Source organism: Sorghum bicolor, chromosome 3 (genome assembly GCF_000003195.3).
Source record: "Sorghum bicolor cultivar BTx623 chromosome 3, Sorghum_bicolor_NCBIv3, whole genome shotgun sequence".
Lineage (NCBI taxonomy): Eukaryota > Viridiplantae > Streptophyta > Magnoliopsida > Poales > Poaceae > Sorghum > Sorghum bicolor.
In genome coordinates, this window is record NC_012872.2 from 59,651,585 (window position 1) to 59,721,400 (window position 69,816).

The window sequence follows — 69,816 nt, forward strand, 5'->3', positions numbered from 1 at the left end:
AATACCAATGACATAGTGGTTTGTTTAAATCACACAAATATATGCTACCTTCTCCTTGTTTTCCTATAAAGGTTTAAAGGAGTTTTACAGCATATCCATACATACATATTCCTCAGATTTTTCCCACAGGGTTTTTCGAGGAATCCAAGATTACAGCTACATTGATCTTAAGAATGATTCGATCAAGGGGGAGTGTTGTGAAACGATGTCTCCTCTGAAGAGACACCTCTTCATCATCTAATCGGTGATCTCATCTGGTGATAGGATTAGCAGTTAGCCTAGCAGTTAGCATGCCATCCGAAGGGGCATGTCCTTTGGCCAAGAGCAGTTGCTCTTCCTGTACTCAAACACCAAGGAGTCACGTCCGTACGACGTGATCTCTCACTTGTATATAATCTAACAAGATCAATGAAAGCAGCAGTTGTTCACTGTTCATTTACATTCACTCTTAACGCTGGGAACGGGCGCCCCTACCTGTGTAGAGCGCCGGCTAGTAATCGCTGTTGTTATTTTTCAACCTCCGTCAATTCGGTCGTGGTAATATTGTAAGCTTACTTCATGTACAGACAGGCTCAGGTAACACAGTAAAATAGCCTGTTTAAGAAAGCTAAAGGTTGTATTGTACTAGAAGCCAAACACAGGTACGAGTACGAAGGAACTTTTGTTGGCTTGCAAATCCCAGAGGTATTGTTATATACGCTCAATCTATTCAAAACCTAATTTAAAAAAAAATACTTTTGAGCTACTTAGCTTTTACAATCGACCCACAGACTGAAGGTGGCTTGACCTGGACAGCCGTTTCGTTACCGCCGGGGAGCGTGAAAACGGCGGGCCACTTGCGCAGGTGGACTGTTTCTAGCAGTTATCTGATCTACCAGGGGCGCCCCGGTGAGCACTAGCTCCCTCTCCTGACGTACGCGAGACTAACTGCAGCTATATGCATGTACCACTTGCCCGTCCCGTTGCTTTCTCCTCGACGACGAGGTAACCCGTGTGAAAGGGTAAGGTACGAGCAGTGCAGCCAAAGCAAATGCTCGCTGCTGAAGTGCTGATGCATGCATTCGCCGCCGTGGCCGGCCGGCTGCGTGGCAGGTTTGGCTTCCTCTTCAGAAAACTAAAGCTTGAAGATGAAGCGATAGCGTTGAGGCGATAGAGACGAAGTGCTCACTCATGTCCTAAGAAGCTGAGCTGCAGGTATACTACTTCTTCTGTAGAGAGTAGAGACTCGAACGAGAGATATGCTCCCATCGAATCATTTTGCATTGGTAGTGAACCACCAGGTATATATATATACGAAGGTCTAAATATATATACGTACTGAAGAGAATTGTAAATCTGATCAAGCACTAGTTGCCACCTCTTTCCACAATACACTCCTATCCTATATATGTACAGACATGCATGGCCGCCGGGTGATGAGCAACGGCAACGCATCATACACACTCCTCACCTGAAACGGCTAACTGTGGCTTAGGAGACGTACTTAGGTAGCTAACAACTTGCTCACGTCCCGACTCCAGCACTCATCAAGCTAGTGGTGTCATGCACGCCACTGGTGTGATGCGCTCAAACCTGTCGTTCTCCTTAATCGGCGGGAGCATGGGCCTCCGCGCGTCCCGGCTCCATGCCGGGCTCGCGTGGGCGCGGCCTCCACCGCCGCAGCTCCCGGTCCGTAGCTCGCCTTCGAGCTCGGCCATCCTGGCCTTGCGCTCCCGCGCTTTCAGCTTCACCAGCATCGCCACCAGCGCCTCCGCGTCCTTCCTCCTCATCACGATCTTCACCGTCAGCACCTTGCCGGCCGCGGTCACGGCCGGAGTTGTTGGGGCCGCGCCGTCGCCACCAGCAGCCGCCCGCAGAGCACTTCCTGCACGAGGACGCCCCGCGCGCGCCGTTTCCTCCTCCTCAACGTCGCCTTCGTCGTCCCACCCCTGCTTGCGCGCCGTGGCCACCACCACGCGGCGGCTCGGCGTGGCAGGAGGCGGCGCCTCGGTGACGACGGCGTTCACGGAGCGCCTGCCCCCGGTCCCGGCGAGCCTCCGGCCGGTGCCGGTGGCCTCGCGGGACGCGCGCGGCGGCACGGTGTTGCCCATGTCTGTGCGTGCGTGCGTGGAGCGGGACTGGCCAAGTGAATTAATGGTTACTAGGGAGTGACACGAGATGGTGGTGTTCAGAACTCGGACGATGGTTCCTCGATCGGCCGTGCTCTAACTATTTGTAGCGTCACGAAGCGGCGGACTTGTTCAGACAAGGGTAAAAGGGACGTGTGCGCAGCGCGGCACGGATAAGTTTTCACGTCCTCGTGGGGCCTGAACGGAAGCGCGGGAACTAAAAGGCCTGTTTGATTGAGACCCGTACCAGGCAGGTTCAGGCATCAATAATCTCAGTCTCGGACGTCTAAAATCGAAATAAAGTGGCCATGTCAGGGAAAGCGCTCTGACTTAGAACCAAACCATCTCTAAATGCCTAATAATGCACGAACTGCGGCATAATTATCCGTCATCTTTATTAAGAAATGTTTTTTTTAAAATGTAAGAGAAGTCACTCTAGCTATATATATCCGTTTCTTGTTTGAAACGGTCTCGAATTGAATAAAGTTTCAGGTTGCCCAACCATTAATTTTTCTTTATATCAAGATAACAGCTTTGAAACGGTCTATATATAGATTGTGACGACGTCAAAGTGGCTAATCAAGGCACTGACTAATAACTGCAAACTGCCAATGAATCTCGCAACACATATTTGTCATTACTATATTTGTAACAATGAGAGCCAGCACATCTTTTGGAGCCAAAGTTAGTGCGGCGGATTTGGTTGGTGACTATATCTTGCCATATGTTGCTACATTAAGTTAAGCGAATTTAAATACCTTTGCCAATTGTTTGGTCATGGGCTTATGGCAACGATTGGGCCAAGGTTCTTAGAGCATCTCCAAGATTACCCCATATTTCTTCCACATCTATAATTTTTTGGGAAAAAAAAAAGAAAAACTCATCTCCAAGAGCCATATCCCTTCTCCACATATTAGCAATTGGCAAATAGGCCGGCATCATGCGTAAAAATACGTGCAGCCTTTGTCGTGTGCATCGCTCTTCCTCACGTTGTTTTCAAAGGTGCAAGGGTGGGAGGGAAATAAATGGTTCCTGATAAAAATTTACGAGAAAGAACGAATATATAAAAGTGGTTACGATAATTTTGAAATAATATAGGATTCCTGATGTAAAATTATCTTCTATTTTGTGAGTGGATTATTAAAAACTCTTAGAGATTGCCTTCTTTTTTTCCCAATATCTTTTTAGAAATTGCAAAACTACATTTTTTTGGAGGAAACAATAAGATATTCTTGAAGATGCTCTTAGAAACAAGAAGCATACCCTAAGCCCAATCATTCCTGTACTGCAGCATAATTAAAGTGTGTGCTTGTTTTGAGATGGGATGATTATATCCATGATTTTTAGGATGGAATGGTCCTATATTCCAGATTCGGTTAACGAGGATGGGTCCAAGTTTGTTTTTTGTTTGGTTGGGGTGATTGAACTACTAAGGTTTAGTTTAGATGTAGTCGGATTCACATCAATCCATATGTGTTGGAGTGGATTGGAGTGGAACTTGAACTAAATTCCACCTCAATCCATTTTAATACATATGAATTGAGGTGAATCCGACAACATCCAAACAAGACCTAAATGGGATGGATATGGATTTGACACCATAAATCATTGTTAGCTACAAGAACCACTTCTCTGGATTTTTTCCTTCCATTGCCCGCCACCCCCGCTCTATCCAGACACCGGGCTCGGCCAATGTGTTGCCTGTGTCAATCGTCGCCCCCGCCTCCTCCCCACCGCCCTGCCTGCTAGCTACGCAGCCTCTACCACGCCGCTCGCACCTACACCTCATCGTCACCTATTAAACTATTATGATTACAAAAAATCTGAATAATAAATTAAGCATATATAATTTTTTAAGTATTTGTGCTCATGAAAGTGCTACTACCTGTTCTTATGCATGTCGTGATCATTTGGTACCTAGCTAAAAACAAATAAACACAAGGGTAAGTAAAAAAATATTTCCTCCATTCGAAATTATAAGTTATTCTAAAAATCTTGAAGAGTCAAAGCATATTAAGTTTGACCAAATTTGTATGATAACACAATAACATTTATGATACTATCTAAGTATCATTAGGTTCTTCGTTAGTTATGTTTTCATAGTAATATCTATTTGATATCATAAACCTTTCTAATTTTTTCTATAATGTTGATCAAACTTTGAGATGTTTTGACTCTCGAAGATTCTTGGAATGGAGAGAGTACTTAGCAAGCAGTACATTTAGAACCAGACGAAGAAATACAGCATGTGAATTTATGAACGAAAAACAGAACATATACGAAATAGTAGTAAACGAGTGAAGCAGACAGTACTACCCATTGGCATTTGGCAATGGTAATGAAGCCAGAACCGACAGATGGCCTGAGCCTGATCGATCGCTGAACTGTCCGTACGTGCCCGCGGTTGAGTTCCCAGCTCGGGTGAAGGAAGAGGAGCCCTTGTGCATGATGCTCTCCGTTCTTTCCTAATTTAAAATCAAAGTCCAACCCGATAGTTTTTGTAATGATCCATGAAATGAAAACATATATATAGATGTGCTGGTTTGAAGCCACCTCTTTGCAGAGCTCGTGTAGCACATGGCCGGGTGATCAACCAGCCTACTAGTCGTGTCACAGTCTCACAGGCTGTAACAACAAAAGGACGCTAAGCTAACAAAGTTAATTACTACTGCTTCTAAGCAATCTCCCGGTACCCTGACTAGTCGTGTGTCACAGTCTCACAGACTCACACCACTGGGATAGTTCTCCTTTATCGGAGCAAGGCTGGGCTTCCACGCGTCCCGGCACGGCGTCGGGCTCATCGCGCCGCAGTCCCCGGCACGGAACTCGCCCTTGAGCTCGTCCATCCTGGCCTTGCGCTCCCGCGCGCTCTGCGCGTTCAGCCTCGCCACCAGCGCCTCCGCGTCCTTCCTCTTCAGCACGATCTTCACCGTCACCACCGCGGCGGCCCCCGAGGCCTGCTTGCCGACGGCGGCGGCGTCGTCGTCGTCACCGACGCCGCCCGCCCACGAGACTCCTCCCGCACGAGCACGAGCACGCGAACGCCCCGGCCCCGCCCGCGTCGTCGTTTCGTCCTGCTGCTGCTGCTGCTGCTGCTGCTCGAGCTCGACGTCGTCCCGCTGATGCTTGCGCGGCGTGACGGCTAAGCGCCTCGGCGGCGGCGCGGCATCCGGACCCGCCGCCGGCACCAACCCGGTGACAAAGCTCTTGGGACGCCGCCTCCCCCTGGTCGTCACGGCGGCCGTGCCGGCGGCCTCCTTGCGGCACATGCACGGCGCCACGGTGTTGCCCATGTCTGTGCGTGCGTGCGTGAAGCGGGACTGACTGGCCAAGTGAATGGTTGTCACGGAGTGACACGGGGCGGAGGCAAAGGGTGCTGCTGGCGCCGGACACTGGACCGCAGGACTGGTGGTGCTCGAGTGCTGCTGGCCCGGGCGGTTAAATAAGTACGGCCGTGCATTGTAGCGTGCGCGAAGGGGGGAGGACTGGTTCAACCTGGGTAAAAAGGACGTGCGCAGCTCGCCGTATAGACCCGGGCGGCTGGGCTCCTTCGCGGTCCACGGCCACGGGGGACTGAACTCTCAACTGAGGGCTTCTCTTCCTCCGTCGTCTTTTGGAGGGTGGACCTGGAGTGGTGTGGCCGCGGCGGTGAGAGTGCCACGCTGTTGGTCGAGATCGGAGTTACCTGGCCGGAGCGCAGGCTGTGGCTCGAGACCGTGGACGACGGGGCGGAATTCACGCGTTTCGCCTCGATTCGAGTCGAGCCGAGCTTTGACGACGGGTGATGGTGACCCGTGCCGTGGTGCCACGGCCCCGTGCCCGCGACCAGACGGGCCGGCCGGGAACGGATGCATTGCGTTGGTCAGGATTCCGGGTGGGTGACGTGGTGTTTTGTTGTGCGATATGTGGGGTGGGGTCCCTATTCAGGACAGTTTCCTAGAAGCTGGCGCGCGGAGCGTAACGGAAAATCTGAAGGCAACTGAACTGATCGACCGTGGGGGCCTGCCTGGGTAGCGACTCCTTGAGTTGGCCGTGTACGCGTGTGAAGGGATCTGTGCTAGGCTTTGCGTTGACAGGTCGTCGTGACTCGTGAGCTAGTGGTAGCACAGGTCCACTGTCGTTGGTTTGCTCCGTTATGTTAAAGAAGGTGTTTAGGACTGTTCTACTCCATGTTTTTAAAACTATCAATTAATTTGTTCCGATCTAGGATAATAAGCTCATGAGCTTGATCTTACTTCACCCTAAACGAAAGAAGACTTCCATATCCAAGTTTCACTCAGACGTAGCTGCCTTCTTTTTGGGCGTGAAGCAATGTCAAACCAAAATACCCAATAAGCATAAGCATTAGCTCTCCCTGAAGAGGACGTGAAAACACAGAGACAAAGGCATGATCTTTGAATAGGAAAAAGAATGGATCCGAAGGTCTCAAATCAATTGCCTTATTCGAAAAAAGCCTTCTTTTTTGAAAGATATATCTCGTGTCTGAACTGCATTGTTCCACTCTGCAAGAAGTCCGAATCCGTCTCTTGCACCTCTACGGTAGAACCCGTCGGGGAGGCCTGAGAGGCGGTGGTTTACCCTATGGCGGATGTCAGCGGTTCGAGTCCGCTTATCTCCAGCCCGTGAACTTAGCGGATACTATGATAGCACCGAAGGTTGCCAATTTGTCAGTTCGATCTATGATTTTGCATTCATGGATGTTGATAAGATCCTTCCATTTAGTAGCACCTTAGGATGGCATAGCCTTAACGTTAATGGCGAGGTTCAAAAGCTCACAGTTTTAGCTCCACGTACTAAGTTCGGAAAAAATAGGTGGAGTTGTAAGAACACCTAAAGAAGTACTCCACAAACGCTTTTGTGGAGCTGCTCTATGTTAAAATTTATAGAGCAGTCCCAAACACTCTAAGTCGTATTTTTGTTTCGTTCACGCAAGACTTCAATTGCCTATTTTGTTCAATAGTTATTTTGGGGGAAATTTTTTCATTCAAAAATTCAATGGTCCAACCTGTCGTCATTTTTCTGGATTTTCAATCGTCCTGACAGTTTCAGAGCAGCTGGTCAGGCATGGTGGGTTAACTCAATCACGAACCCGCGGGCGTGACGACCAAAACTATCCAAATCCAAACACCTATAATAAACCAACAAAGGTGTGTTCCTACAAGTCGACCGAGAACGAGACTCAGCCTCATATAGCAATTACCATCAGACTCGAAAGATGGAACTCTCAGAAAATTTGCAGACTGGTGGTGGCTCAGGTGCGCTTGCATACAAACAGAAAATAATCGCCAGATTGCCCAAAAAATTTACATCTATTTAATAAAGGGAAAACTGTACATTATTCGGACTACAAAACCACATGCAGACATGCAAAACATAATAACTGGAGAAGAAAAAGAAACAATAGCCGCCAAAACTTTCAACTGTTTATCTATCGTCAAAATATAGAAGGGCTTTCTTTCCTTGATAAGCCCGGTTGTATCTGTTTCTTAGACAACTACAAGAAGAGTATTTGCTGTGAGCAATTCACAGGATATACTGACGACAACCTAAAACATGCTTCCGTTTATGCTTTTATGCCGCAACAGGCTGAACGAGCCCTGCCCCGGAGGGAGTGATGTCGCCTGCAGCATTCTGATCATACCTTGATAAGTACTTGTCTACCGCTGCAGCAGCCTGCCGCCCCTCCGTGATGGCCCAAACCACCAGTGATTGTCCACGTCTACAGTCCCCGGCTGCAAACACACCATCAACACTGGTCGCAAAGTCTCCAAACTGCGCTTTGAAGTTTGATCTGTTGTCCTTCTCCAAACCCAGTTTCTCAGCGATAGTCTGCAGGAAGACAACATAGTTTTTTGACGGCATTTCTCACAAATGGTACTTTAGGCACTATAACAATGGTACTTAGGCACTAGAACTAGAATAGCCTTGAGGGGTACTAACCGCTTCAGGACCCAAGAATCCCATAGCCAGGAGGACGAGATCAGCCTCAATAATCTCTTCTGATCCTTCGATCTCCTTGAGTTGAAATCTTCCATCTACCTTCTCCCACTTCACACGCACTACCTCAAGGGCCTTCACCTTGCCATTTTCATCGCCAATAAAACGCTTTGTCAAGACTTCATAAGTTCTTGGATCCTTCCCAAACTTGGTAGCAGCTTCTTGATGACCATAGTCAACACGGAAAATTCTTGGCCACTAAAAGCAAAAGGAGAAATAAGCAAATAAGAACACCAAAGCTGGAAAAGATGCACAAGCAACGATATATTCCTGCACTCAGCAACCTAAGGACAAAAACAGTACTCTAAAAAACGTGATAAATAACTGCAAAGGGAGAAAGATAGTCACCTGCGGCCATGGGTTGTCAGCAGCTCTATTGCTTGGTGGTTTTGACAGGAGTTCAAGATTTACAAGGTTGGTGCAACCATGCCTAATAGATGTGCCAATGCAATCTGTGCCTGTATCACCTCCACCGATAACCACCACCTTTTTTCCACGGGCGGATATATATTTACCATCCTCCAGGTTGCTGTCGAGTAAACTTTTGGTATTTGCATGGAGAAATTCCATTGCAAAATGAACTCCAGATAGCTCACGTCCAGGGATAGTGAGGTCTCTGTTAAGGACATGCCCATAGGTCAATATAAAGCACATCATGCTATTTTGTTGCAGTTATTGAATGATATACCATCTATATCTTACAAACAAATACAGGGGTATATTTAGGAGCTAGTGTAAATCAAAATTTTATCTGGGTGCCTTCAGTTTGTTGTTACCTTGGTTTTGTTGCTCCACAAGCCAAAATAACTGCATCATTCTCAGAACGTAGACGTTCAATTGAGTACAAAGGATCACTACCAACACTGGCATTCACCACAAATGTGACACCCTCTTCAGCCATTAAATTAACACGGCGCTGGACAATGCCAATCTTGTCTGTCTTCATGTTAGGCACACCATACATCATTAAACCTCCAATTCGGTCTGCACGTTCAAACACAGTTACGAAATGGCCCATTTTATTTAGTTGATCTGCAGCAGCCAAACCAGCTGGTCCACTGCCAACAATGGCCACCTTCCTTCTGTAATAGGATCATTTCATTGTTAAAGAGCAATACTGAGATACTACCTGGTAGTGAAATTAAACTGCAAACACAGACAAAAATAAACGAATTTAAAAAGTATCTGTAAATACCCTGTTCTTTGAAGTGGAGGTCGTGGAACCATCCATCCCTCTTCGAAACCTTTGTCTATGATTGCACATTCTATACTTTTGATAGACACCGGATTCTCAATGATCCCAAGAACACATGACCCCTCACAAGGAGCAGGGCAAACTCGTCCAGTAAATTCAGGGAAGTTGTTTGTCTCAAGTAATCGATCCAATGCTTCGCGCCATCTGTTCTGGTGAACTAATTCATTGAATTCTGGGATTTTATTTCCAAGAGGGCAACCAGCACCTGAGCTTTCCTGTGAAAGTAAAATAAAAATGTTACAAAAAGAGTTCCAAAATCTTATCATCAGTAGATAAGAGAAGGACCAAACAAGTCGCATTAGAAGTATACTGTAGAGAAACAACAACTTCAATTCAGCAACTGAATCTGAATACAGAAAATGTATCCATCTTAACAATGATGGAAAGAGAATTAAAATATATACTGCCTTTGTCCTGAAATTTAAGGTATTGAAACATTCAAATTGTCCTAAATTATAAGGTATTCTAGGTGAATTAACTCCCACAAAGCCACAATCACATCCGTACCTGCCATTAGTGCCTACCACTACATGTCATGCATGTTCTCAAAAAAAAAATAGTGTTTATCGCCAAGCTCAAAATATGGTAAGCACAAAGTCTATCTATTGTTAAGGAGGGTTACATGCGCCATATGCATTACACATAATTTGTCCTAAAATTCCTAGGATTCCTTATATTTCAGGATGGAGAGAGTATAAAATAATAAACAGCAAAAATAGAAATATCACCTGATGACAGAAAGGAGTGCCACAGTCCATGCAACGAGCAGATTGTGTATTTAATAGTGGGCCAGGTGTTGATTCAATTGCAACTTCCTTCCAATCTTTAACACGCTCTTTTGGATCTCTGTAAGAAATACTCTCTCGCTCATATGTAATAAAACCTCGATACTTTTTGGCATTGGCAACACGTGTTGGTCGGCTTGCTGACTGATCAGGTTGTACTTTCTGTACATGAAAGTTGATACAAGTAGTCAATGAGAGCTTCCAAGTATTGGAATTCAATTATTAGCTGTTCTGATGAATAAACATTTGTGCAAGAATTTAATTCTCTATTGAATGAATACGAAATCATAAATAAACTAGAAATGTTTAGGTATGATGAATTCACAATAGCTAAGTAGGAATCCGTGATATGAAAAATGAAACAGAGTTGCCACTTGAAAATGCATCTCACCTTAGTTGTCACAGAAATTCCATTTGCCACCTTAGGCTCCTTTGCATGCTTAGCAACAGCCTTTTCCGCCTTCATGTTTTCTAAAACCCTCTTATAATCCCTTGGATATACTTTTACAAATTTTGGAAGAAGATTATCAAAATCGGAGAGTATGTCTCTAGCCAAAACACTCTCAGTGTTGCGACGATGTTGCTCAATCATCATTTTCAATGTGATGATGTCATCCTCTTCCTCCACATGATATAGGTCAACTAACTCATTGTTGCAGCGAGCACTGAATTTCCCATCAACATCATAAACATAGGCAATGCCTCCACTCATGCCAGCAGCAAAGTTCCGCCCTGTTTTTCCGAGGATAACCACAGCACCTCCAGTCATGTACTCACATCCATGATCTCCAATTCCTTCAACCACTGCTTGAGCACCTGAGTTGCGAACACAAAACCTTTCTGCTGCCATACCATTGAAATATGCCTCTCCCTTGGTAGCACCATATAGAGCCACATTACCAATGACAATATTATCCTCTGGAACAAAAGAACTGTTCCTTGGTGGGTACACAACAATTTTTCCACCAGATAAGCCCTTACCGACATAATCATTGCTGTCTCCTTCCAGTTCAAGAGTGATTCCAGGACAAAGAAAAGCACCAAAACTTTGACCAGCACTTCCAGTAAACTTCACATGAATTGTACCAGCAGGCAATCCACTCATGTGATAACGTTTTGTGACTTCATGACTGAGCATAGTTCCAACTGCTCGGTTCGTGTTCTGGATTGGAGTCTCAATGAAAACACGGACTTGCTTTTCAATAGCAGTTCTTGACAAATCTATTAGTTTGTTATCTAACGCCATATCTAGGCCGTGGTCTTGCTTCTCAACACAGTACTGAGCAACACCTGGACGAATCTCTGAAGCTGGTTTCAAGATTAGTGAGAGATCAATGTTCTCAAGTTTCTCATTGCTCTTCACTACTTCTGGATCAACCTCAAGCATATCAGAACGTCCAACCATTTCAGTAATGGTGCGGAACCCAAGGTTTGCCATGATTTCTCTTAGCTCCTCAGCAAGCATGAAGAAAAAGTTAATGACATGCTCTGGTTCTCCAGCAAACTTTTCTCGAAGCACTGGGTCTTGAGTAGCTATACCAACAGGACAAGTGTTCATGTGACATTTTCGCATCATAATACAGCCAAGTGTGATCAGTGGTGCAGTGCTGAAACCAAATTCCTCTGCACCAAGCAAGCAAGCAACAGCAACATCTCTACCAGTCTTCAACTGTCCATCTGTTTGCAGAACTGCTCGACCACGAAGCCCATTTGCTACTAGAGTTTGATGTGTCTCAGCCAACCCGAGTTCCCATGGAAGTCCCGCATTCTTGATACCAGTCCATCTTGAAGCTCCTGTGCCTCCATCATGGCCAGAAATAAGAACATGATCTGCGTGTCCTTTTACAACACCACTAGCAACAACCCCCACACCAGCCTCAGAAACTAGTTTCACACTGATACGGGCTCCAGGATTTGAATTCTGCATAGGCAAGAATATCACTATCATTGAACAGCATTTGCAAGTTGGAGATTCACAAACATACATGCAAGTTCACCAGTAAAAAGTAGCAAGAGTAGCCCTCGCAGCAAGTGATCCATGAATATTAAGAGCAATAAGAGGACTTCAGAGGTTGATAAGACAGGGAGTATTAAAAAAAATAAATTGAGCCAACAGCAACAATCAATGAATCACAGATCTTGTGGTATAGAAAACAGCAATACTCTATTAACAATTTATACCTTAAGATCATGTATAAGCTGTGCAAGATCCTCAATCGAATAGATATCATGATGCGGAGGTGGACTAATCAGTCCTACACCAGCTGTGGAATGTCTTGTGACAGCAATGTCACCAATAACCTTGTGGCCTGGAAGCTCACCACCTTCACCAGGTTTGGCACCCTATAGAAATTTAAGGTAAAAAATACAGTAAATCTAAAATGAAATATGGAAGACCCATGTTCTTTCAACAGGATGTAATCATTTTTAATGGCTGCATGGTCAAAATGTTGACAAAGTACCTGAGCCATTTTTATCTGCAGCTCATCTGCATTAGTCAGGTAATAGCTGGAAACTCCAAAACGTCCACTAGCAACTTGCTTGATCGCACTTCGTCTTGGGTTCATTGAGCCATCAGGAAGTGGTTCCATCCGAGAGGGCTGTTCCCCTCCCTCACCTTCACAGATATATTAAAGCATGTGCATTTGGTCACAAAGGTCTTAGACTTGGGAATAAGTATATTTAATATTAAGATCTAGAAGTAGGGGCCTCCCATGATGTTGTGGTAAAAAAAATACGCATGTTCCTGAACTACAATATGAGACAACAACGGGGTTTATAATCGAAAAGGAACATTGCAGCACCAGGCTGTAGGAGGAAAAAATGACTATTCAAGTACTTCTATTAAACCCCAGAAATTTATAGCAGATGTCCTCATTAGTTTTGTACTACCGTTTTAAAATTACAAAAGGCAAACAAACTTATCTTGCAATAAATTATAACAAACAAATCAGTATGACATGTTTTCAAAAGCTAGTATTCAACATCAACAAGATGGAAAGGTTACCAGAAGGCATGGGATAAGTTTTTCTAGAAAGAGCAGATATGCAATGAATAATTTAGTTTCATTTTATAGCAACAATTTAACTATAGTTTTAGACAAGGTTGTTTCTAAAATGTTGAGTGCAGAGGACAGCACATTCATGTTTCAGGAAAAGAACAGCACATCACACTTACAAAAACTAGAAAATGGTCCATACATCCTACTTTTATTCAGATGGTTTTTCATGGTGCTAATGTGCCCAAAAAAAAGTCCACATTATAACAGAGAAATGCTACACATGGATGAGAACATACCCGTATTAGATTTTCCTCCAAGTTTGTTCATGGCAATAGCAAGGGCAGTATGCGCTTCCAATGAAATAGAACCATAACTCATCGCTCCAGTACAAAAGCGTTTCACTATCTCACTTGCAGGTTCAACCTCATCCAAAGATATCTTGTCAGAAATATCTTTAAATTTCAGCATACCACGTAGATTGCACGCTTTGTTGAGCTCCTGAATTCGTTTCGAATATTCTTTGTATGCTGCCCGGCTGTTGACTCTAGCTGCTTCTTGTAATTTTCCCATTGCAAGTGGGTCGTTGAGATGAATTTCACCATTTTTCCTCCAGTGGTAATCCCCTGGGTTGGGAAGGGCCTTTGCATCTGCACTGCCAGCTGGAGGGGTTCTTGATGGGAAAGCTAACTCATGAAGACGGAGAGCATCCCGTGCAAGCATTTCAAATGTTGCACCCTCAATTCTGCTAGGTGTGCCTTCAAAACACTTGCCAATCACTTCAGAAGAAAGACCAAGAGCTTCAAAAATCTGCGCACCTTTGTAGGATGCAAGGGTGGATATTCCCATCTTCGCAAGAACTTTCATCATTCCATAGTTAGAAGCATAGAAATACTTCCTCACCAGCTCTTCCTTTGAGTAGAGTTGTCCATCACCATTAGGAGGAATCTTTCCATCATTCTGCAAGCACCAAATTGCTTCAATAGCCAAATAAGGGCAGATAGCATCAGCACCAAATCCAACCAGGGTGCAGAAATGGTGCACTTCACGAGGTTCAGCTGACTCAACCAACAATCCTATGCGTGTCCTCTCATGATTTGCAACAAGGTGCTGATGCACTGCTCCCACTGCTAAGAGAGAACTGGTAGCAACACGGTCCGAGGAAAATCCTGCATAACAATTTCAGGCAAACAAATAAAGTCAGATCTCAATGGCGTGAAACTTCGATGGACTGTCATAGGAATTAAATTAAATTAAATTAAATTGTGTAAAGTAGGAGCTATTCTCAAACTAAACAAAAAGGAATAAGCAAGTTATGCCACATTGTGCAAATGAAAAGAGCAACAAATAGTATGCTTGAAGACGTTTGTAAGCTATAACAAATTTGTAGAATGCATTTAACTCATCTGTGGGGAAGTTTAATTAACTGTTGGGCGATCAGTATAACCATATATAAGATATAGAGCAAAAATAGACTACTGTAAATAAATTTCTAACCTCTATCTGAGAGAACCAAAATAGTGTAACCCTTGCTTATGGCTTCACGAGCCTCGGCACAAATTCTGTCCAAAGCTTCTTCCAAGCCCTTCCTTCCAGACTTTTTTGGATAAGTTATGTCGAGCACTTTGCTTCGCCAACCTCGATAATCCATCTTTTTAATAGCCTCCATTTCATCAATAGATACCAAGGGACCTTTAAGTGCAAGGCGGTTGCATTGTTTTTCAGTTGTTTCCAACAAGTCACCTTCTGGGCCAATCATACACTCCATAGATGTAACAATCTTCTCTCTAATAGGGTCAATCGGAGGGTTTGTAACTTGTGCAAACATCTGCTTGAAGTACTCAAAAGTCAATTTCTCCCTGTTTGACATCACCGCAAGCGGTGTATCATTTCCCATGGAACCGAGAGCTTCCACTCCATCCTTAGCCATTGGCAGTAGCAACATCTCCAGGGCTTCCACCGTGTAGCTGGTGTACATCAGTTAACTATTAGCAAAACTTGAAACGCCAACAGGTACATCAGTTAACTATGAGCAAAACTTCCTTGCTTACCCAAAGGCCTTCAGTGGGGTTAAAATCCCATTGATACCAACATCATCCTTGTTCTCATTCTTTTGCTGCACCAAATTGTAAGAGTTGTAAGTGCTAAATTACTTAGGTTTTGCCCAAGTTGTCACTAGTAAGAATGGTGCATGGCGAAAGGCTTACTGGAAGTGAGCTAGAAATGCTTGGAGCAACTCTATCGGTTTCTGGCACTGATTCTACAATATCCTTGAGGTGTATCTTTTGTCTTTTAAGCCATTCCCCATACGGGTGAGCTTTAGAGTATTGTGTTTTCAGAGCTTCATCGTCCACTACAGTGTGATTCTCAAAATCAACCAATAGCATCATTCCAGGGTTTAGCCTGCCTTTTCTCAGCACATCTTCAGGAGGAACATCAACAACACCGACCTCACTACCCATGATCACACGCCCACTGTGCGTCACATAAAACCGACCAGGCCTCAAACCGTTACGGTCCAGGGTAGCTCCAAGGTAACGGCCATCAGTAACTGTAGGTGAAAGACAAGTTAGGGTTGAGTAGATTGAGTAACCAGTCAGAATGATCAGACAAGAAGAGTGGAATAGAATATATTTACAAGATATTAGTGCAGGTCCATCCCAAGGCTCCATAAGTGCTGACAGGAACTCGTAGAGAGCTTTCTTCTCAGGATCCATGTTTCCATCATTCTGCCATGCCTCAGGGATCATCATCATCACAGCTTCTGGCAGGCTTCGCCCACCTCGGACAAGAAGCTCAAGAACATTATCGAATGCGCCTACAGTTTTTTCCACGTAATAAGTTTCCAAAAGATAGATAGGTATTTTTCATTTGCCAGGTGTAACTGTGCATCACACAACACTGAAACATTATGTGCTCATACCAGAATCAGAAGAGGTAGCATCAACAATTGGCAGAATTCTTGAGAGCTGCTCCTTTGATAATCCAAGCTTCTCAGCCTCTAAGAGACCCTCACGTGCTGTTATCCTGTCATAAATCCAGATTACTTAAAGACAAGCTAAGGACCATAAAATCCAAACAGCATAAGAATATGGAGATGACTGTGTTCACACCAAACTATGAAACTATTTTTACAGCAGATGTATAAAGGTTTAGCGAGATTACCAATTCTTGTTTCCTCTAAGGGTATTGATCTCTCCATTATGACCTAAAACGCGCATTGGTTGTGCACGGTCCCAGCTGGGAAAGGTGTTTGTGGAGAACCTTGAGTGAACCTGTTTTAATATATGGATTTAGAAATCTTATTACAGCCATAGTTTGCAGCTTTAAGATGCTGAATAGAACATCAGAATGAAGCACTAGCACTACGAAAAAGAAAGCGTCAGTTGCACAGAATTTCATGCAAAACAGTTGGGAGCCCTAAGCTACCTCAAACCAAACACATTTCCTTCCCACCACCTAATCGGAGGTCACATCCTGATGAGTCGGGCATAGCAGTCGGCCATAGCAGAACTGCAGCTGGACTCTGCAACATGGTTATCGGGTATCAACTAATAGAGATTTCTAATACTTCACTTTAAGGCATCAAGAACCAGGACTGAAATAGCATAGGAGTAGAGCAGTGATGGTAAGACAGTTCAAAGTTTGGTGCCTGCATGGAAGCGTATCTTCTTACAACAGCCTTGCTATTATTGGTTGCCATCTGCCGAGACTATGGTCATGACAATTTTTGTGTAAGAGTGTCAAAGTTTTGTATTTACCAGAGCCATATAACTCGTGAAGTTTTCATGACCTAGGTCGGCATAGTAGTACCCCTTAAGCTGGCATGGTTTAAGCTGACCCTTGTAAACAATAGTCCTGTAATAAAGAAAAACAACTTCAAATGAGAATTATTCATACAAACCTAGGCCAAGCAAAATATCATTTGGCTACATATTTACAATTCTTAAGAGCAAATGGAAGGCGATATTTCGTTATCCCCCTACAGAAATTTAAAATTCTTGCCAAAGTTTCATTTCAAAAACTGTGCTTAGTGGGGACTCCCTGATCCTTTTCAGCCATGAAACCGAATGAAAGCAAAACAAAAACTTCTCAAGTGAGAAAAGGGAAGCACCTTGAAGACAGAGAACACATGTAGAAATCCCTCTCTCCTCCACGCTTAATGTTCAGAGCTGCTCGGACGGAGATGATTGAGAGTCTCCTAAGGATATATAGCTGAAACAATTCATGAAAAAATATTAAAGCCAAATCCATCACATGTGTTGATGTGCAATTACATCTAATGCTATGGAATTACCTGTTGCTCAAACTCAGCCTCTGATCTTGAACTCTTGGTAATGAAAACCTGCTCAATGACTGGCTCAGTCTCCAGTGCAGATTCACCCAGGTCTGAGTTATCAGTTGGAACCGGACGCCACCCGAGTATTACATGTCCCAGTGATTCCGCGACCTGCAAGGACAAGATCGTTAATCAGAGAAATGAAAACATGCAAATCCTGCATTGCTAATAGGCTATCAAAGTTATTGACAGTGTTACACCAACCTTCTTAAACTCAGCTTTGCCCTTCTCACGACGCTTTTCATCGGTTGGCATAAAAAACATTCCAACAGCATACTCGCCTGGTGGCGGTAGCTCAAAGCCAGCATCCTTTGTGACCTGCAGGAACACCAAAGCAAAAGCAATGAACTATCTGTCCAAAAGAACAGTTTCGCTTTCGTCTATTTCTTTTTGTTGCAAAGAACTCACCTCTTTGAAGAAGTCATGTGGTAGAGCGACCATGATGCCCGCACCGTCTCCTGTGTTCTTCTCACAGCCACAGGCACCACGGTGTGCCATTCTCTCAAGCATCTCAATAGCATCATTAACCTGTGGTAAAAAAAAAAGGAGAGCAAAATTGGCATCCCAAACGTGATAAATCAAAATAGTGTAACTACAATACATGTGGCATCGCATCTTTGAAGGAATCGATGAAACTCACAGTCTCGCGCTTGTAATCGCCAGAAAGCTCAGCGACAAACCCAACGCCGCACGCGTCGCGCTCGAACGAGGGATTGTAGAGCCCAATGCTGCTGTTCGGGAGCTTCGAGAGCGGCCTCACCACCTCGGCGTCGCGTGCCGCCGCGCGGGGCGCCCGCGGAGCGACGCGCTCCTCGGTGCGCTGCACGCCACCGAGGAACCCGCCGCCCTCGAGGGAAACGCCACCGTAGGCTTGCCAGCCCGAACGGTACGGCGCCGCCACGGGGCGGCCGCGCCGGGCCCGACGACCTGGCCCCATCGGCGCCGACTTCAACGCTGTCCCTTGCGCCGTCGACATGGCTCAGCAGCAAGCCTGGGTACCTGCCATGCAACAATCAAACGACGACGAGCATCAGATGGTATTCGCTTAGCGATTCATCGATCTAGTACGCCATGCAGGCCAAAAAAAAAAAGAACCAGAAATCCGGGAAAAACTAATTAAAAAAGCACCGGAAAAACGAGCAGAAAGCTCGAGGCTGTCCCCTTCCCTACGCCCACATGTCAACACCATAAACATCCAGAAGAGATCGTGCGCCCCACTCTGCAGTGTAACAGAGCACTCCCAAAAAGAATTTTACGAAACAAACGCCTCAGCGGCGGAAACACACGCAGGGATGAACAGATCTACCAACCCCCCGCACGGCGGCGAAGATTCCTCCGCCGCCGCCGCGACACGGCAGATTCACGAATGAGCGCACGCACGGAGGACGCAGAATCAAACATCAACGGATCGAAATAAATAAAAACAACGAGACGGCCGCGCATGCCACCAACCACGCACGCACGCTACAGCCGAACCAAACCGCCAAGTTGCAATCCCGTCGGATTTTTTAGCGTCTCGCGGGTCCTGGGAAGCAGGGGGTGCAGGGAGCGGGTACCTCTCGCTCTCTCCGTCTAGCCTGACGGAACCGGTGGCTGCGGGCTCACGGCCGCGTTGTGGCTCCGACCTTTTCTCCGCCGCTACTTCGCGACTCACGCCCAGGGATCGGTGTGTCTTAGATTTTGGCTGCACAGCCCACGCTCGTCCCCGGCGGCGGCGCGGCGCGGCGGGGAGGGGGTCGGTGTCGTGGATTGGTGGGAGCGGGACGCCGCCTCCGTCGCGAGGTGCCCTTCCTCCCGAGCGTCGCTCGCCTTCCTTGACCTCTCTCTCCCCCTGGTTAGTATAGGGCGTTGGGGAGCATTCGGCGCCCCTGCATTTATAGAGGGAGGGAGGGTGGTGGTGATGAGCTCGCCCTCGCCGCGCCTGCCTGCCAACCCACCAGCCCCGCTCTCCTCGTCTCGCGTCGCGTCCCCACGCGCGGAGATGGCCCCCACTGCCTATATTTTCGCCCCTGATATTCTCACAAATTTTGTACTACCCTTTTTGTTTATTCTTTATTTATTTGTTATTTTAAGTGTTTTTTCCTGTTGTTAGGTGATGGTATCTGTACTATATTTCGTATGGGTCCCCGCCAGAATCAGGATTCATGGTAGTGGGCACACCCCGTTGTATCCTTACCTTTTTTTTTTGTTTGAATCTAGGCACAAATCGTTAGCAACGTGGTGTGGTGGAAAAAAAGGAAATGTGTTACCAAATCATACTCAGTATGTAGCCATATGGTATTTATTTAAGATATCTTTTTGGAGGAACTTATTTAGGTTGACAGTCAGAGCACGTCACTGCCACCGCCACCGCTTAAGGTGCGGCGCCGATTTTGGCCGCCACACTTAAGCCAACTGCGAAAAACTATGGGTGCCGTAGTTATTTCACCAACCAAACAACTTATTCGGTGGCACGCCTAAGCTTCAGTGTGGCATCCTATGGCGAGAAACCAAACATGCCCTTATTTTGACATAGTCAAGCATATAATTTTAATGACTTATTTAATGAATGATCTTCTTATTGAGCGAGCTATTTTGTCAATCATATTTATATATCCAACTTTTTTGCCAATGATAGGTTGCTAGAACTCATACATATGAATCATGCATGAAATAAGCACTTCAGGAAAATGGAATCTCAGGGGCAATGTGTAAGATGTGTATATATCCATGTGAATGGTTAGTTTTTTTAAGTTTGAGTAAAGTTCAAGCTCTCTTCGTTTCGTGACTTTTCTCCTCTAAATCCTAGATTCATTATGTATGCCATTACCATTTCCCCACTCGCAGTCCCTTTTGATTTGGCAAAACATGTCCCCTCTCTCACAGTGAACACTGGAACAAAAAGAAGAGGCATTTTAGAAAGAAAAAAAATGGAGGAAGAGCGATAAGAGGATCTCGAACTTATCACTTTTTACTTGGCACTATTGAAGAAAAGAGGATACAACATCTCATTTTACCTTAGTATATAAAATCACGTGTGAGTGTGACATGGACGTTATGTATTCTCTAATTATATGCATTTTAGGTGCGAAGGGAAGGAGACGACAGGGCCAAAATACCCTTTGTGCTAGGTGAGCAATTGCATCACCTAATTTGGGGGTGTTTAGTTCTTATTTTTTCCAAAAAAATTAGGTTTTGGTCTATCATTTTGCAAAATGGAATTAAACATCATGTAAAAAATTTGGCAAAAAGGTAGTTATTCTCCATTTTGGATTTTGGCCTCAAGAGGGCAAAAAAACCCAAAATGAGCCTCAAGAGGCTTCATGAGGACAATAAATTTTGTATTTTGGATGGAACTAAATATGACCTTGAAAATTTTGACATTTTGCATTTCATCACTCCAGAGTAGTTGGCATTTTGCATTTTGGATTCTACGGGGAACTAAACACCCTCTTCATAGAATAATTCCCCCCTTTTGCTTTTCATCACACAAATTCCCATTCAGCTTTTTTTCATGGGATCAAAACAGGACCTTAATAAAAAAAGGACTACCACATGATCTTTCAAATTTTAAATAAATGTATATAAGAAACTATAAACACTATATGTAGTCATCAAAATGGATGACCTCACAAACAAAGGAACATAGGAGTAGACGAGTCGTATACTACAGTACAAGAAGAGATGGAGGACAAAAGGTGCAATTCGCCAATTCCTTATCTCCAAAGGGATGCTTTCGAAAGAATCTTTTTGACCAGAAATATAAAATCAGAAGACGGTTACAATTTTGCACTCTTCTGTTTGCCATAGCAGCAGCGCGGGCCCACGGCCAGATCAGACGGGACGGGGACTTGTGCTGTCCACAGCCCCCGCCGCGCACCCCCACAGCAAACCACAGCCGCCGGATGTATGTGGGGCCCAGGATCCGACGGCTGCGATCCGACCCCCGCGGCCCCGCGCCGCGGCCGCTGCCGCCTGCCGCCGTCGATGCGGAGAGCCACAACCGCTTTGGAGATCACTACGCCCCCTAGTTTGTCGCCCTTATCTTGTATGATTATTTTATTTATTATTTATTTATTTACCATTATCTCTACGGTGGATGGATTTGGATTAATTAAACGCCCGTGTAAAAATCCGGAACCTTGTTTTTATCCGACGCTAGTGGCCTACTCCGTCGCCTCTTGGCCTGTCCCGAGCGCAGAGCCAGAGAGAGTGGCAGGCCTAGGTAGCCGCGCATGCACCCGGATACAAAAGCGGGCGAGGGGCCTGTTTGGGGCCCACGTGTCGGGCAGGGTAGGTGCTTTCTGGGGAGAGCTGCTTCTGCACGTGTTCTTCCCCCGCTATGGTGAGCCCTGTAGATCCCATATACCTGACCAAAAATACTGAGCACACCCAACGCACGTTGGTTTGAATGGTGGTTCAAAGAAAAAGATTGCTCCATGTAAGGCCCTGTTTAGTTCCCCACCCAAAAATTTTTCATCCATCCCATCGAATCTTTGGACACATACATGGAACATTAAATGTAGATAAAAAAATAAACTAATTACACAGTTTAGTTGAGAATCGCGAGACGAATCTTTTAAGCCTAGTTACTTCATGATTAGCCTTAAGTGCTACAGTAACCCACATATGCTAATGACAGATTAATTATGTTTAATAAATTTGTCTTGCAGTTTCCTAACGAGCTATGTAATTTATTTTTTTATTAGTTTCTAAAAACCTCTCCCGACATTCTTCCGACACATCCGATGTGACACCCAAAAAATTTTCGTTCTCAATCTAAACAGGCCCTTAAGTTGAAGTAACCATGCGTTAAAATATTTTGCAACGCAGGCTACTAGACAAACGGTAGTTAAAGCTGATCCTGTAAGCATGCTTTTTCTTTGAGTAGTATCTCAGGGCAGAGCAGCCCTCTCCCCAACGCAGTTTTTAGTGGTAGTTTCTACTGCTTCTGCAAGCTGCTCTGCGACTCTGCAAGCTACTACTGCTGCTGAGTTGTGACTCGTGTTCCGACGTGGACGTCTGAGGCTAACATCCAGCGTGGCGCGTTGGGGACGCCCTAAGCGCACACGGGAGCTCCAAAGCCTCAGAATTGTGCGGTTCTCCAGCTGAGCTAGCCTCCAATTGTGCTTTTGCATCATGATAATTATACACTTAGCATAGTACGTAATGAACCCGGTCCTGAATAATGCTCCGGAACTTTTGTTTAGTTCTGGTTAAAGTTACATGCACTTATGTAGTATGATTTGTTAAACATTATATTTTTTTGAGTTAGGTGCGCTAATTTTAAGAACTCACAATTTTACCCAACAAGAATGCATTCAATGTGTGTCCTGGTTAAAGTTACCAAGCATGGTACAATTAGTGGCGGAGCTCGAACAAATTCGAGATAGTGTGTTTGCCTTATGGGTGCAAGAATTTATGATTTGTGGGTGCAATTATGCTAAAAAATTGACATTTATCACTATTTTTTTATTTTTTATGTGGGTGCGGCCACATCCACAGTGCTCCATGTAGCTCCGCCCCTGGGTACAATCAATATACTCCTTTTGCTTTGTTCATAAAAAATGTTGTAACACTCATATCACTACCAGTGCTCTTGTTTAGTCAAGTGGCACTAAATTCTTAATAAAAAAAGTGGCAACACATCACTTGTGTACAACCCCAAAGATCAATTTGCTATGTTCTGCCAATCCTTATTTATATCTTTTTAAAACTCGAAAGAGAAGTCAACCCAACTATCTCATGAATATTGTTTTCAAGATAGGGAAACATATTATAGCATGCTCGTACCATCAATAAGGGTAAAAAGTAAACGAGCAACTTCATCAATGGGGATTGACATGCTATAAGTGGTATTGCCTTTCTTGTTCTTCTCTTCTTTTTTCTGAAAACAATGTAATTGTTATAGTAATATATCTAATCTATCCGTCAATGCTTTTTACTTGAGCTAATAGATATGTAGTTCTTGGGAACTTTAAATATATAATACCCAAAGGTGGCCCATTGTTGAATAGGATGAATTTGATCGTGACAACCCATTAGATGACCTAGATAGCTTGTATGTTGAGATAGAAAGCTAGTTAGTTTGCTCTTATAAGATATATAGATACAGATACTGATAAAACAGATATAGATATAGATATAGATATAGATATGAACCACTAAACTAAAAGTATTGTAATATGAAAGTGCATACTTAATTACATCTATACTTTCATGTTGATGCATAAATAATAGTACTTTGGATATAAGATTGGCTACTGATAGTATTGTATAAGCTATAATTGTTTTCCAAGTGGTCCCTTGAATATTACTTATGTGTTGATTTTAAGTGTTTCAAAGTGATAATAAGTATTCCCTCTGTCAAGTATCTAAGTCACTAGACGAACAGCTTGGCAAAAGACTGACTTGATCCTCACTAATTAGTTAGTTTAGTTGTTAACTTACTTACTTATTTTTCTAGGAATGCATAGTTTAAAGATTCTGGCTACCAATTACATGAGTTACTTTGAGCAAGATGATATTTGAAATATATGCATGGATGCATACATGGATGGGGTTTAAATGGCAAACACATATGGATGGGTTGAGCAATCCAAAATACCTTGTGATCTGGGACAATTTAGAACCTCTAATACCTTGTATTTAGGATAGAAGGAGTAGATTTTACTCAAAAAATAGTTGTATAAGTGTAAATGTCATCTTTCCATCTCTATAGCTACATTACAATAATTTCTTTACTTAGAAATTGAATCTATTGACTACGAGCAAATCCAAAACATTGTCTATCTGTGCCTAGATGAATTATGTATTGTCTTATCTTTGGTTGCCTAAGTTTGCAATAGCAACATTTAATCAAAAGAAAATTCATAAGAGAGTCAAGCATCCATGGATATAGTATGGTTCAAATTAAACATCACAGATATCTTATCTTTATCCCTAGAAATATCCAACTTCGATAAAGACTACATTTATGGTTCCAAAAACCCATGAGGCTAAGCATGTGCCGATGCGTGCACTGGGTGGGTCGTGGTCATGGCCCGTGCAACAAGATGACATGGCTATGCTCGCTTCTTCTTTCTAAATTTTAGCTAGCTAAAATTATTTTAGTTACTCTTGGACGACTAACGAGACTAAATTATTTTAGCTCATTTTTAGTTAGTGTGTTTGTAAGTTTAGCTGACTAAAATTTAGCAAATAGAACCAAACATCCCCTAACTAAACCAACTTTTGCGAAACCTTTTACGGTGAATTTACGCGAATCGCTATCGATGCTTTTAATTTGGTCCAAAAGAAAAAGACTACCCTACCTGTACTGTACTGTATACCGGACATGCATTAGGGCAGTCCCAATGGCTAGTTTCCAGGAGTAGTTTTCAAGAAAGAAAAAAAAGTAATTAATATTAATAGAAACCATCCTTCTCAACCCATGGTTTCTATATTAATGTCCATATAAAGAATAACTTAAATACAACACAAAAAGGAGATAGATCAACTGTGGCAAATTTTTCTGCAGCTAACATGACGACACAATAGTAGCCATCGTGACCACACTTGACAAAGAAACTGACCACACTTGACAAATATTCAGAACTGCTAAACCATACTGACATTATTCAAAAAACAACATACTAGATGCACCATACCCTTCAGTCGGAGAGGCCATAGGAGATGGGCCTGTCCACCATGCAGAAAATCCGGCAAGCTAAACACTTACAGTTGCTTTTCATTAGATGATTTCAGTCAATAGACAAAAACACTAATTAAACAAGATTCTAAAGTCCAACTATCCAAAAGCTAAAAGACCTGTAAATTTGAAGAACAAAAAACCTATAAATCCAACTATCCATGGCAAGGCAGGTAGCTATCATAGCACACAACAAGACAAGCAACTAACACAACATGCAGCAAGGCAAGCAGCTAGCAAGGACCGCCGGCGGCCGGCAGCTTGCGCTGAGCGTCTAAGCGTCAGCCGAGTCAGACAACCAGCAAGGGCCTCGCCGTCAAGGGGCTATGGCATCGGGCATTGCCGGACTTGCTGCATCAACATTGAGGGATTGGGGATCGAGACCATATTGGGTCCAACAGCAAGGGCGATAGGAGCACGAGTGCCTCGTCTAAATCTTGAGCTCTGATTTCTCGTCAGGTGATTCATTTTCTCAGACTTGGGATGGATTGGGGCAGAGGAGGCTAGGTCTTCACCTCTACTGATTCCAGAGAACAAGTGTTTAGATTGGGGCACGGAGGAAGGGAGCATGGGAGACGGAGTCAAGCTCGTGCAGGTGATAGAGAGCTCATGCGGGAGATTGGGAAAAGCGCAGGAGATCGAGGGTGAGCTCGCACCAAGAGTCTACGCAGCGGCGGCGGAGGCATGGCGCAGCGGATTGGATGGAAACGAGCAGTGTCTCCCCAACGAGGTTTGGGCAGTTTCTTACGGTCTCGGTACGAGCGTCGACTTCGTTTCCTATAGTAGAAATCGTTTCTCTGTTTTGTGCTCTCTCTCCTCATTAATTCTTTTGCCACATCAGCAAAAAGCTGAGCTATCAAGATAATTAATAGACATAGAAACCACCATAAATACACCATTGGGACTGCCCTTATACTAACCTACAAGTCAGTAGTCACCGTCTTGTTTCCTCCTTTTATTTTCCCGAATGCCCCGTCCCGGGCCCCTAACTCAACGGATCAAGTATTCCATTGGCTCTTGAGTACAAGCAAGAGACGGTGCTGATTGGGGCCGTGGTCAAGGGGTCCCGTGGCATTTGACAAGCTGCCATGCAAGCGATGACCACGTTCGAGCCATGGACCCCATGCAATGTGCAGGCCTGGGGTCCCCACGGTGGCACGGTGTAAAACATGGCAGCACTGAGCATTGCCATGATGCCATCTGCGAGTGCTCCCCCTGGCTCATGGCCACGGGCAGAACGGGCACGCATACTTGTTGGTGCATTCCCCATTCCATGAGCGTTTTTGGGGGCTGTTTGCGCCGTCTGCTCCTGCGTGATGCTGGGGGCAGCTGGCTGCTGTGCTGGTCACGGAAGCGAAGCGATTTCTACAGTGCGACCGGACGGTGCGCTCACACGTGACGCTCGCCTGGCCTGTCTGACACCCTCTCCACTCCTGCTTGGGCCGCAGCGTCGGGTGCTGCACCTCTCTTGTTTTAGCAAATAACACTTGGAAAGACGTGATGCATCCTATGAAAATAAACAAGTTCGAAGAAAAACACTATTATACTACTAGTACTACTATAAGTGCTTTGATTTGAAATATCATACATTTGGAGAAGTTGATCGAGGTCTGTGGATCGGTGATCTTTTGAAAGAGACAATTGCCAGATCGATGTGTAGATCCAAGGACTACTTTGCCGTGTCATAAAAGAAAAGAAAGAGGGTGCCCACTTGCTGATTTGTCGCCAATTCCCATGCTTATTTCTAAAATTTCACCGTTTCCAAGGCAAATATGCCGCTAACTTTCACATGGCATCATCCGTGTGCTGAACTGCAGATTAGGCCTTGTTTAGTTGGCAAAAATTTTGGATTTTGGATACTGTAGCATTTTCGTTTGTTTGTGATAAATATTGTCCAATCATATACTAATTAGGGTCCAAAGATCCATCTCGCGATTTACAGGTAAACTGTGTAATTAGTTTTTGTTTTCGTCTAAATTTAATACTTCATGCATATGCCACAAGATTCGATGTGACGGTGAATCTTGAAATTTTTTGAGAACTAAACAAGGCCTTACTATCTCGATGTGATACGAAACTTTCCAGTTTACATGAGCTCCATAGTTAGGGGAATGAACCACAGATGATACTTCATAAAGAGTACGAGATTCAAATATAGAGTAAGCACTACAATAGAATAGGCAACTAATGTTGAACTATCACTATCAGTAGTTTTTAAAACATGTCTCTAAGGGCACTCACAATGCAAGACTCTATCACAGAGTCCAAGACACTTAATTACATATTATTTATGGTATTTTGCTGATGTGGCAGCATATTTATTGAAGAAAGAGGTAGAAAAAATAAGACTTCAAGTCTTATTTAGACTCCAAGTCCACATTGTTCGAGGTAATAAATAACTTTAGACTCTATGATAGAGTCTGCATTGTGAGTGCCTAAAAAAAGTAGTTTTCAAAACTTGCTCTACGCTACAATGTCGGAGGAGGCGGAGCTGGAGGAGCCATAGATAGCGACTTCTTCCGGCTCTTAGATCATTTTGACATAAGAGATAAAAACGACTGATGTGAACAATAATGCAACAATACGCTGTAGAGAAGAAGTCAAAGTCTACTAAACACACTAATATACATTGTGTTTATCTACATAGTTAAAATCTTGTATGTAACTAAATAAGTTAAAACTACCTATACTTTGAAATTGAGGGAGTATGTAAGAGCATCTCTAAGAGTTTCCAATAATTTATTCTCAAAACCATGGTGTTTTTCAACTCGCCAAAAAGTATCAAAGAAATAAATAAGATCATTTCCAACAATTTTCGATAATTCACTCCTAAAATATAGAAGATAATTTTACATCAAGAATTGCTATACTATTTCTAAATTATCCTATCAAGAATTCCTATACTATTTCTAAATTATCCTAACCACTTTTGTATATTCTTTCTCTTTTATGCATTTGCATTAGGAACTTGTTTGTACTCTTTGTTCTTTTCCATTACATTTCACCTTGGCATACCTACGTGCAGATACATCCGTGGGTTTTTGATGATTTTTTTCTAAGTGTCAAAAGATTTAGAAGTGAGATTTGGAATGCTTAGAGAATCCCAGCAGTCTACGGAAAAGACGCTCTGAGAGCATACGAGCGGAGGTGTACGTGTATACAGCTGCAATTGTATTGTGTTTATACATAAAAAATATGAATTCATCTAGCAAAATACTTCAACGATAGTGGCATTCTACGGAACCATCTCTAGGCGTACTGTACTGGTGTTCGTTTGGCAGTCTACGACCCGATCGGTACTATTAGATATATACTCCCTCTGTCTCAAAAAGATCAATATTTTTTATTTTGACCAATTATATTTGACTGTTCGTTTTATTCAAATTTTTTATACAAATTTTAAAATAGATAAATTATTATTAAAGTATTTTTAATAATAAAATAAGTCATATTAAAATAGATGATATTTATATAAAAATTATAATAAGACAAATGAACAAACATGATATCTGACAGTCAACAACAACGGTTGCTAGGCAGATAAAGTACTAGACACTGTAGCAGTATTTTACGCTGACGGAATGGGCCCAACCCAACTTTGAATTCCCAGTCGTGTCCTGGGGACCAATCATTTGCGCCTCTGCAAGTTGGCAAGGGAGAAGACCTACGGATAGAAGACCGGGGAGGCTACCAACCTGCTTATATAAGCATCCTTGATTATCACAATATATCTATGAATATATCGTATATATACGCGCAGAGAAACAGAATTCTTTTCGCGGGGACAAATACAGGTGGTGCAGCTCGCTGTTTGCCAGCCTGGCGATGAGATTCTCTACCTGTCACGTCCCGTGATGTGCACGTGAGATGCCCATGAGCCTTTTGGCGTCGGCGCGTCGCCTTTGCTACGCGGCCAAATGGGATCAAGCGACACATGTTAACGCTTTGTTTAGATACACACAAAAACCCAAAACTTTACAAGATTTTCCGTCATATCGAATCTTGCGACAAATGCATAGAACATTAAATATAGATAAAAAAAGATAACTAATTGCACAGTTACCTGTAATTCACGAGACGAATCTTTTAAGCCTAGTTACTACATGATTGGACAATGTTTGTCAAATAAAAACAAAAGTGCTACAGTGTCAAAATCCAAAAAGTTTTTGATCTAAACAAGGCCTAAGTGGAGCATTTCCTCGGAATATATAAGAATGGACACTAGGCCCTCTCACCCGTTAGGGCATATTTAACTACCGGTTTATTTCTAAGTACTCCAAATTTAATGTATAGACACCTAAAAAGACAAGTCTTATAATAAACTATTTAACTATTTTTTTTACTGTTTGTAACTGTTTAATGTTGTGCATGATGCTAAGATCAACCGTAAATACTATTTTGTATATATTTGGGTTGCTTCTTAATAAATTTTTGCTAGTGTTTAAACAATATTGGAAGAACTATAGATCAACAACATCATTGGTTAAGGCTGATTGAATTTGACATATGGATTCAAAAGTGAAAGATAGCTAAACGTGTCGGTCTCTAAATTTTTTAGTGTCTGATCAAACTTTAGAATTATGTATCTCTGAAACCGTTGATGGCAGTCGCAGATCCATCAATGAGCCGGATCCACGACCAACAGGCTTGACAATCGCCGTCGGGCGGGATCCACAACAAAGCTCTAGGTGCACACCATGGGCCGCGACGTGCCTCGCCCTTCGCCTCCCACCGCCGCCTGCTTGCGTGCCCGCTTCGTCGCCGGGGATAATGGCAATGTTGATGTGCACTTGGTTTGCCTTGCTGCCGTTGTACCCTTGGGCCCTTGTTGCCGCAACCCGCACACCAGAGCCGGATCCGTGACTAGTTGCTCGAAGGCAACGATCCTATATACTACATGCCCTCCTCTGCGTTATCTCCTATCAAGCTTGTGAGGGACGTTTTTACAAAATTTACAAGGTATACAGACGGCTTCAAACGTTGTGTTGTACGTGCCCTTAGCCAATGAACCCAAATAGGCAAATACCCGCACTTTATATATGTATAGTTAATCTGCCATGAAATTCGAAAAGAATACATTCTAGCATATCCATTCAAATCGTCTTAATTTTTTACTTCTAAAAAAAACGAGATGTGTATTTTTCTTGAAGAAAGGAGGGACAGTTAAATTTGAGATAAAATATTAACTTTGTAGGAAATTAAAATTACAATTTTTTGGGAGTATTATTATTTACTAGCACTGATCCACATCAGTCCAGAAAGCACTTCCATCTCCACCTAAACGAAAGATTTTGCTTCACGTGCAGCCAAAACGATCTATAAATTAGAACGAAAAGAGTAATTTCAACGTATCTCCTATCAAGCCTTCTACTAATGTTATGCCACCAAAGTACTCTACTCAAGGCTGGACAAAGAAAGGTTTTGTTTCTGCATTACAATTTACAACAACTCAGCTTACCTAGCTGCCTCAATCAAATGTTAGGTGACTTCCAACTCACAAGCTATGGAATCCACTGGTCCGCTGAGATAGAAGATAGAAGAGGATCTACAAGGAATCGCACCTACCACCGAGGAACACAAGAAACCATCAGACCACAGCTAGCTCCGGCTCTTCTCTTTGCGAGCTCCAAAATTGCCATTATTGGATACATAAAACTTCTTGGTTTTTTTATGGGGCGCAAGCAAATACAAGATCAAACATGCAATAGTATGTCAAAAGCTCAATTTAGGCTATGTTTGGTTCCCATTGCTAAATTTTAGCTACTCTTGGATGACTAGTAGGACTAAAATATTTTAGTTTATTTTTAGTCAGTGTGTTTGGAACTTTAGCTACTAAAGTGACTAAATTTTAGTTAGTTAAAAATTAGCAATAGAACCAGACAAGTTAGCCCATAAACAAACAAAACTTCAGTCTGACATCTCCCCTCCCCCGCCCCGGCGAAGGGAATGGTTTTTAAGTCTAATCTGGTTGGTAAACCATTGATTAATGTGCACACGCACCACCAACCACAATGTCAAAATCGTTGTACTCCTATTATAGTTGTTAGTTTGTCGCTTTTATTGAAGGTTTTAGCTAGACAAAGCCATCTGCCTCCCATGTTTCGCAGACAGGGCATGGTGCGTGGGAATCTGGAGCTAGCCAAGATACCATGTCGTCATCTTGCATCAGCACTCTAGAATCTCCATGTTAAAGGACCCATTTGTTTGTTAGGATTCAAAATCTCGTAGAAATATTGCCCTGTAAAGTATGATGGTTGATTTATTGTGAGATACTGTACTATGACTGATAAACCAGGTTAATAAGTTTAAGCAAATAGAGCCGTTTGAGGTAAAGTTTCAGATGGTGAATTAGAATCACTTGAGTGTATAGCTGCAAAATTAGAATCACTGTTAAACCATGTTTTCACCGATTCATGTTGGTAGCTAGAAAAATGAAAATCACTTGGAACAGTTTCAAGCAAAAACGTTTTACCTATGTGCTGGTTGTCTTGGATTCTACTAATTCTCATAAGAAATGGATCTGACTCACGGTGCCAAATGGCAAATGCACCCTAAGTGAACATCTGCATTCAAAGAAGACGATCAATCTCAAATCTGACTAGATCTTACTCTTTTTTTCACATGTCACTTTAACATTGTCCTAAGACAAATTATAGGGACAATGACATAAGACATACTTTTGTAATATATAATTCATAATATGATGTGAAATTATAAGGATTTTTTAAATTGATGGTCAAAGATAGCAATGTTTGACTTAGGACAAAGTTAATATGCCACATACAAAATAAAGAGAGTAAAAATAGTATTAATAGAATAGTGTTTCAAAATATATTTATTATTAAGATATATAGTGTGATTAATCTAATACTAGTTATTTCATATTATAAATATTAGTACTTTTGTATATATTTAGTCAAACTTAAGATTTGTTGGTTTCTCTAAGTTTGAGATATGCACTTACATACAACAAAGAGAGAGAGTAATATCTATATCTATCTAATCTAATACTAAAAGAAATCAGTTTCTTTGTTCCGTCTCTCACTCTCTCCCTCGTCTTTATGTCCTTCACTCTTATTCCGTCTTCATCTGTCGTCCCTCACTCTCACCCTTTCTTATGTTGAGTGTAGAACTATAAAACTTTTGTTGGCACCAAAACACTCGTACCGTGGTCTAGCTACCTCAGCCTGTGTATTTTGTGATGCGTGTGCAGCCATGTGACTTGCCTTCCACCTTTTTTAAACTCACAATATGTACATATAAATATCCATCCATTTAAGGCCTTGTTTAGTTTGCGATTTTTTTGGACTCGCTATTGTAGCACTTTCATTTGTACTCCCTCCATCTCAAATTGTAAGTCATTTCAAAAATCTTAGAGAGTCAAACTATTCTAAGTTTGACCAAATTTATATGATAAAATTATTATTATTATGATACCAACTAAGTATCATTAAATTCTTTCTTAATTATATTTTCATAGTATACTCACTTTATGTTACAAATCTTAGTATTTATCTTTAGAATTTTGGTCAAACTTGAAAATGCTTTGACTGTCCAAGATTCTTGGAATGACTTACAATTTGGAATGGAGGGAGTATTTGTTAATTATTGTCCAACCACAGACTTACTGGGCTCAAGATCCGCTTCGTAAATTACAGGCAAACCGTACAATTAGTTATTTTTTATCAATATTTAATGCTCCATATATGCGTCCAAAAATTAATCAATGTGATAGTAAATCTTGAAATATGGAACTAAACAAGGCCTAGTGTGAACCCGAAGGGCTTTTAGGGGGTACATGTAGGAAATAGAAGGGAAAGCATAAGGCCAGTCTCAATGCATAGTTTCATGACACAGTTACCAAGACTGTAAACTAGGTAACCGAGTCATATGAGTTTCATGGGGATAAAACTTCTCTCTCATCTGATGAAATTCTTTTATTTAATGACTCTGCCAAGTCAGCAATTTTACTTATGTGGCACCCCATTTAATGTGCATAACACTCCCATGAAACATGTCTTAAGATTGGTCTAAGGCCAGTCCTAATACATAGTTTCATGACACAATTACCAAAACTATAAACTAGATAACCGAGCCACATGAGTTTCATGGGGATGAAACCTCTCTCTCATATGGCATGTACTTTTGAAACATACATTGAAACTAGCGCAAGGAGCAAGACCATCTCGTCAACCATGTGGTCCTCACGCCATGTTGGTGTTGGACGCCGACCCTACGGTCGGGCGAACGGTAGGTGCAAAGAAAGCAACGCAACGAGAAAACGCCTCCCTCCTAGGCGCCCCACAAAAGCCAAAAGCGGTGCACAGATTCCCCCATTACTTTGGTCACTGATAAGGAAGCTCTGCTCTGCATCGATGCCCCTTTGGACTCGATCGGCATTCATGTGTTTCAGGCCCCGGGGGAACCCGAGCGATTCTCCCGACACCATCACAGGAGAAAAAAAGCTTAACCTACCACTGCTATCGAGGGCTCTCCGCCGGCCACCTAATAACGTGCATCAAGGCCGTGTTTAGTTTAAATTTTTTTGCAAAATGAATACAGTAGTATTTTCGTTTGTATTTGATAAATATTGTCTAATCATAGACTAACTAGACTTAAAAAATTCGTCTCGTAAATTACAAGTAAAGTGTATAATTAATTATTTCTTTTATCTATATTTAATACTTCATACATATACTGCAAGATTCGATGTGACGGAAAATCTGAAAAATTTTGTAAAATTTTTTAGAACTAAACAAGACGCAATTTAAGTAGTCGCAGTCGCATCATTGTAATAATGGGCACAGAATCGGCATGATAGAGGCAGTAAGATCTCGCACCGGTACTTTAATTTGTTCTTATTCAGCCCAATCTCCTTGGCTTGCAAGTCTGGATCTCCTTTCGATCTTGGAAAAAGAAAACATTATTAGTGTGTAAGTATAAAATATGCTCCGATCCTCTCGCGTCCGGTCTTCGCTTGTTGAGCCCATGTGCTTTGACGGTGACGTCCTAGCGACCCACTGGCCACTTGGCGTTTTGGGAATTCTCCGTGCTTTCTCCAGGAACCTGAACTGTGTGCTCTGAAAGAGATCACCAGATTTGTGGTCGGGACAGAAAAATCACGAAGAAATGCACCCTTTGGCTTGTTCCTTGCACTGATATTTTTATTCCTGCACTTGCCATTGGGGTAGAAAGGTTCCAAACGGACACTGTTGCCTGTCTTTTTTTTTTTTTTGAGGGAAACTGTTGCCTGTGTTTGATGTCCTTATAATGTATTGATTGGTCAAATATAGTTGGGTAGGATGTGTTTATCGGTCACTGAGAAAGTGAGAAGCACACTGCAACCTCTTTTTTTTTTGGACAAACTTGGCCAAGCTACAGTGCCCGGAGTGATAAGTGGACCTTGCGACAGTAACATCTATCGCGAGATCCGCGACTGGGATATATATATATATATAACTAGTTGCTTGTATCACGGTGTTGCCTGCTGGGTGAAGCGAGGCGAGATTGCAGTTGCAGCAACCCGATCGATCAGTCAATGACGGCTTTTCATGCAACAAAGGAACGTATAGTACGTCCCATGGCCTGATGGTTCGTGTGCCAACCACTAGCAAGCAGAGAGAGAAAGCACATCGATTGGGAAACTGGAAATTGTAAGTTTTTGCACTGAACTGAAGATGCACTAACTTGTTGCGTTTGTACTCTCCGTCCATGCTATTGCTTTCGTTCGTGTTTTTGTTTCCAAGAAGGAGAGGAAGTAATTAAAATGATGCGGCGGCAAGTCGCAGTTCAGAGTCGTGCTTCTCTTTTCATCATGCCTTGATCTACGGGAATTCTCGGTGTCTCTGAATGAAGAGAAGGACTCCGGAATCTGATGCAATCACATAGGAGTACGACGTTATGGAGGATTGGAACGGCAGGTTGTCGCTCTCGAGCGCCAACTAGACGTGCTGCAGATCGAGCGGCAAAGTCGCGGGAATAACCGCAGAAGTCATACACGTGAGGCATGCCAAATTGCTAATGCCATGTATGTAGCCGCAACCAGCTGATAGCTAGAGCTTTTTTTATATAAAAAAAGTTTATCCGGGCGTTTTTTTTTCTTCTTGTTGTTGTTATAAGAAGTCGTAGGCCAAAATAGAAAAAAGATCTTGTAGAAAATAATGTTAACTTTTCTCTAGCAGGAAGCCGAGGAGATTTTTGCTGCGCCAATCTCCGGTTAAGGACCCAACCATAAATTTTTGTTTTATCAGGATCTACATTCATAAAGCGTATGAAGATGAGATAGATTCTCTCCACTGTCTTTTTTTTTTATTAAAGGTCATCCCTTGGAGGCAACCAAGCACCAAGGTCCAACCAGCAGCAAGAAGCCACGCAGGCAGAGGGCAAATAATCTCTTTCTTGCAATTAACAAAGCAAGATTCCTTGCAATGATCCAAGACCACAGATTCGTGCGCAAGTTGAAGTGGGGGGAAAAAAATAAGAAAGATATAGTAGCGACAGAAAAGAAACGAGCAGCTGGTAGTTGTGACGAGATCATGCCATGCTCCATGCACATGTCTGTTGTGTGTGTCCCCGTTAAAGTAGCGAATGGCAACTCAGACTTGGCATGCCATTTGTATCTTTTTCAGTCGTGTATTTGTACTACTCCTATATAACAAAAGTAGAATTCTACTATATAATATAAAAGTAGAAGGAACAAAACAGCAAGTCGTCCATGTTCTAGCTCTTCATTCACGCTGCTTGACTGATTGATTATTATGTTATTATTCCTTCGCGGCTTCGGCTTGCCCCGTCCGTCTAGCACCGCAAGAGCTGACAGACACACCGGAAACTCGAAACAGAGTGGCAATCAGGGGGCACAGGATTCCGCCAACGATCCGATGGGTCTCGCAGCCGGTTTGTCGGCGGCGGCCCCCCACGCCAACGACTTTCCCGTGGATGCATGCATATGTATGCGTCCTGCGTGCAGCCTCACATCACATGCCACTGTGCATATAGGAAATCCAAATCGGTGTTGGCTAGAATGCAAACAACCAACGCCGCCCCCCACCCCCGCCGCGCGGACGACGCAGGCCGTTTTTTTTTTTTGCTTTATCCGTCTCTCGCCCGTCGCGGTCGGTCGGCTCGCCTCATATCACGACGGGATGGATCGTCGTGGCGTCGCATAAAAATTTGCTCCCGGTCGATCGGCGTCGTTTCGCCCGCGCCGCGGGTAGTCGTCGCCTCGCCGCCTCGTCGGGTAGGGAGCGGACGAAGCGAGCGCGGCCTGCTGCCTTTGGATTTTTCGTCCCGTGTCGCGTGGCCCAGTAGGCAGGCTCCTCGCGCGTCGCGGCACGCAGGAGTGGAGTGGAGTGGAGTGGAGGACCGCGCCCGTTTCTCCGTGTGCTGCCAGCCTGCTGCCACGAATCGGTGTGCCCAAAACAGAGGCACCAACGCCCCACGGTTCGGAAAAACGAGAAAGCATTGGTCGGGTTTGCTTGCACGCCGCTCGCGCCGCTCTCCCTCTCTTTTTTTATGATCGCTTTCCATGCAGCAATCGACTTTTGTCTCCGCGAGCGCTCTGACGACGCCACCTTCAGCTGACTGGCACGGCAATTTTCCCCTAGTGCCCAGCAGAGGACGGTGCCATCTGTGCGAGAGCATGGATTTGTTGACATAGCTCATGGTAATGATTTTGTCCCCCACTAAAGCAGAGTTTCCAACTGTGTCTGTTTAGGCCTTGTTCAGTTCGCAAAAACTGGTGAAAAACGGCACTGTAGCATTTTCGTTTTTATTTGACAAACATTATCCAATTATAGAGTAACTAGACTCAAAAGATTCATCTCGCGGTTTACAGATGAACTGTGCAAATAGTTTTTGTTTTCATGTATATTTAATGCTCCATGCATGTGCCGCAAGATTCGATGTGACGGAGAATCTTGAAAAATTTTGCGAACTAAACAAGGCCTTAGTTTTCACTGAATACGTAAGAGACGTTAGGCTAGCTAAATGTTAAGGTGAAGGAGAGAGAAGAGGAGAGAGAGTAAAAGCGGGCTGAAAGCTTACAGCCGGCTCAGACACAAAAACAAAAAAAAATAAATCTGTAAAACAGACAAGTGGGTCATGTATTAATAGTGATTAGCTAAATATTATATGAGTGGGCTGCAAGAAGATTGTAAAGAAATCTTACAGCCAACAGCTGACTGTATTATAATACTTGCTCTTATGGGGTAGCCTTAGCTTGTAGTAGGCGTGTTACATATTTGGCTAACCCTCTAGAAGTTGACTCGGAAGAGAAGTTCAGCACACTTTGCGTGGATAAAATTGTGTGCCAAGCGACGAAGACTAGACTTGGATGCTGACATTTCCAAGGCCAGGGCTACTAGTACCTGTTTCCCTTCCCCATTGGAGCTGTGGTCCAATCGACTGATCCCTCTCTTCTTCTTTCAATTCTAGTGTCCATTTTCAGAGACGTCCATATATAGGCCTTGTTTAGTTCACCTCGAAATCCAAAAAGTTTTCAAGATTCTCTGTCACATCGAATCTTACGGCACATGCATGAAGCATTAAATATAGACGAAAATAAAAACTAATCACACAGTTTGACTGTAAATCACGAGACAAATCTTTTGATCCTAGTTAGTCTATAATTGGACAATATTTATCACAAACAAACAAACGAAAGTGCTACAGTTTCGAAAACTTTTCAGTTTTCGGAACTAAACAAGGCCATATATACCCACTCCATTATCGAGGTCCCAACCACCTGGTTATTATGTGGAAAATGAATCAAGCTTCACAGTGTGGCAACCACACACCCACAAAAGAGACCAACCATGTGACCTGCCTCCAGTGCCAGCCTCCCTCAAATTAAGCAGCGCCACGTCTCTGCGAGCCTCTGAGGTTGTAGTTCTGATCGACTCCCGCACACCTCACCTACCTGCGAGTTGACCAATCATCCTTCATGTACAACACGCCGCCGGAGCATCAGAACGAAAAGGCATGGAGGATATCATATCAACTGATCACGATCCTCTGTCTCTCCCTGTCACGTCCCCGAACGGACACACCATGGGCTCCTGGCTGCTACTGTAGCCTGCTAGCTCTTCAACATGTCTGCTAGCGCTACCGTGCTTATCAGATCAGTTCTAGTCGAAGTACATCTTGTACAGGGTAAGCACATAACAATTTTACTCCTAGCTCGAACGAAACAAGGGAGAAGATTGCTGGAGCATCTCTTACACGTTCCAATGCACATCTTTGGCGAATTCGATGGTGGCCTTGCAAATGCAGGCTACGTGATCCCCGATCTCCCTCCAGATAGAGACATCAACTAGAGCATAGTACTCCTACTATAAGAAACGGAAGATACTTATGCGTGTAAATTAAAAAAAAATGGCTGATCCTCCACGTCACCGTCGTTGAGATCGGAGAACGACACTTGGTTAAAGTTTACTCCTGCCTGGCTACCCCCCTTTTTGTTTACCCATCCCAAGTCAAAAGCTCACTCCTTCCCACTCCTCCGGTGGGAAATAAAAGAAGGGACGTCGCGACCTGGCAACGCCAACGCATTCTTTCTTCCGCGCCACCAGTTTATGCCACGCCGCCCATGGGAACCCGACCTCCATCCATTCCGTCGCCATCTCGCTGCATCATTTGCCAAATTGCCATGGCCCTCTTTTTCCGCGCATCAAAACGACCCTGGGCACGTACGCAGAGACCGTAGCGTGGGTAACGAGACGTTCGCGCGAACAAAAAAAAGTCCAGGCTGAAAGGCAGGAGCTCGGGACAGGGGAGGACTGGAGGAGGCCTGAACCTGATCCTGATCCTGATCGGAGGAGGAGGAGAAGGCGCGGCCGCTGCGGCGACTGGAGGGCTCCGCGACCCATTCCGACGCCCAAGGGACGTCGCGCACGTCCCCTTCGCGCGCGGACCGATGCGTTGCGTTGCGCTGCGCTGTGTGTGTCCTCTTCCGGGTTCCGGCCGGCCGCGGCGATGCCGATGCCCTACTCCGCTACTCGTCATTCGCTCGCGTCTGCTGCTCGCGGCCGCGTCCCCCGTTAGAAAACGAAGCTGGCTCGTGTCATGGCGTGTCGCGTTGCCATCTGATCTTGGCACGGCGCGCTATTTGTTAAGAAAGCAAGCACCTGATGGAAAATCTACTAGTACCGAGCGTGGACGGCTGGCGTGACATAGCCACCTGTTGGCTGTTGCTCTACTTGTTATCCAAAGCCACAAGACGACGGGTTGAGGGAGATTTCAGTGGGAAAAATACAAACATACTGTGGATTATATATTACTACTATCACTAGTAGTTTGGTTATATCATATCTTCAACGACTTTAACATTTCGTAGCGCCTTCGATTTGTGAAGACGACATTACGATGATTACGACATGGGGCGGGTATATGTGTATTTTCAAGGTTTGATTCAGGCCTTGTTTAGATACAACCAAAAACCCAAAGCTTTATAAGATTCTCCGTCACATCGAATCTTACGGCGTATGCATGGAACATTAAATATAAATAAAAAAAATAACTAATTGTACAGTTTACATGTAAATCACGAGACAAATCTTTTAAGCCTAGTTACTCCATAATTGGATAATGTTTGTCAAATAAAAACGAAAGTGCTACAGTATCAAAATCCAAAAAATTTTTGATCTAAACAAAGCCTCAGTTTATTAGGGATGAGTTCGCGTCGGTTATTTTAAAAGCGGTTGCGGGTTCATTCAGGCTACTGGCTACCGAGATGAATGAAACTGCCCCACCCCAATCTCAAAAAAGGAAATTCAGGCTATGGTTTTGTTATAGGCCCTAAGTACGAGAGACATTGGCCCAGTTTGGTCTGCCGTCACCTGGCCCGCGGACAAGAAACCGGCCCATAAAAGGTGAGATGAAGGAATCGCCTGGTCCAGCATTCGGTCGGATCCAAGCCGTATACGTGAGACATACTCGGAATGGTAACAAGAGACTCCAGATCCAAATACTTCATGCTGCCGAGACCCACGGCTACTCCTCTAGATGCGCATAACTAGGCTGCAGTTGAGCATCGGATGACACCAGACTTTTATACAAGACTAGAAATGGATACCTCAACCGAGGCACTCTTCTAGATTAGAGGCAGAGGCAGTGATCAAGGCTTGTTCAATTGCAAAATATTTTCGTTTCGAGTACTGTAATATTTTCGTTTGTATTTAATAAATATTTTTTAATCATAAACTAACTGAACTTAAAAAATTCGTCAGACAAATTACAAGCAAACTGTATAGTTAGTTTTTATTTTTGTCTATATTTAATGCTCTATGCATGTGATATAAGATTTAATGTGACAGAAAATCTTGAATTTTTTTGTTACTTTTTAGAACTAAACAAGGCCAAAGCAACCATTAGAGACAGAGGGGACTGGTGTTTTCGCTCGGTAGAAACACCCTCCTTGGTTCTCTCTTTTCGCCTTTATTGTAGGAGACTATATTTTTTCTATAACAACTCTTAGAAGAGTTTCATATATAATACTATAGCTCAAGGAAAAATAAAGACTAATACAAACGATAGTTAAAAAGACACAAAATAATAATAATCTTAAAAAATAAGAGTGCATAAAAAACCGAATTGAACTTCTTCTTGTTTTGGTGCATCCGTGTAATTATCTTTTTTTTGTTTTTGTTTTTACTTTTTTCTAGGGGATGTTTTTCCTGAGCTTCAGCACTCTAGACGGGCCCAAATCTGTCCAAACAGGGCCCTCGTCTCGTCCTCGTACCGCGAAATCGGAATCCCCCAAAACCCTAGCTACCCGGCGCAACTCCTCCCCCTTCCCGCCTCACTGCGGCGCTGCGCGACACCCGGCCTCCGCCGGAACACCGGAGGCGGGTGTAGCCTAGCGGGCGGGCCATGGCGTCAACGGTGCTGGAGGCGACGCGGGCGGCCCATGAGGACCTGGAGAGGCTGGAGCGGCTCGCGGTGCGCGAGCTGCAAAGGGATCCCGCTAACCCGCGCGACCGCCTCTTTCAGTCTCACCGCGTCCGCCATATGCTCGACCTCGTCGTCTCCACCTCCGGCAAGCTCGTATGTCACCTTTTCTCTTTCTGAGGTTCACGACTGCATCCACTTCAGTGACTCGCTTTGCTTGGCTGGGTTAAGTTTGGACGATCGGTATTTGCCGTTTCTGTCCAATCGGGATGTTTGCTTAGGATTGCCTTCTGAGCGTATGAGGAATTACAGATCCGGCTTTCTCGCGAGTTCCTATTACAAATCATGTTATATGTTTATCTCTGAATTCGATCTGCGTCGATGGATTTTGTGCTATTATTTTTTAGTTGGCACAACCTGATTAGTGTTGTTTCACCGGAGGTTTTGGCCAGGGTTATTTCTGTACCGTTCTACCCTCCTTTTTCTCTTGGTCTGAGTGAGGAATTGCCCCTTGAGAAATTGAGATTTTGCTGTCCAGTGACGATCTCACTTTTGCTAATGTTGCTTGCGACTTGTTTAGGTGGAAATCTACGAGGACAAGGACAATGCTAGGAAGGATGAGATCAATACTCATCTTACTGCGCCCACGCAAAGTGGACTGTTTAGCAAGTACTATGAAAGGCTCAAAGAGGTATATATAATATATATAACCTTGCTTAGCTGCTTGCCTGACTGTGAGTCTGACAAAAGTCAAATAGATTCCTGTACTCACTACACAGGCACCAAAGCTCATGATGCTGCATATTATGTTTTTCTTTTTGAGATGAGTCTCCTCTGCTTTTAAGAAAGCAATAATGCACGGTGCAAATTATCTGTCTGGAGATACCAGCATGCAAAAACAAATAAAAGCAAACCAGAAGGAATTATCCTGTTACAACACAACTAAAGCTCCATAATGTCTGGGTTTTTCATCCAGTTTGAAATGATCTTCTCCACTCTAAGGTGGTCTTTTGTTGGCTTTAGTAGTGGTAGCTCCATCCACTTCTGCAGAAAAGATATAGCATAAAACAGCACTTCAGAGTGGTGGCTAGGATATTTCCTCTCAAATTTCATCTTATTGCATGTTATCCAAATTGACAATGCCAAGTCTGCAAAGAAAAAAGAAAGTATGTACAATGCCAAGCCTGCAAAGAAAAAAGAAAGTATGTACGGTGCGGTAAATTCAGGTTAGTTCTAGCCTAACTTCCCATGAAGTCAGATCTAGTAATGGGATGAGAGTCCCAACCAAAAGCTTCTGTAAAACTGCACCATGCAAATCTAGCAATAGGGCATCTAAAGAAAATATGGTCTATGTTCTCAGGTTCATTAGAAAGAACAATGCACATGCCATTTCTGGGCCCTTCTTTTTGAAACTTTCGTGGCCTGTAATTTACCATAGAAGAATTGATATTTTCAAAGTTCTTTTGTCATACTGTCACTGACCCCTCCATCAATTAAAAGTCTGTATAGAGATTTGGTAGTGAACTGCAGCCATAAAATCCACCAATGGATTGTAGTGAGATGAGGATAGAAACCCACTAAAATACCCCAATCATCTTCAGTTCAATATTCAGGTACTGTTGCTTTTGGTTCTTCACAAAGCCTACATAACTCAGGGTACTCAGTTTTTAAATGGCCAATCCATGTACCATTCCAGAAAAAAATCTTCCTGCTATTGCATTGCATACCCTGCCTCCACATTTGAACAAATATTTAAAACTTATGTAGGTCCTTATGTTTGTAAATAGCTCCATATTTGAACAGATGTCTAAATTTATGTACAGAGAATTGCCTTTATGTTTGGAATTAAATGAGCTATGAGTTATCATTGGCATGTATTTGGTTTGAAGAATTCTGAACCAAGTACTATTTGAGCCTCACACATATTTCCAAATACATTTTACACGCAAACATTCATTATAACCTTGGTCTGAATTATCCCAAGAGCACCTCGGTCCTTGGGTCTGACTACCATTTCCAACTGATGTACTGTTCAATTTATCTTATGCACTTTGCTAGAAGATTTTTGACCTGATATAGTTCATCATTTCATTTTATTATGAACTCTGCTAATTGTAAAATCACATTGTATATATAAGCATGTGTTAACCTTCTTAAGATTAACCCTTCCATGGGTCTAGTTTCCTCGGCATCTTATTGTGCATATCTGAAAATGCTTTAAACCCCATAATATGTCAGTCAGAAACAGGTAGGTGCATATCATGTATCAATAGAAGAGCATTATATTGTTTTTCAATGCTGTTGCCCCTTTTTACCTCGTGTGAATATCCAAAAAGTAGACAAGTTAAAAACAGAATGATTTGACAGCAACCAAGATTTTAAAAACATTCCTTTTTCATGGTGTGTGTGTGTGGGGGGGGGGGGGGTACTCTTTTTTTTTGCTATCCCAAAGCAAGCCTTGGAAATTAAACTGATCAGTGATCAGACATTGGGTCGGTTTCCCTATTATTGTGAGATTTGCACCATGTTGATCCTTTACATGCATCCTTTTTTGGGTTCAGTTAGCCCTCTGCTGTGCTAGCAAACAAATATTCATTTTTCAGCAAATCTCTAGTCTTTCTTAGGGGGTGTGTCTTTAGGGGGTGTTTAGTTCCCCTTCTATTCAAAAAAAATTTGGGTTTTGGTTCATCATTTTGCAAAATGGAACTAAACACCATGCAAAATTTTTGGCAAAAAGGTGGTTATTCTTCATTTTGGATTTTGGCCTCAAGAGGCCAAAAAAACCCAAAAGAGCCTCACGAGGACAATAAATTCTGCATTTTGGATGGAACTAAACATGACCCTGAAAAGTTTGGCATTTTGCATTTCATCATTCCAAAGTAGTTGGCATTTTGCATTTTGCATTTTTTTGGAACTAAACACCCCCTTAGTTTTTGTGAATTTTGCCTTAAGTATATTTTTTTTGCTTGCTTACAGATCCGTGAATATCATCGGCGGAACCCATCTGCCCGTTTTGTCAGTACAACTGATGACTATGAAGAGCTTCTAAAGGAGGAACCAATTATTGAATTCACTGGCGAGGTATTGTCACCTTTTTTGTTGCTTGTAACTCTGCTTGATATTTTGTGTGCCTTTTTATCATGAGCCATATAATGTTTAATCTTAGTAACTTGTTACTTGCATGCATTTTTCCTGATGATTGATACTTATATGCCTGTGAGTCTGTGACTATTCAAGCCTTAAAGTTATTGCAGTTTACCTGGATACATCTTTTTGCAATTGTTTTTGCCATGTTATGTCTTTGTTTTAACCTATGCAAGTTACATTGCTCATCAGTAGGGTTCTGCTAAAGTGCTAAAAACCTTTTAGAGTCCGTCCTTCCTTTTCCTTTCACTACAGTAGTCTTGAAGCTGAGGGTATCTCCGTTGTGATACGTGTACTTCAATTTCTGCAGGATTGTTTGATTCCTCTTGTGGGATCTTGGTGGTGTCGCTGGTAAGATTTAGACAATGATTGAAACTGCGATGGAGAATGATCAATAACTTGACAATCGTTCAATGATCTATTCCTTTTTTGATTTTCGCCGCTGTGTGGTCCTTTTCCTGCTAGATCATGTTGCATATCCACTACATTTTTTCTGTTAATGTTCTACTATTCTCACAATAGTTTTAATTAGGTTTGCTAATGACCTGGTTCTGCATTTTGATAGGAATCTTTTGGTCGTTACCTTGACTTGCATGAGCTTTATAATGAGTTCATAAATTCCAAGTTTGGAACGCCAATGGAATACTCGGCTTATGTTGGCTGTTTCTCCCAGACGGACAAGATCTCACATAGTCATAAAGCTACCAGGTATGTCCTGTATTTTCACTAAGGTCTGAAACATATGATCTCCTGGTATTGGCTTGACTAGTATGGCTATGCCATATCCATCTCCGGCTGAATCCACCTTTTCTTTTCTGATAGTGGTAGTATGTGGTGAGGGACACTGCACGGAAATTACCTACCGTAGGTTAGTAGGGCTCAACATGTTCAAGTCTATGTAGGATAGTTGCTCAGCTGTTTATTGGTTAACCTGTCTAGCATTCATTTATATGGTTCATAGGGGGAAAATACTAAATCATGGTATAGGGTAATGCATATCCAAGTACATATGTATGATATTGCTCAGCTTTTTCACCTGTCTAACATTCATTTCATATGTTGGTGCACTTATATGTCAATTGTAATGCTCAATATTGTTTAAACCTTTCAATTTGTTTAATTGACAGACAATACAGAGAATACTTGGAACACATTTTGGAATATCTGACGTCATTTCTGTATCGCACAGAACCATTGCAAGACATTGATAAGATTTTTTTAAAGGTCAGTCTTATTTTACCTTTTTTTCTATATTAATGTCCCTTTGTGTTCCACATGCTTATGTGATTATGCAGTGTTTTACTTCGGATTATACTTTGATTTGTAGTGTTTTAGCTATGATGTCGCTCCTTTATATTCATTTAGGAGCTGCTAATAGTAGTTTGGCAGTAATTTGTTCAATAGCATAGAGCATATTTATGATTAAATACTTATAATTAACATTCTAATGTCATACATTTGTACAGCTGGAGAGTGAATTCGAGGAACGATGGGCCAATGGAGAAATACCTGGATGGGGAAATAAAGGCGCAGAAAAAGAGTCTGAAATAGATCTTGATTACTACAGCACAGTTGAAGAACTTGTTGAGCTTGGCCCAGAAAAATTAAAACAGGTTTGATCTCATTATGCTGTTACCAAGCATTATTTTCTTGTCTGGTGTCGTCGACTGTACATTGGTTCCTTGTCTGATGATTTCTGCTGATTCATTTACATCCTTTTAGGCTTTAGCTGCTCGAGGTTTGAAGAGTGGTGGTACTGTTCAACAGCGTGCGGATCGGCTTTTCTTGCTGAAGGTGATATTAAAGACGCTAGTGCTACCTATTTTTGTTACCTTTTTACCATTTCTTTTGAACTTACTGTTGATTATAATTATATTTTGCAGCTTACACCATTGGAGCAACTGGATAGGAAGCATTTTGCCAAAGTTCCACATACTAAAGATGGCTCAAACACAGCTTCTAATGGCAACACTTTGAAGGATGATATGAAGAAAGAAATTGCATTGATGGAAGTAAAGATGAAGCGTCTTTGTGAGCTGCTAGATGAGGTTTGCTCTTCGCTGCTCCCTGTGTTTATGTATGTAATTTTGGACGCACAGTCAATCCTTTTGTGACCACTTAATTCCTTGTATAAGCTAATCCTATGAAGATGAAACCTGTTTACTTTGAGGAATGTACTTCATTTCCATCTTAAGCTAGTCTATTCAAATGGAATTTGGATTTCTTTGGCTAGACCATCTCGTTTATCTGGATTGAGTTAGTCTTCTCTAAAATTCTGGGATCATTTTTTGTTTTGGGTGTGTGGCTTGCTGGCATTACACTGTTCCTCAAATTGCAATTTTAGGCATGCAGGAAAGTACTAATAATCGTTCTGAAAGAGTTTATGTGATATGTGGGTGCTTTCTTCGTTAGTCGATTCATGTGATATGTGGGTGCTTTCTTCTTTTGTGTATCTTGTATGTGCGAATTCTCTATCACCTTTTGTCTGCGTTGAAAGCTCCATTTGTATTACCACAACTTAAAACATGATTTGGAAGGCTTTATAAAAAATTAACAGATGTTTAGTGCATCGCATCTTGCTGTTTTCCTAATAAGTTAATACTAATCACATGCCAGTTTTAATATGGTAGATGTGTATACTTCTGTTTGCAAACCCAAGCACAAACTGTACGAGGACTGTGCTCCAATTCCATTCCAGAACAATCCACTTCTTGTTAATGCTAACCTTCCTTTTTGGAAGGGCTACTAGTGTTCACTACATCTTTTTATGTCTATATGTTGACATCAACCTGAGTACCTGACATATCTTTGACACTTTATGTTGCTTGTGTAGGCCTTTGTGAGGACAAAGGAAAATGCGGAGAAGAAGCTTACTTTGACGTATGAAGAGATGGAAGCAGAACGGGAGGAGGTAATTAGTTACTTATCCCCGTCTTATATTGAAAAAAAAACTTATCTATTTGTGTCTTGCACTGTTCATGGAGTCCAGAACGTGTTATTCTCTATTTTCAATGTTGTAGCTGCTGCTATTCTTTGATGTGCTATCTTGAAAACACCAATTGGTGTGGTGGTTAATAATTTTAAAATATAAACTACATATGCATGTCCAATATGCTTTAGAAAGAAAACTACTCAGCTAAACATGCTTTTGGCTGCTTTTTGATCAGTATTGTTGTTGCCTACTGAGATATACCAAAATCATATTCATGGACATGGAGTACCATTTTCCTCTCCCCTAAAACAGTTCTGCAAGTGTCTTAGATGTAACCCCTCATTTTTGTATTCTGAAGATCCATTCTCTGGGTCATGGTATGCCCTTTTGCTTTGAAACATTGGTACAGTACATAGTGAATAGGTTTCCAAGTCATTTACTTTGTATATTCCATGGTGATTGCTGATTAGTGTTGTCACATTAGCTCTGATAACTGATTATAAGCCGCATACCATGACAAGTCACATGTAAAATCTTATTGGGTACTGGTTGTAGCTTGTTGTAAAGGTGAGCTGATGTTTTCAGTTAGGAAGTTAGAATGCAGTTCATGGCTTGTTTGCTTCAAATTCTTTGTATGATCTTATACGACTTGGCTGAACATAGTATTTTTCTTTAATGGAAGTAAACTACTTAGTTTTTCAACTAGTGGCTTATATATATGTATATGTATTTTTCTATAGGAGGAGGTGCAAGCTGACTCTGAGAGTGATGATGAAGAGCAACAAATCTACAATCCTCTCAAGTTGCCAATGGGTTGGGATGGCAAGCCTATCCCCTATTGGCTGTACAAGCTACATGGCCTTGGGCAGGTAACTAGTTGTCATATTTGGTAGTTGGGAGTATATTTCCTAGTAGCTTACCACCAATGCTTTCACTCATGGTACAGATTGACTATTTGACACGCATTAAGATGTCAGTCATTTATGAACTGATCAGTCATCACTTCAAATCTATGATGCCAAAAATGTAATTTTGTTTTGGTATATAAATTGGCTAGCCATCCTTGTTCAGTGACTAACACTTCTGCAAGGTAATAGTGATGTTCAGTATAGGATGATATATAGTTGTATGTGGTTTTGTGTGTGTAGTGTTGTATGGGTTCTTGCCCCATTTCATTATCTTCTTAATATAATGATGTGCAGCTCTCCTGTGTTTTCGAGGGAAAAATGAAATCTTTTATTATGTTTTCTGCAGTGTTAACATTTGATAGTAACCTTTGGACTTTAATTTCTAAGCACTTTCCACCTAATGAGGTGGTGGTTTTCTCCTTACCCAGTCTAGAGCACTAAAAGATTCTGTTTCTGCATAAATTGTATGCTAATTTAGAAATATAATCCATCTGACTAATGTATTTATGTGATCACATGTTCATGTTTGTTAGTGCATTTCCCCTCTTCTGGAACTGCTTTGAACCGTAACATCAAGGCACCCTTTGCCTTTTATGCTTAGTATGATCTCCATCAAATTTGGTATCTGATGTGTTTTTAACTGTTATGGTTTGTTCAGGAATTCAAGTGTGAGATATGTGGAAACCATAGCTATTGGGGGCGAAGGGCTTATGAGCGTCATTTCAAGGAATGGCGTCATCAGCATGGGATGCGATGCCTTGGCATTCCCAATACTAAGAATTTCAATGAAATTACATCCATCGATGTATGCCATCTCTTGTTTTTTTTATATTATTTTCTTTATTACTTGGTATACTTATTGATACATAGCTTACTGCATTGTTTATTCTCCAAGTAATGAATAATTAGGTCTTTTAGTTTTTACTTGCCCATATCATATTGGTTTCCACTTTTCCTTGTCCTTTTTTATTCTGTTTCCTTGTATGAAACATAATGCAAATGAATGCATGCCTGCCATATTCTTGACATTGACCGTTTTATTGTATGTGTTTTAACATTTTTTATTTCTACACTGTCAGGAAGCGAAAGCGCTCTGGGAGAAAATTCAAGCACGACAAGGGGTGAACAAGTGGCGGCCAGACCTAGAGGAAGAGTACGAGGATCAAGAAGGCAACATCTACAACAAGAAGACATACACTGACCTGCAGCGTCAAGGCCTGATCTAGGGCTCCAGCTGGTTAAGTTGTTGGGATTTGTTCAGAACTCTATCTCATATGGTTGTAATTGTAACTCTGGATATATTGTGCCATTTGGCATACGGTTTATATGTAGTAAGATGATACTCCGGAGCTCGTGTGAATTTTCCTGGTCGTCCATAACTATGTTATGTTTTACATTTTACTAGCAAACATGTCTGTTGCAATGCAAAGAACCCAATATATCTTGGCATTAGATTCCATATCATTGCTAGACTTGATTGACCATTTTAAAATATCCCAATCGGAGGGGTTAAGTAATCAGAGAAATTTTGCGTACAAGACAGAGCTATAGATATAGGTATATAATAAAGGGCCAATTGCACAGCTGTCCCTATTCTAGGACTCAATTGCTTGTTTCTCTTTTTTTTTTAATTTTGCTCGTTTGTTCCTATTTTTGAAAATCGTGAAGTGGAGTTAATGGTGTTAAGTTCAGGCTAAAAAGCCCAAAATGCCTTCGACATGAGTGACTCAAGAATCAATCTGAAATTTTTTGTACAGGCTTATTATGCACTTATTTAGGACAAATGATAATATATATTTTCTATCAATTCAAATTTAGCATAATATTTGCACAATATATAAACATAATATTTGCACAACACATGAACAGAGATCGGTTCCATGCTGGTAGCCTATGTCGCCATGTTGCCGCTGAAGACCGCCTCGCTGTTGGCCACGCTCGGCCGGCCTCTCGACAACGCGCCCACCCGCCAAGCCGCTGTTGGAGGCCATTGGTCGCGCGCCCGGCGGCGCACCCTCTCGGGCTCTCGCCGCTGGAGGCTGGCCGCCCGGCCGCCCCGCCGATGGAGGCCACCCGGCCGCCAGCTGAATAAGGATGTAAGTGGGGCGGTGGTGGTCAGCCCGCCCCGCGTCCGCTAGATGAGCTGAAGGCCGCGCGCCCCTGACGCTGGAGGTCGGCCGCCGACCTCCTAGATCCCGGCCGCCCTGCCACTAGAGCCCCGCCACCCCGCCACTGGAGCGCCGCCTCCCCGCACACCCCACCGCTGGAGTGCCACGCCCGCCCGCTCCGCACAGCCTCTGGTGGAGTCCGCCCCGAGCTCCAACACGAAACATAGAAGGAACGGGGTGGGATGGGAGGATAGGGGATAGATAAAGGGTAGTTTACTCCTTTTTTCCTTTTCCCTTTTTTCCAGCTTTTTTTTTTTTTGCTATTATCTAACCTCAGCTCACGGTTTATGAAAAGAGGAGCAAAAGTGACTTCGGATTCAAAAAATGAGGGCAAACATGCAAAGTTCTAAAAACGGGACAAACGAGCAATTGAGTCCCAAAATAGAGGCAGTTGCACAATTATCCCTATAATAAAAAAGATATATAGATATCGAAACATATTGAGACATACGCGCACTACTGAATCTCATGTCCAGCGTTAATCAGTGCACGCTGCTGGCGCTTTTCCCTATATGGAAAGAAATACCCTCACAACACATTAGAGCTTCCCTTACCTCCCAACTTTGATTTATTTCTCGGCTACTATCAACAAACCTAGAAATCAATTAATACAACGAGCAGCTTTCTTGTGAAAAACATGCCTTAAAATATGTTGCGGCCATTACATGAGGCCAGGATACTACACATGTTACAAGCCTTTTCCAACTGGGTGATAATTTCCAAATTATGGGTAGCCGAGTAAATGATCAGCAGACTAAAAATTCTGAAAGTGAGAAATTTCTACGCTAGCCTACAAGATTTACCAAAGAAAAGACTCTGGATGCCAAACAGCTATTCCTGCTTCATCTTAGATTCTGATTGGCGACATGGGTGCAGCAACACAAGGATGCACAGAAGCCAGCAGGGAAGATGGACAAGAAATAGGTACAGATAAGTTGCGCTGCTCCATTCCCACAGAAACTCCATCCATACCCAGAAATCTCCAATATCTATTGTCCACGACCACGACCCCTTGGACACTCCTTTCATAATCAGCAACGCAGCTGGAGGAAAACCCAACACAGCAAAGGCTATATTTGAAGCCAACAAAACTGCCCGAGGAAGGAAATTCATCTCTGATGCCTTCAGAGGCCGAGAAAACAAACACATTGGGATCACTATCAGAGCACCAAGCTGAGCAGTGGCAAAATTTATTATTGACATGAGCCCCAACCCGATGGAGATGGAAGTGATCATGGTAGCTTTCAGAAGTTTCCATTCAACACCAGCTGAGTATGGTGAGCCAAACAAGACAGACAGGGAGATCAGTACAACGATGGAGAGCACAGCCCAAATGAGTGCGCTTTGCATAGGTGTGGCATCAGGTATCTGAGTAATGTAATATGGAAGTAGTGAAACAAGTACTGCCCATAATTGGATAACAAGCAATACTTTTGCAGCTCGAAGCCATTTCCATGATCCACCCTTGCTTTGCAGAATATCAGCAAAGTCATCTGCTTTACTGTCGTCTGTCAGCTTATCAACTGTTTTTTCCATGCTTCTACTGCCATCAGCAAGGGCAGCAGCAACTATTGGGAGAGGTGCCAGCAACAATGCAAATGGAATCATATACACACCAACCGAAATGAACTTGCTTGGAGCTGTAAGGAAGTACAGGAAAAAGGACTGGTGGAACTTCTCAAGCAGATTGTTCACAGAACGTGCCACTCCTTCAATTAACCTGAATCAAAAGCATTCTTTAATATATCAAAGAAATTCTGTTGAGGAATCTTTTGCAGGAAATCAAAGCAAAGCTGTTAAACACCCTAAGGTTATCACCGTGGCAACATAAGAAGATCCTGTTCCTGTGTTTACTTAAGTGCAATATTTGCATAAACACTTCTATCCATGAACATATTTTCCATTGGGTTGTTATAGTTATGCAAAAAAAAAAAAGGAAAGAAAGAAAGAAAAAAAGAGAGACAAGACCAACTAATTATGGTGTTTCTCCAAGTTTCACCAGTTCATGCTAATAATCTCATTCGTACCACTTATATTAAATTTTTTTTATGCACATAATGTCTATGTACTGCCCTTGACAAAACTGTAATATGCTAAATTTCTTATAAAATTGTAGCTATGAAATGGTCAGGGGCGCAAATAAGACTGGACTCAAGTAAACTTTTGCCTTTTATGTGGTTCTAACATGTAATCATATCCCTGATGAAATAATTTTCTGCAATAACTTGCAAGGTCACAGCAGATACAGAACTATTTACTGATCAGCTATTTGTTACTGAAATATAATACAACTTCAGCAATTGTTACATGTACATTAAAAACATTCAAATAATTTTTTTCCCTGTTATGTTATCATTGCTGTGAAGTTATGGTACAAACAGTTCCATGCCTCAATGCATGAATGCAAACTCTCCTACTCCCTTATTAAAATCAGAAAATGCCCCCCATGCTCTAACAACAATGAAGCTTTAGACAGCATAACTGAAACACAAAAAGATACCTTCCACCCCTTAGAAGAAACAAAGATTTAGCATTCTCATTTTTGACATGAAATGTTGGTGAAAATTCTAAAGAAACCGCATCAACTTGATAATCACGGAAAGCACCATGGGACCCTGTGGGCACTCCAAGAGCCTGTATCGAACAAACCCCAATAAGAGGGACTGCAGAGTCATAAAAATGGAAAGTGACATTAAGGTGAAATGAGGAAGTTAATTTCACTTACCTGGTTGTACATAGAGTTAGCTAGGTTTGCAGTCCCTTCCACATAGTCAGGGACTGCAATATCAAGCTTCCAGTCAGGATTTATTTTTCTTAACACACTCCCAAGAGTATGTAAAATTTCGGCAATAACCCTAAGCCATGCAGAGCTCAACAAAGAACTAAATGCAGCGATGTTCACACGAAAACCTTGTCTATGAACAGCCAAATAATGCACCACATTCAGAAGGTCCAAGTTTGGCATTTGTCCATTAGACGCCTCTGCATAAATCATAACACTATCTCTGTCACTAAATCTTCTGGTTTCCCCAACTTTAAATATGAGAGCAGCAGCCATTGTTCCAGCACGTTTGAAAGCTGTGACTTCCGTTTTTTCTGAATTAGCATCATATAAATGGTTTGCACCATACATCTTGGTATGCAATCCCACTGAGTGACTCAAAAACACAGGATTATGATACTGGTTTAACCATGCAGAGACTGCCGCATACTCTCCGAACTGTGAGTCTGCGGATAACCACACAACATCCTTGGACAGCCATGCTGCTCGACTTAAGAGGGAGAAGACAGAGAAACCAAGAGCCAGCGATAATAGTTCATTTGACTGAACTCTTTGAGAATTATAAGGAGTAACCAGCACTATTGCTTCTTTTCCATCGCCACGAGGAGCTCGTACAATGCCGACAGTATTCATCCCAAAATTGGTGGTCGTGCCATTAGGTTGAATTGCAATATCATTTGTCATGGAGGTGAAGAACTTCAGAGGATGAAAATTCTTGCTATGAGGGAGAAACTTATGGTAACACACTTCTGCACCTAGAGCTTCTATTTGTTGTGCTATGAAATTTGCCATACCTCTGTAACATTGCACGCAAAATTGTAAACTAGAGAAAAATCGGATAAAACTATTTACCTTTTGCAATCCTAGGATTAAACTAGCTCTCTGTGGATATTCTCATATTTACAAGTCATTTAAATTGTGACTTTAGCTTAATAGACTTAACAAAAAAAGTGTATATACACGTTTCTTATGCAAAACTGAATAAAAATAGATCTTTTACTATCAAAGCATTGAACTCCGATTTCGAGTTGCATGGATTCTACTTGTATGCTTACTACTAAAATGCAGTAGTATCATGTACTAGCAAGTCTCTAAACAGCAGTCACGAAATATTGAACAGAACAGACCAGTTGCAAAAATCGACGCATACAAAAATTAAAGGCTGAATGAAGTAACATACATTACACCTCTTGAGTCTCTAGCCGCAGCTTCAATTCCTTTCATAAATCTGTTTGCTTCGATGGCATCTTCAGTAGAAAATAATGGATTGGCAGAGCCTACATACAAGAGGCTCTAGTTTTAGAAAAGTTTATATGTGTAAGAAGTTCAAAAAGAGTCATAAATGAAAAATATCATTATCATTTAACAACATATATGTTAGATAATCAGCTGCTCTCTCATCTCAGTGATCCCACCTTTTTGTCATAGCCACATACGTGCATAGGAACACGGACAGCTCCGTGTCTGCCTGTCTATAGGATAGTAGCAGGTAGAATAGTAGCAACTAGAGTCTAGAGGACAGCATGGCCCTCAGTTGAGCTCGTGTGTTTTTGCTAGGACTTCTATATCTGAAAGGTAGAGGCATAACTGCAGCCTTAGTTCAGCAGCATCGTTCACTAGTGTCCATGTGTGTGTGTGATCTGATCTCCTCTTCTTCAATGTCCGTCATGTGTGTGAGTGAGTGTGACAAAGCAGGCCAACAATATATTCCATTTTTGTGTGATTTATACTAGCTAGTACAATGCATATTTTTGCAACCACATTGGATATGAATAGTCTGCCTTTACTATTTGATAACAAATATCAAAACCCACTATGTTAAATCATATTCAACCATTTAATTTTTGGAAGGTACTCCTAGGCACATGATAAATCCAATGAGGCCCAAAGCTAAACTGAACACCCAAAGAACCAGGATATTTAGCAATATTGATATGCTGCTTCATCAGAGGACTTATATTCAACAAAGCATGCTGAGAACACTACAATGCACTTTTTATTATAAAATATCTACAGTATGCAGTCTGAAGATCTGGGTGTATGGCCACCAGATAGGCACACCGTCCAATAACAACAGTGTGTATGCATCAATAGAGTAGCAGTAAACAGAAATAGAGAGGAGGGTAAAATACCAGGTATAAGAGCATTCTCCGAGAGGTATGTGTTTTTTGCAAGTGATGGAAGGAGTAGTAGTGCGATAATGCCTGCAAAGCAGCATATAACACTGACCCAAAATGGTGAATAATGAGTTGGGGGAACAAGAAAGGACAAAAGGAAGGATTTAGACTACAAAAAGAAGGAGAGAGAAAGGATGGTGAACCTGAAGAGAATGTGGTGAGACGCAAGGAATGCACCAAGGCGCACAATGAGCCGCGGTTTTGGCTGTGTCTCTTGCTTGGCTAACGACTTCATGATTGTAATATAGTTGTTCAGGAATAGCTTGAAATGAAATCAACTATTCATTTGACTGCAAAATGAAATGAGAATAAACACATCAGCAGCATAAAAAGAAAGTTTGAAGTCAATTAAAATATTATCAAGCATTTTAATTTCTGGTTCAGAACATTTGCATCCATTTTAATTCTTAAATCCATGAAGTTATCTTTCATCAAAGGCATCCATGAAAAAAAAAAGATGAATTCATGGTAAATGATCCTGAGGTGTCACTAATGAATCAATATTTTTATCAAAAGCAAGATAAACAGTAGCTAATCATTTGGCCTGGATGCAAGAAGAATGCATATGGACAATCATACTAACCCTCCATCATAAACTTATAGTCTTCGTCCATGAATATGGCAGTGAAGCTTCGATACAGCCAGACAGGTGCGGACTTGCACCAATCCACAAAAGGTTTGGAATAGAAACTAGCACTGGGACTCCACTACACGGCAAAACATAAGTGCAATAAACTAGAACGGTTGGAATATCCATCACAGTAAGTTAGAGCTGGATCCCCCCCCCCCCCCCCTCTCTCTCTCTCTCTCTGGATGGAACAGGTCTGACCTTTGCTTTCACTGAAAGAACACTGTTCAGCAGAGCTAGCATGTTTTAAGAAAGATCTAAAACTAAATGATGGACTTTAGAATGTCCCAGGCCATTTACAACAAATTATATTTGAGGGACAGCGGGACCGAACCTTCACCATTTAACAAACAAGACTGTTTAGCTGAATCAAATGAATTAGCTCCAACACTAGCTAAAGGCCTACAGCCTAGTCCACCGTCACAGGGGCAGACCCAATAAAGGACATGGGTGTACACATGTAGTGATTAGATCAGATCCGAATACAGATCGGCAAATAGCTTAAATTAGGGTTTGGGTGCTCAGTTTTGCACAGCAGGAAGGGAAGAGCGGGCGGGCATACCTGGTGTGGTGGGTGCTGTCGCCGGCAAAGAGGCTGACGAAGAGCAGCGGCAGGTGGCCGTAGGGCGGCGGCGGCCGCCTAGTTGTCCCGCGGGAGAAGAGAACGGGGGCCCGTTTGGTATAGCTCTTAGACCAGCTTCAGGAGCAGTTTTGCTGCTCCATCGGCCAAACGAGAGAAAACAGCTCTGCTCCGCGTCGGGAGCTGCGGAAAACCCGCTGAGAGGAGAGGAGAGAGAGAACCGGAGCCAAAAAAAAAAACGAGCTTCAACCAGCTCCGCAAGGTGCCGTGGATCCAGTGCAGGGCGTTGGGCAAATTTGCCCCCACCGAGACGTACGGGCGCGGGGTTGCCGGTGCCGCTCTTGAGCCGCAAGCCCGTCGAGGGTGGGCAGAGCGGGTCTGTCGAACGCGGAGCTGCTGGGTTGCTAGGCGTGCTGAGCGACGGGTGAGGGTGAGCACAGGTGCAAGCGATGGAGTGGCTGGGAGAAATTTTAATATCTAGGACTCAATTCGTCTGTCTCACAACATTTGAGATTCAATTCGGTTGTCTTTCAATATTTAGGACTCGACATGCAAATTGCTTTAAAATTTAGAATTTCAGCAATTTTATCTTCATTTTCTCTTTTTCTTTGATCTTTTCACCTCTCCTGGTCACCTAAAAAGACCAACTACCCCTAGGGTTCTAGAACATATCCATCTCATTTGATTCCGGAGCTCGTTGCTGGTGTCGAGCGCCATGGCGAAGTTCTGCGGCAGCAGGCCGATGATGAGCAAGACGTTGAGGCTGATGTTATGGTGGAACTGTAGCTTGCTCGTGCGGCCGAGGCAGCATCCCATCGGTGCCTGCCGTGCCCGCAGCAGGAACGCTCGAGGCTTCGAGCCTGGTGGCCTCGCGCGACTCGCCAACAATGGACCAAGGCCGCAGCACGGCGACGAGCAAGATGAGGAGACAAACGAGGTGGTGATTAAAACTCTGCTGCGGTATATGGGCGTGCTGGGCGACTGAGAGGCACCGCGTTGGGGGCGTAGGAGCGGCGGTGCAGCGGCCCTGCGTCTGTCTCGCTCGCTTGCGAGACCAGCGTCTGGAGATTACGAAGCCAATCTTTCTATTCTATAATGAGTCAGAGGTAGTTTGGTCTTTTTAGATGGCGGGGAGATGAGAAAACATTTCAAGAAAAGAAAAAAAGATAAAATGACTGAAATCCTAAATCTTGAAGAAATTCGCATAATCAGTCCTAAATATTGAAAGACACATAAATTAGATCCTAAATCTTATGAGGCAGACAAATTGAGTCCTAAATATTGAAATTTGTCAGTGGCTAGGGGCGGCGCGGAAGTGACCCGGTGGCCGACGGCTTTGAACGGACGCGACAAATGTCAAGAGGATCAGGGACAGCAGAAAAGAAATAAAATAAAAAAAAGAAAGACAAAAAAGGAAAAAGAAAGGCGGTTGAGATGAGGGCAATAAGGCCAAGACGTGCGGAGGAGAGAATAACAAGGAAAACAATAAGGGAAAAAAGAAAGAAAACAGAAAAGAAAGAAAAAAAAAGAAAAAAGACATTATGGTTATTTTATTATTTTAAACTATCAAGAGAAGTTGTTTCGCCAAACGGTCCAAATATCTGATTTCAGCTCCTCAGCTGAATCTGCTCCACCAATGAAACCAAAAGTGAAACTGTTTTGGCTTGAAGCTGAAGCTCTATCAAACGAGCTCTAACAAACACCGAAACAGAAACCCACCCACCCATGTGTCCTCCTCGATGAGTTTTGCAAGCTTCACCGTTAGATTCTAACGGACGGCACAAATGCGGTGACTGCAAGGAGTCGTTGTGCACGACTAGCGATTTTCTCTCTTTTTTTTTCTTCTTCTTCTGCAGGTGGTGCCCATATTATGCTGGTTTGTCAGAGCGGCCACGAAATTAATGTATTCTTTCTTCATTTCTTTTCCTATTTTTATTAGTCCATTAAAATACACAGCCGATTCTTCTTAAGCCTACCCCCTCCGTTCTAAATGTTTGTTGTTTTTGTTTTTTAAGAAATAACTCTAACTAAATATATATCAAAAATAATAGTTTTATTGTCCCTAAATGTATGTTGTTTTCATTTCCCGAGAAAACAACTTTGAATATATATATATATATATATATATATATATATATATATATATATATATATATATATATATATATATATATATATAAAACATCCCTGATGTTACGAACACTAAAACTGGATCATGTCATCATAAGCATTTCAAAGCATATTTGTTGAGCACATCATTATGCATCAACTTAAAATAAGTTTATTTTGGTTGATTGTGCTTAGGGAATTAAAGTGTGTTTATCTTGTGAAGTGATGCTTGTGATGGTTGTTTAATCCCTAGTTAAGGAGGGTGGTAAGGAAATAGCTAAGGAAAAACCCTAATTTCAATCCTAGTTTTTACCCCCTTTTGTGCAATTTAAAAACTAAGCAAAATTTGAGGATGAGTTAAAAAGAAAAGTTGTAGATCTTATCAAGATGTACAACTTTGGTGTTTTGAGTTTTTGAAGTTTCAGTACAAAATTCAAAGTAATTTTGAAAATACAGATTTCCAGAAATTGTCCCCTTTTCCAATTTGAATCCCCAATTCAAAATCTATTTGGAATCTTGAAAAGTGGCCAACATAAAAGTTGTAGATCTCAAAAAGTTAAACAACTTTAATGTTGAGAAATTTTCAAGTTGTTTTGGAAAATCAAAAGTAATTTTGGAATTTCTAATCTGCCCCAATTCAAAATTGGAATTTTTCCAATTTGAGATTTGAATTTCAAACTGTTTGGCTCAAATTCGTCCCTTTCCATTTAAAATCAGCCTTGGACCCTTAAAGATGTTTTGTAGCATTCAAAATTCTGAACAAGTTTTATTTTGGCATAAATTTGACTTCTATTCAAATTTTGGGAGTAATTTAAAGAAAATCAGAGAAGGGGATAGGCACTGCTACAGTGCACGGACCAACGTCGGTGGCCAACGCCGCTCCGTGGCACTGCCGAGCTCGTGTTGGCGCCCTGCATGTGCGCCCACGCAGCTGCTTGGAAGCTTGGTCGTCATCCTCTTTACCTCTCGGTCGCCCTCATCTGCAGCACAGAGCTCAGAACTGCCATAGCCCTCTTCCCCTGCTCGTCTTGCTCAGCGCCGGCAAGCCCCGCCCGCCGCTCAAGCTCGCCCCAGTTCCCTTCCAGCCACCTTTTTGCTTCGCTCGTAGCTTCGCGGCATCGCTACGCACTGGTGAAGCTGCAAGGGTGCCTTGATGCCGCTTTCTGGCGACGTTGCCGTCGCTTCTCTCTGCACGCTGTGCCCCTCACCGTGGCCATGCCACCTCAAACCATCTCGCAGCAAGCCGTGGTCACCAGAGGGTGCACATAGGCCCAACCATGCTCCAGTACCTCTCCCTTGTCGCCAACAGACGGTCGCCGGTCGGAAATCCGGCTTTCCGGCGCGCCTCCTTTGTTTTCAATTCGCGCCAGGGACTTCGCGTTAGAATTCGACACAAGGCAAGGGTCTAACTGCGAAGTTCGTGACTCAGGTGAATAGTGCCATCAGGACCTGTTTGTAGATGATTTGTTAGAAATTTGGAAAATTCATATCTAGAGTTTGGTAGCTCCAATTTTGGTGAACCAAATTTTGTTGTGCTCCTTGAAATGTCTAGTTTTTATTCAAAATATGGAACTGACTATGTTTTATAGTAAAATAATTAGTTATGAATTATGTCTTTTAATTATGCTTAAAAGGAAGAAATTCATATCTATTGCTGTATAGCTTCTTTTAAGATGAAACTTTTATGGTAGGCTAATGATTATGTGTGTGTGCTGTGGTTAGGTTTTTAGATTCATTGGATGAAATATGATTAAGTTATTAATTTATCTTGTTTAGTGCTTATTAAATAGTTTACAATTAAACTAAAAATTAATAAATGTAAAATATGGTTCCTCTGCCTTTATATGAGATTGTTATATCATATAGATACATAATTTAGCTATGTGTTTGTAGAAAATGTCGAGTTTCTTATTTATCTTGCTGTTACATGCTTCCTTGTGATGGAAATTTATCTTTTTCATGGAAATTGCTATGCTTATCCAAATGGCATGAAATTTATACAATAGACTTTGGAAAACATATATGAGCTGCTGTAGTTTCTCAGAATTTACTGTGTACTTTTGATATATGGTTATTACTTAGTCTATTTATCTAAATAAATTAATAAAGACATGAAATGTATTTATTTAGGGAAGGCCGGCTGGGCCAAGTTTCACGCGAGCTTGGGCCAAGTTTCTGGGCCGCAGGGGTACAGTGTTGTTTTTCTTTTCTTTTTGTGTAGTTTTTTATATATGTTTGAATTTGTATAATAAATCTTTTACTGGTCCAAAACTGATGAAAATTTTTGTGTGGATTCCAGAGAATGTAAAGAGTGTAGGAAAAATATTAAATTTTATTTTATGATAGTTTGCATGTATCTTTAAATTGCCTTTATTTAATAATAAATAAACCTTCCATGATTTTTAACAATTTATGGGTATATCCAAAAATCATGAAATTTAATATGTGAACTTGTGTTACTGTTATCTAGCTTCAGAAATATTTTCAGCTCTTTTTAATAAAGTATGCTCTGTTTCTTAATAAAGCTATTTAAAATCAGTATAAAAGAAATAGAAATAATTAATCCTTTTAGGATTTGAGTGATATGTTGGGTTGATTGACAACCAGTGGTCACTTAGCATGATATGCTCCCTGGTTATGGTTTATTTTCATATAAATACTCTTTGTGGTATGATAGCTTCACAATCTTGTTTAATAAAGATGATAAACTTAGTTTAGTAATAATCCATGCTTTGATAGCTAGATTAGTTTATTTCTTTATCATGAAGGTAAATTGTACTCGAGATAATCATATTTTGTTATATCATCCAAGAATATGTAACCTGTCTTTATCATGCCATGAGTGTATCATAATCATGCATATGCACTTTTACGTATAGAATACGCTCCGGAAGAATCTGATCCTCAGTGGGTTGCTTCCGAATTTGTGGATCCTTCGGGTTTTGCTGAGTTGCCGAACTTCCCTTCCGGTCAAGGCAAGCCCCGGACATTAAACCCTATCCTTGTATTTTCATAAAGTCATTTATATCACTTGAGTTAATATGATGCATTAGGTGAATAGGAGTTGAGTGAATCCTATTTGCTGCATTATCTACCTTGATGATTTCCATATTAACCTTGATACCTGCTTTATGAAAATGCTTAGTATGCTTAGCCCTGCTTATTAGATAAGTTTTCAAATGAGAACGTTTGAAGGGTCGTTGTGGAATACTTTTATGGTTAATAGTGTTTAAACTTGAGACCGGTCGGTGGACTTGCTTTAAGAATGGAGTCTTAAAGTAGTGTCTCCAACTGAGTCGATTAAGGACCGTACCGTTGATTGGCCTGTTGTGATTGAGACCTTTGAGTACAGCCCACATGCGGCGGTAAGCCTTACCTATAGCTATTCCGATACTTGAGAACGGCTAACCGCGTACTGGGAGTGGAAAGATGGCGAGAGTAGCGTGTACCCACCTTACGGATCTGAGATGACCGGGAAACATCTAGATTGGCTGTAGGATGGTGGTGTACTGTACTCTCGGGTGACGCTAGACCCGTTCTTGTATGGGAGGATCTATAGAAAAGGTTGACATATGCAAGATTAAGTTCTACATATGTCGTGTGGTACTGAATCCCCAGCTGGGTTTAATCGATTCGAATCGCCGTGTTTTCTCGGATATGGAGCCTCAATCCTCACCCCATCATCGTAGTAATAAGTGAATCTTTGGTATAAGAAAGAGGTGATTTGCTTATGAAAGTTGGATAATGATCTTGGCTAGTTATAAGTGATAATCTTGAGTTAAAACTTGAAAGTAGGCTTTACTCTTAGTAAGCTTTTACGCAAAAGAAATACTTGATCTTGATAAAGCTTTGCCTTGAATCCCTATAGCCTGCATATCTGAGTCTTCACCTCTTTTCTAGTCGGTTAAGTCTTGTTGAGTACTTTTGTACTCAGGGTTTTATAACCCCTGTTGCAGGTGCTGACTTAGTCTGCTAATGGAGGTCATGTCGGTGGGCGCGACATGATTTATCCACCTCTTCTACCTTAGAAGCTTCACCTAAGATGCTTCCGCTACTCTATACACCTTTTGGAAATTTAGTTAAGTTTATACTTCATCATATGTTGTAAATTAAGTTATAAATCTTCCGCACTCTGATCTAAGTTATTTTTGTAACAAATGTTGTAATGTTGTGGTAACTCCATGTTGATCATGTATGAGTTAAAACGTGGATGATTCGGGTTTCCCGAGGACACCCGACAGACTTCTTGAGTCATTTGGAACTCGTGCACACCGATCAGAATTCTTTGAGACAATGATAGGTGCATGTGGGCCACTTAATTCAGGAGGTTCTGCCACAATATATATATATATATATTAAATAATAATAATAATTATGATACACAATTAGTATCATTAGATAGATATTTGAATCTAGTTTTTATAATGAATCTATTTTAAGATAAAAATGTTGCACATATTTTCTATAAATCAAGTCAAAGTTATCGACGCGCAAAATCGTGGCGACAAACATTTAGAGACATTGAGACTTGAGAGTATACCGCTAAATCACCTCGGTTACCCTACTCCAAAAACATAGAAAAACGCACTTGTGGTTTATAAGGGACGTACAATTTTTATAAAAATTGGGATAGCTTGTAGTTTGAAGATTAAACACTCACAACATCGCGTTGCTCCCCACGTGGGCAACTCGGGACGGCGGGGTGGGCTTCCTAGGGCTAGATCTGGTGTGGATCCGCCAAAGGCGTGGAGGGATCAATGGAGGTGGAGGTGGTTACTCGTCGTCGAGGTCTTCAATCTTCGGATTTGGGCTCACGGACGACGAATTCGCCTCTAGATCTGGTCTCACTGACGCACATTGGTGGTATGAGGATGGTGCGCAGGGATCTGGTGAGGGCGCGCTAGCTGGATAACGACGACGACAGGCGCCAAAGCCAGTAGCAGCAAACTACAACGACCTCGCAACGGTGTTACGTGAGGCTAGACCTAGGCTTCGCTGATGGGTGGTTGCCGGCATAGTGAGAATGGGCATTGGCCAATGCCCCGCATGGGGGTGAGGAGCCATTGCGAAAGCTGCGTTCCTGGGACCGATGACGACAACATCTTGAGGTGCCGTATTCTTCCTTGGAAGCGTCTATCGATCGGCTATCTCTTTTATTATGTAGCATGTTGTTTTTAAGGTGTAATGTCTTAACCTTTTGGTCAAATGACGGTGACATCACGTCCTTTCTTGGAGGCATCATTTTGGAATCTTGTGTCTATTAATCTATAATGGCCGTTACCGTTGTGGCGAGGAAGGTTTAGCTGAGGTATCAAGATGGATGTTGCAGTGTATGCCCGTGGATCTTGACAAGTCAAGGCCGTTTTGGTGTGCGTCTGAGGCAGTTGTTCTCGTGTTGAGTTGTATTGTTGTTGTCTATAATAAAAAACAACTATATATATTGGTTGATGCAAAGGCTGGAATATTATTAATATATTATTTTTTGTAACAAGATGTTTAGATGTATACTACTCTAATTCATATAGACATAAGAAGTTTGCAGATTTTATCCAATAATTCATCCTACTGAACACTCAATACTTTCACATTATAAGTATTGTGTTACTATTTTTTGGAAAAAAAATAGTTCGTACTTGGAAATGATAAAGCATTTTCCTTTTATACTCAAAAGTGGAGACCAGATAAATAAATAAAAGTTGAATGCATTATTTTAATTTGCGTGTGCGTCTAATTAGAGCAGCCTCTATTACCATTGTCAGAGGCGTCTGGGTTTTCCAACCACTTCTAAAAATATACTTCTAGAGATGATTATATCATTAGTGGAACTCGACAAAGACCGTTAGAGGGGTTTATGTGAATTGAGCCGACTCTATCAAAAATAAGGTCATTGCTAAAAATGTTTCTCTAGTACTGGATGTTAAGGGAAAGAAAGGTTAAATGAAAAAGAGATAAATATATCAGGGGTTTAGTGTGATGAAATCGAGTTGACCTTTATCTATGTGCAATTGAGCTGATAATCTAGGAAATAGCAGGAGAAATATCTGTTTTGCTGCTTTAACATGTGCAGTAGCATGATCGAGCAGATGCTCTAGCATATTTGATCTCATTCGTATAAAAGAAACAATAAAATAGTATATATAGAGATTTTATTCATATAGTTGATCATAATTCTATATATGTATTAAACAATTTGTAGACATTGAAATATAGGATCCATTAATACTGTAACACCTTCTCTCTCTCTTTTTGTGCTGTATCTGTGTGACGTGTCAAAACTTAGCTTGTACTCCACTACTCCAGTACATGTTGCCTGTACAGAAACTTAGCTAAGCGACGTTTGTAACTTCCCTTCTAGATGCGTGATGCTTATGCCTCTTTTTTCCCCTTCGCCGATAAGTATGCTTGCGCGGCAAAGACATTTTTTTTTTCTTCCTCTCTCTCGATCGATCTATTTCTAGCTGTCCAGCAACTGCCCTCGTCTCACTCGAGCAAGCATTTTGTTACTATTATTTTTGTCCTTGGTATAGTACAATGTTCGATGACGCACTATAAAACAAAAAATTCCCGCACCCTCTCTGTCGCTAAACCGCAACGATTCTCGTTCCCTTCCTAGTTAGCCGATCGATTTTAATTTTCAGGTTCCTCGGATCTTGACTGCATGGACGGTAATCTTCTCGCCGTCGACGATTAGTGAAGAAACTTGCCTGTCGATGGTCTAATTTCTTGCATTGTCTCGTCGCGCCGGCCAGCGTCCCTGCCGTCATGCCCGGACAACGGCCCGCCGACGGCTTCGCCGCCGCGCGCCGCCCCGGCGCTCAGCGCGTCCGAGCGGGACCTCTGCGACTTCATCTGCAGCGGCCCACTGGTGGAGAGGATCGGCTACACCAAGGAGAAGGTCGCCGACTCCATCGACCGGTGGCTTCGCTGCGGGGCTCAGGTGGCGCGCCTCCTCCGCCTCGACGAGCTCCAGCTGTCGGAGGCCGAGAAGGCCCGGATATACCAGTTCTACATCCCCGTCTTCCTCTGGTGCGAGGACCAGGTTATAGAGCACAGAGCCAAGTACGACGACGGCGACGACATCCCGCCATTGGTGGTATGCACTCGCATCAACATTGGCCTTCTTTTTGCAGTTACTGCTTGTTAGATGCTCATGTTCATGTCGATGAGAGTTGAGAGGTTTAGAACTAAGGCAATCGACACCATCAGTATATCGTCATCGCAGAAATAATTAAACTGGTGTATCTGGCATAAAATTTGTCCTCGAGTGAGGTAGGATACAATTTGAAAGCTCATCATATGCCATGTTCCACTTCCATCAGATGTGCACAAGAGAACATGTTCCTCTGAATTATGCGTCCACCGCACACAGTAGATGCTAAGCAAGATATATTAAAAAAGAATATGCTGTCCATGAGACATGCTTAATAAAAGTGATTCTGATCTTGTCTTCTTAAACCTGATGGATCGAGTGAATCACTAAAGGAGTTGTTCTAGCCTAGACGGGACCTGAATCTGATTATGAGTTTACATGAATGAACAGCACAGCAAGTTCAGTTCACATTTGATAAATGAGAGTATCTTTATCTAACACAGATCGGGCTCAGTGCTCCCCAAGGAAGCGGAAAGACGACTCTAGTCTTCGCACTTGATCATCTTTTTCAGGCTGCTGGTAGGTGAGTTCTCCTCATTGAATGGCCGGATCATAGCGCTCTTTGCGCCTATGAATGAAATTTAAAAGAGCCAAACTTCTGTGTGACATAGGAAATCCGCCATATTGTCTATAGACGACTTCTATTTGACATCAAAAGAGCAGGTATGAACTTCTACTAGATATGGAAAATATATCGACCATATATACTCTTCCCCCCTCTCTCCCTCTGAAAATAGTGAGATAGCTCACACATAGGCCTTAAAAAGAAACTCACACATAGGCTTTTTTATGTGCAGAATGAACTGAGGAACAGATATCCTGGAAATGCTCTTTTAGAGGTACAAACTCCCTCACTCCAGTACGCTAGTGAATGTGATTTACAGTACTTATTACTTTCAACATTGTAGCGCAAGCTGAATTGAGAGTAACTGACCAAAACTTTCCAGCTCCGTGGAAATGCTGGAAGCCACGATCTACAATTCAGTGTTGAAACACTCGAGTCACTGATGAAACTAACAAAGGAAGGTACCAGTTTAGACAATTATTTGGACCTTCTTCAAACTTTTTGATTTTGGATGATGATTCGTGCACAGGGTTTCTCGTCTTGGAAAATTACTAAAATATTTTACATCATTTTAAAATATATTTTAATGAACTCACAATTGTTTTCACGACATTTAGGCATCAAGATGAAGGTTCCACGGTATGACAAGGTAAAAGGTGCAGTCAACGTTCCTCTAACTCATGTTTATAAGCTTATAGCTGAGCAGCTGCATGATACATGCCACATGTCCATGTAGTCTGCTTTTGGGGGAAGAGGCGATCGTGCTGATCCTTCTGTATGGCCGGAGGTTGAAGGGCCATTAGAGGTAACCTCGTGTTTAGTCGATGAAGATTAGTTTGAGAAGTGTAATTGATTCTCAACTTAAAGCATGTCTTCTTTGCTGTCCTAGGTTGTTCTGTTTGAAGGATGGATGCTTGGATTTAAACCTCTTCCAAATGAAGTTGTGAAAGCAGTGGATCCCCAGGCAATTATCTGATTTTGTTGTTTTTACTTTGCCTATAGCAATAGTATGACTCTAATTTAGTAATTTTGTTATCTTTATTTAGCTCGAGGTGATTAACAAGAACCTAGAAGCATACTATGACGCTTGGGACAGGTTCATCAAGTCCTGGATCGTTATAAAAATTAGAGAACCTAGTTGTGTCTATCAGTGGAGGCTGCAGGTCATTACTCGAATATCTTACTAGTGGCAAGTGCTACTGAACTCATAACAAACCATGAATTGCAATTTCTGAGTTTAGTATTTGGATTGCAGGCAGAGATAACCATGAAAGCAGATGGAAAACCTGGAATGTCTGATGAGGAGGTGCATTCTCTGACAAAGCTATCTCTTTGTTATCCTAGTAACATTATTTGTTGAAGTCATGGTAGTGGAAAGAAAGTTTACTGATTGACTGGTTAGCGATGTACTTCTTTCAGCAAATCATTTTTGCACCATTTATTTAAAATGGAAGCCTATCTACTCATTTATCCAGCAATTAACTTTTTTTCTAGAGCCATTGATTATGTACAGAAATATAATGCTGAGAGTTCTTTCAGGTTATGGATTTTGTATCACGCTACCTATCAGCATACCACGCATATTTACCCAAGTTGTACAAAGAGGGACCGAATGGTTCAAAGCCAGACCATCTACTGGTCATCGACATAGACGAAGGGAGGAATCCTATTTGCGGTTGAAATCCTTATGAGTATTTCACAAATAAATCCTTGTTGTACAACGTACATTTGCTGAAATGGAACTTGAAATAAATCCTTGATGTACAATGTACATTTGCTGAAATGGAACTTATGACCCCACAGTGGAGCATGGGCATATTTCTGGGACTTCTTATGCCTAGCAAAGAGCACTGCCCTCTTGTTTTCTAGATTTAGTTCAAATATATCCCAATTATGTAAATTTCATGTACACGCATATTTCTCCTCATATTTGTGCTTAAACTTATATATAATCAATCAGAGAAATGCTCTGGTAGTGGTAGACCTCTTTGTAAAAACTGCAAGCGAAATCCCAAAGTAGCCTTGTAATTCCTGCATTTGAACAATTTTATCCATGCTAGAACGCTTCAGATTTAAGAGCGTGCGCCGGTTCGGAAAGGTATGAGCATTATATCAGGTTTTATAGTTGAGAGAGTTATGTAGTGAGGAATCTAACTAGTTAAGCTACGTTTTTTTGGGAAGAAAAAAAAAACTAAGCTACGCTTAATTCGCCATACAGTTTTTAACCTAAAATTTTCTGTAATATATTATTGCTGGTTACAATATCAAAACCATACAGTGTTAAATAATATGGATGTAGCGGTACCCCACTTCTGTATTACTAAACTCGTGCAGTCTTACTCTTGTTAAACGTTACAGTCCTGTTAATAGGCATAAAAAACAACAGGCCTAATAACATTCCGTTGTAGTCTAGCTGGTTAGGATACTCGGCTCTCACCCGAGAGACCCGGGTTCGAGTCCCGGCAACGGAAGCTTTTTGTTTCTCTGTCTCTTTTTTTATCATTTAACAGATTGTGGCACAACTCCGGTCTCCGGGAGACCCACTTTACACTGAACTAAACTAATGTACAGTTTCGTGCTTTCTTTCTCTCTCTCGAATTTCATACTCTATTTGATGGAGTATTTTGCCAGGTCAGTCGTTCTGAATGTAGCCGCACATGTGAAAAGGCAAAAGGCAACCTCAGAATATATCTGCAGGACATTGCATGTAAAACAGGCATGCCTCCCTCCTTAGCAGAAAGACGGATAGATCCCATTGTAGTTGCAACTTACAGTTACAGGAAGACATACTACTTCTACAAGTCTACAACAACTAAACAAGCAAGGTGAAGTTGTTGGTCACGAGCTTTTCAGCAATTCGCCCATGTTGCCAACAAGACGGAGGAAAGAGGAGCAGCCCTCCACTTGACGCCTAGCGATTCACCAGGACGGCAGTGTTGCCTGTCACTGGCTGGAATGCCGCCGCAGACTCTAGCAGCTCCCAAGCCAGCCTACGTTTACCTTTCAGCAGCGCTCGCATCTCTTCTTCTTCCTTATGTGCGGCAAGGCAGGCCGAGAAGAGCTCCTCATCCATTTCTGACAGCATCTTCTTCACGTTGGTTGTCAGGTTTAGGACTGATACATTCCAGTGGTTCTGGATATTCTCTTCCAAAGCTGGGGTGACGATGGGCATGATTGCTTGCCGATTCTGTGCAACCAAGCTGATGATGTGATCATTGTTCCACATGAAGAGTGCTCGTTCTGCAACCTGAAATAATTTGTTTGATTTGACTCAACCACTTGAAGGGAACACATTTAAAAAGGAGTACTTAGTATGTAATAAGGAGCAAAATAGTGAATGCTGGATATCATTATATAATGGAAAAAGACAGCAAGCCCTGAAATTGCCACACCCGCTGAAGAGGATTCAATTCTACTTTTCAGGGAAACCAAACTTGGCCAGAGGTTAACTCAATTATCCAGTCTGATTCATTTTATTTAGCTTTTGCTTCCTTAACATCAAATCCACCCAAAACTGATCATACCATACATAGCACTATAGCAGGCACCCAACTAGACACACTGCTTCAGCTGATGCTTTGCATACAGTTTCATCTTCTACTTTCTTAAAAGAAGGGAAACTGCATATCAACTA

General features: G+C 42.2%; 7 protein-coding genes and 1 non-coding gene across 11 annotated transcripts in view; 3 read left to right on the plus strand and 5 right to left on the minus strand.

Annotated features, from left to right (window-relative positions):
• Positions 1,263-2,698, minus strand: LOC110434000. The gene has a single exon (XM_021457420.1). The coding sequence runs from the start codon at positions 2,088-2,090 to the stop codon at positions 1,527-1,529; it is 564 nt and encodes a 187-aa protein (XP_021313095.1). The 5' UTR covers positions 2,091-2,698; the 3' UTR covers positions 1,263-1,526.
• On the minus strand, positions 4,578-5,529 carry LOC8061876. The gene has a single exon (XM_021457548.1). The coding sequence runs from the start codon at positions 5,399-5,401 to the stop codon at positions 4,826-4,828; it is 576 nt and encodes a 191-aa protein (XP_021313223.1). The 5' UTR covers positions 5,402-5,529; the 3' UTR covers positions 4,578-4,825.
• On the minus strand, positions 7,399-19,340 carry LOC8068026 (glutamate synthase 1 [NADH], chloroplastic). Of its 3 annotated transcripts, none has more exons than XM_021457148.1 (23): positions 19,039-19,340; positions 18,123-18,481; positions 17,891-18,010; positions 17,687-17,800; positions 17,441-17,593; positions 17,258-17,358; positions 16,905-17,001; positions 16,309-16,418; positions 16,067-16,170; positions 15,782-15,961; positions 15,351-15,694; positions 15,195-15,259; positions 14,641-15,110; positions 13,443-14,312; positions 12,608-12,762; positions 12,327-12,488; positions 10,537-12,066; positions 10,089-10,307; positions 9,301-9,575; positions 8,882-9,187; positions 8,454-8,721; positions 8,049-8,303; positions 7,399-7,937 (listed from the first exon to the last, which is right to left on the minus strand). In XM_021457148.1, the coding sequence occupies exons 2-23, from the start codon at positions 18,456-18,458 to the stop codon at positions 7,680-7,682; spliced, it is 6,492 nt and encodes a 2,163-aa protein (XP_021312823.1). In that variant the 5' UTR covers positions 18,459-18,481; positions 19,039-19,340; the 3' UTR covers positions 7,399-7,679. The 3 variants fall into 3 exon arrangements, with proteins under 3 accessions (XP_021312823.1, XP_002458326.1, XP_021312824.1); XM_002458281.2 differs by lacking the exon at positions 19,039-19,340 and adding an exon at positions 18,611-18,628 and having other exon boundaries at positions 7,402-7,937; XM_021457149.1 differs by lacking the exons at positions 16,905-17,001; positions 17,258-17,358; positions 17,441-17,593; ... (2 more) ...; positions 18,123-18,481; positions 19,039-19,340 and adding an exon at positions 16,573-16,669 and having other exon boundaries at positions 7,402-7,937.
• Positions 40,873-49,482, plus strand: LOC8068027 (splicing factor SF3a60 homolog). The gene is made up of 12 exons (XM_002456107.2): positions 40,873-41,195; positions 41,620-41,730; positions 44,016-44,120; positions 44,749-44,891; positions 45,311-45,407; positions 45,650-45,796; positions 45,906-45,977; positions 46,067-46,231; positions 47,017-47,094; positions 47,856-47,984; positions 48,682-48,828; positions 49,103-49,482. Exons 1-12 carry the CDS (start codon positions 41,022-41,024, stop codon positions 49,247-49,249), a joined length of 1,515 nt encoding a protein of 504 aa, XP_002456152.1. The 5' UTR covers positions 40,873-41,021; the 3' UTR covers positions 49,250-49,482.
• Positions 50,737-56,781, minus strand: LOC110433371 (glycosylphosphatidylinositol anchor attachment 1 protein-like). 2 transcript variants are annotated; one of them, XM_021455317.1, is made up of 7 exons: positions 56,341-56,781; positions 55,294-55,440; positions 55,106-55,197; positions 54,154-54,250; positions 52,917-53,769; positions 52,692-52,825; positions 50,737-51,911 (listed from the first exon to the last, which is right to left on the minus strand). In XM_021455317.1, the coding sequence occupies exons 2-7, from the start codon at positions 55,383-55,385 to the stop codon at positions 51,023-51,025; spliced, it is 2,157 nt and encodes a 718-aa protein (XP_021310992.1). In that variant the 5' UTR covers positions 55,386-55,440; positions 56,341-56,781; the 3' UTR covers positions 50,737-51,022. The 2 variants fall into 2 exon arrangements, with proteins under 2 accessions (XP_021310992.1, XP_021310993.1); XM_021455318.1 differs by lacking the exons at positions 55,106-55,197; positions 55,294-55,440; positions 56,341-56,781 and having other exon boundaries at positions 50,842-51,911; positions 54,161-54,250.
• Positions 64,852-68,163, plus strand: LOC8061877 (D-glycerate 3-kinase, chloroplastic). Its single transcript, XM_002456108.2, has 12 exons — positions 64,852-65,132; positions 65,217-65,560; positions 66,061-66,140; positions 66,229-66,280; positions 66,415-66,456; positions 66,565-66,643; positions 66,800-66,831; positions 66,919-66,987; positions 67,072-67,146; positions 67,229-67,345; positions 67,438-67,488; positions 67,722-68,163. The coding sequence occupies exons 1-12, from the start codon at positions 65,126-65,128 to the stop codon at positions 67,860-67,862; spliced, it is 1,089 nt and encodes a 362-aa protein (XP_002456153.2). The 5' UTR covers positions 64,852-65,125; the 3' UTR covers positions 67,863-68,163.
• On the plus strand, positions 68,581-68,653 carry TRNAE-CUC. The gene has a single exon. It is a non-coding gene; the product is annotated as a tRNA-Glu (tRNA).
• The window catches only part of LOC8061878 (serine/threonine protein phosphatase 2A 57 kDa regulatory subunit B' kappa isoform), a 3,557-nt gene continuing 2,583 nt past the window's right edge, over positions 68,843-69,816 (minus strand). Inside the window, exon 2 of the mRNA XM_002458282.2 lies at positions 68,843-69,429. Coding sequence (XP_002458327.1) covers positions 69,094-69,429 — 336 coding nt within the window. The 3' untranslated portion in view covers positions 68,843-69,093. The remainder of the gene's footprint in view (positions 69,430-69,816) is intronic.

Coding starts and splice junctions, on each gene's coding strand:
- LOC110434000 (XM_021457420.1), bottom strand. CDS start 2,090: ATGGGCAACACCGTGCCGCCGCGCGCGTCCCGCGAGGCCACCGGCACC.
- LOC8061877 (XM_002456108.2), top strand. Junction 65,561..66,060: donor ACGACATCCCGCCATTGGTG/GTATGCACTCGC, acceptor TATCTAACACAG/ATCGGGCTCAGTGCTCCCCA. Junction 67,489..67,721: donor CTGGAATGTCTGATGAGGAG/GTGCATTCTCTG, acceptor GAGTTCTTTCAG/GTTATGGATTTTGTATCACG.
- LOC110433371 (XM_021455317.1), bottom strand. CDS start 55,385: ATGAAGTCGTTAGCCAAGCAAGAGACACAGCCAAAACCGCGGCTCATT. Junction 54,251..55,105: donor GGAGAATGCTCTTATACCTG/GTATTTTACCCT, acceptor TCTTGTATGTAG/GCTCTGCCAATCCATTATTT. Junction 51,912..52,691: donor TTTCTTCTAAGGGGTGGAAG/GTATCTTTTTGT, acceptor CTTTTGATTCAG/GTTAATTGAAGGAGTGGCAC.
- LOC8068026 (XM_021457148.1), bottom strand. CDS start 18,458: ATGTCGACGGCGCAAGGGACAGCGTTGAAGTCGGCGCCGATGGGGCCA. Junction 15,695..15,781: donor TGGACCTGCACTAATATCTT/GTAAATATATTC, acceptor TTTCACCTACAG/TTACTGATGGCCGTTACCTT. Junction 12,763..13,442: donor TGGAGGAAAATCTAATACGG/GTATGTTCTCAT, acceptor ATATCTGTGAAG/GTGAGGGAGGGGAACAGCCC.
- LOC8061876 (XM_021457548.1), bottom strand. CDS start 5,401: ATGGGCAACACCGTGGCGCCGTGCATGTGCCGCAAGGAGGCCGCCGGC.
- LOC8068027 (XM_002456107.2), top strand. CDS start 41,022: ATGGCGTCAACGGTGCTGGAGGCGACGCGGGCGGCCCATGAGGACCTG. Junction 41,731..44,015: donor ACTATGAAAGGCTCAAAGAG/GTATATATAATA, acceptor GCTTGCTTACAG/ATCCGTGAATATCATCGGCG. Junction 45,978..46,066: donor ATCGGCTTTTCTTGCTGAAG/GTGATATTAAAG, acceptor TATATTTTGCAG/CTTACACCATTGGAGCAACT.